This window comes from Pyrus communis, chromosome 6 (genome assembly GCF_963583255.1).
Source record: "Pyrus communis chromosome 6, drPyrComm1.1, whole genome shotgun sequence".
Lineage (NCBI taxonomy): Eukaryota > Viridiplantae > Streptophyta > Magnoliopsida > Rosales > Rosaceae > Pyrus > Pyrus communis.
In genome coordinates this window covers 12,863,832-12,935,013 of record NC_084808.1, presented here as the reverse complement: position 1 = coordinate 12,935,013, position 71,182 = coordinate 12,863,832, and the positions used below count along the sequence as shown (strand labels likewise).

The window sequence follows — 71,182 nt, the reverse complement described above, 5'->3', positions numbered from 1 at the left end:
ATTCACAAATATTAAGATGTACCTAACAGAGCCTAAACCAATCCCTTAGCCAATTCATAAATATTAAGATGTACCATATAAATCTCACCGCCATTAAGGCAGAGCACCAACCTCTTTCATCAAATGGTAACTTTGAAGTAGTACAATTTCTTTAACTACCATTAAGGCACAGAGCATGCAAGTCGTGCAATTTTTTATTTTTTATTTCTTTTCTTTTTTTTTTTTAAATTATGATTATTAAAGAAAGGGTGTGAGTTACTATTATAATAATTTAGAGAAATTGAATTTTTGAACGTATGCGGGGAAATTCAACACCTTATTAATTAGGATATTATACCACTTGCAATCCTACAATTCCACAAACACAAATCCCATTTCACAAAACTTAAAAGTTCAAATTAAATCCCATTTGAACTTGGATTCCCATTTTCAAACCATACATTGGCACAACAAATTAGGAATTTCTCAATGCAAAATTGCCATTTGCAAAAGAAACTCAGAAAATTCTCAAAGCAAAATTGGAACATAGGGGTACGAATCTCATATCCTTGTTGATTTCTTACTTTCAAATTATTGTTAGGCCAAGGGCCATTTTAAATCCTCTATGCATAGAGTCTTAATTAATTAGATTTTTTCCTAAATTGCACAAATGACACCTATATTTCTTTAACTTATGTCATTTACCACCCTGGCTAATTAAGTTACAATAACCACCCAAACTAAATATTTTAACAATATTTCTACATGCTAGCTCCTGTATAGATATGTGGCATCATTTAACTAGAGGGGAACTCAAGCTCCATCAATGTACCCGTCACCTAGAAAAATTTCTTGAGGAGTGGATGGACCACTTTCGAGATAATTGGGCCCAATTTTACAAGGAAGATGGAATTCGACCCCCGACACATTTTAGTGACCGGCCATAAGTAGTGTGGGTTATTTTGCTGTAGTTTCATAAATAATGTGAATTATTTTGGTTCAGTTTCAGAAATAATGTGGGTTATTTATCTTAATTCAGAAATAGTGAGGTTATTTTGCGGTAGTTCCAGAAATAGTGTGGGTTATTTTGCTGTTGTTTCATAAATAATGTGGATTATTTTGGTTAAGTTGAAAAAATATTGTGGTTATTGTGCTATAGTTCTAGAAATAGTGTAGTTATTTTGCTGTAATTCCAAAAATAGTGTGAGTTATTTTGGTTAAGTTCCAGAAATAATGTGGATTATTTTTGGTTAAGTTTCAGAAATAGTGTGGTTATTTTGCTATAGTTCCAAAATTAGTGTGGATTATTTGGGTTAAGTTTCAGAAATAGTGTAGTTATTTTGCTATAGTTCCAAAAATAGTGTGGGTTATTTTGTTGTAGTTCCAGAAATAATGTGGATTATTTTGGTTAAGTTTCAGAAATAGTATGACTTATTTTGCCATAGCTTCAGAAATAGTGTGTGGTTATTTTGTTGTAGTTCTAGAAATAGTGCGTTGTATTTTGATTCAGTTTCACAAATAATGTGTAATTTTGTAGAAGATTCATAAATAGTATTTATTTTTCCCTTCAAAAACAATGTGAATTATTTTGGTTCAGTTCATAAATAGTATGAATTATTTTGTTACTTGTCATGCTTGTTAAGCCCTTTTCTGATTTGGAATTAATTGATAAAATTCCAAAGGGGATCTCTTTTATTTTCTTCCTTCTCCCCCAATTTTTCCTACTTCGTTTCATCTCTTTTTTTCTATGGTCAAAAGTCAAAACTAAGAAGGCCCAACTTCCTTCTTCTCCTCCACCACCACCACAAAACCCATCATTTTCTCATCACTAAATCAAGCAAAATCATAACTAGTAGCAATAGTAAACTTCCTTCTCCAATACCAAAGCTATCTCTCTCCTCACTCACTCACTCCCTCTTAAAGCTCAACAAAAGTATGAATCATAAATAAAGCCCCCATATCAGGGAAAGAAGCAATTAAAGGTACAAAATTACTCATACCACTCAACCCAAATGACCCCAAAAAAATTGCAATTTACAAAAAAAAAAAATTTAGAAGCATACCATTGATAGCAAGTGAGGAAAAAGTATTTTGATTCAGTTTCACAAATAGTGTGTAATTTTGATTCAGTTTCACAAATAATGTGTAATTTTGTTGTAGATTCATAAATAGTATTTATTTTTCATTTCAGAAACAATGTGGAATATTTTGGTTCAGCTCAGAAATAGTATGAATTATTTTGTTGCTTGTCATGCTTGTTAAGCCCTTTTCTGATTTGGAATTAATTGATAAAATTCCAAGGGGGATCTCTTTTATTTTCTTCCTTCTCCCCCAATTTTTCTTACTTCATTTCATCTCTTTTTTCCTATGGTCAAAAGTCAAAACTAAGAAGGCCCACCTTCCTTTCTTTTCCTCCACCACCACCACAAAACCCATCACAAAAGTATGATTCATAAATAAAGCCCTTAGATCAGGAAAATAAGCAATTAAAGGTACAAAATTACTCATGCTACTCAAACCCAAATGACCTAAAAAAGAAAAAGAGCATAAGTTAAATTCCCAAAAAAAATTGAAATTTAAAAGAAATAATTTCAGAAGCATACCATTGATAGCAAGTGAGGAAAAAGTTGATGGTAGAAGAAGAAGAAGAAGAAAAATAAAAATAAAAAAATAAAAAAATAAAAAAATAAAAACTTTCTCTACCACTACACTCCTGCTGGTCTTCTTATGGGGGCAAGTGGCGAGAACCCCAAAAATTTGTTTTTTTTTTTTTATATATATTAATTTTTTAAGAAAAATTATGGATTTGTGTGTGAGGGTTACCAGATATAGCTAGTGATGGCAAGTTCAGGTCAGGCTATGCACAACATGTGCAATCAAAGCTTCGAGCACATAAATGTCTGATATTTTTTTTGGGTTATTGATATTCAAAGTAATTTTGCTCTCTTTAAGTCTGCATGCGTGTGTACGAGTAGGGGTGCGCCGAATATGGAAGGATTTGAGGTTATGGAGGCAGAGAATAGCAGAAAGATCTAAAAAGAAAGAGAAATGTTAAACGGGGCTAGGCATGCCAGGCGTTGGAAGGATTTAAGGGTAAAATTGGAAATTCCGTGTTTGGACCATTTTAATTGGACTGATTCAATATTGAGCTTTGTCCTAACTATTAAGTAAAGTTACCATATTATAAGACGTGGATTCGTAATGTTGCTTATGTAGTACGCAGCAGTAGATGTTTGCTTTTGTAGTACGCGGCAGTAGTCTTGACTTGAGCTGCGCTTTCTTCAGTCAGTCAGTTGTTCATCAAAGCTCTCTTCAATCAGTTGGCAGGTGAATCTGGTGAGTGCTTTCAAGTTGTTTCTTGCATCATCCACTTTCATGTCGATTTTTAGTGACTTGTGGAGATGGATTTTTGGTGGTGAAGATGAGCATGATTCTAATTCTGCTTCTCACGTTCAACATCGCACACAAACCCGTTCCTATGAGCAATCTCAACCCCTATTTCGTCCATCTAAACCAGGGACCTATGAGCAATCTCAACCCCTATTTCGTCCATCTAAACCAGTCTCATTTCCCTGTACTCCATCTTCATCGTCCCTCAAACCCCCATTTCCTCCATCTAAACCAGTCTCATCTCCCTGTAATCCATCTTCATCGTCCCTCAAACCCCCATTTCCTCCATCTAAACCAGTCTCATCTCCCAGTAATCCATCTTCATCGCCCCTCAAACCCCCATCTCCTCCATCTAAACCAGTCTCATCTCCCTTTAATCCATCTTCATCGTCCCCGAAACCTTTTACGTCATTGTTTAAACCACCGGAATCTTCCTCTCTCAATGCATCGTCTCCATTTTCTCCTAATCGCCCTCCGGTATGTGCTTCAAAACCATCTCCATCTTCCCCTATTGGGCCTGCCGTATCTTCCACTAAGCTCCATCCAACGTTTAAGCCCGTTCTATCCCGCGCCTCTTCAAATGTATTGGATCAAAAGGGGAAGCAAAGCTATGTGTGGGTTGAGAATGATTCCTTACCTCTATTCGCAATTCCTGACGATATCAAGAATGGCATCGCACCCAAAGTTCTAAACCAGCCTCTGTCTCCCGCGACATATAAGGATTACTTCGCTGCTCTCTTATATGCTGAGGAATTATACTACGAGGTACGCATGAATCTTGCCAGTTTCGTAATGCATTTTTCCTCTTAGTTTGCTAGTTAAGAAAAAGCCTTTTACTCGGAAAAAATTTGAAAGATAAGAAGGATACTCTCTGTACTGTATCTGCATATGACGTCTCGTTAAGTTGTGTTCGTAGTAATCTTACTGCAGGCATTGGTTGGTCGTATGAATCATAGATCGTAGGGGGTTGTGACAGATGCAACGTTGTTATTTTCTCGGTTTTGCTTGTATGCTTTGCATCCTTGCATTGAAGTAAAACTCATGCTTTTCTTTGAATCAGAAATGGCCTCATTTCGAATTGGAGAATGTCACTGTGGAGTTGCAGGAAGCAGCAATTTTTAAAAAACCAGACAAGGAAGAGAAAACCTTGGTAGCATTTGATATGGCTTCTTTTCCTACGAATCGCCCATTTCTTTTGTCGAGGGACTTGGTCTATATGCGACCATCGGGGACAAAAGCTGAGCCATTTCAGGTAAACTACGAGCTTCGACCCATCAACATGCTCTGGATTCTAAACGTGTATCTCATTTCAAAACTTAACCGTCAACATTATCTTACCTGTTATACAGGGCTTTATATATCGCGTCGTCAAAAGCAGTGTTGTTCTAGTAGAATTTGAAGATAATTTTTATGTCAATCACCATTCGGCCCAAAAATATGATGTCAGCTTCTCATTCAATAGGGTCTGTTTGAAAAGAGCTCACCAAGCTGTACAAAATGCATCAGAGGCTTTGTTTAGGAACTTCCTCTTCCCTGAGTCTGTTTCGCGTGCGAGCATTCCCACTGCACCAGTGCTGCTGTGCACCGGTCATAAACTTGATCCCAATCAATTATCTGCAGTTCGTCGTATTTTAAGCATTCGTGGCTCACCACCTTACCTATTGGCTGGCCAGCTCTGTGTTGGAAGGAGCGATTTTGGGCTATCGAGAACTGGACTGGTGGTTAGTGAAGCAGTGCACCAGTTACGTCAAACTTCACACGGAAATAGGATGCTCATATGTGCTCCTAGTAACCGCTGTTGTGATGGGCTTATGAGAAGCTTGTTGAAATGGATTCCTGAGTCGGACATGTTTCGAGCGAATGCTGCATTCCGCGAGAAAGATGAGGTACCCGAAGACATCCTCCCATCATGCCTTTACAAAGAGCCCTACTTCTCTTGTCCTCCGACGGAGGAACTTCGTAAATTCAGAGTGATCTTCTCCACTTGCATGAGTAGCTTTCGGCTACATGATAAAGGCCTAACTGCAGGACATTTTAGTCATATTTTTCTGGTGGATGCTTCGTCTGCTATTGAGCCAGAAATAATGGTGGCCCTGACTAGTTTCGCTGACAAGAATACTACTGTTATAGTTACCGGTGAACCAGGAAACTGTTCGTCTTGGATTCGAGCTGAGATTGGAAGGCATAAGGGGCTGAAGATTTCATTCTTTGAAAGACTCTCCAGGTCAGTGCCATATAATATAGAAGACAGTCCAATGTTCATCACACAATTGGAGCGAAGAGTCTGACTCATTGAACACCTACAGGCTACGGCCTGAACTTTATGGGTTTGTTTGTCAAGCGCCATCGAATGTGTGCGTAATTATTCGAATGTGTACGGTATATGTTATCTTTTGGATGTGTACGTATAAGTTATTGTACTGACACATATGTTATCTTTTGGATGTGTACGTATAAGTTATTGTACTGACAGGTCTTGGTGTTCTGCAGATGATTTCTTGTGTATTAAGTTTAAAAGTTCAAACCATTTTCGTAGATGTCTTGGTTTATGTATGCAGTTTATGAGATGGAGATTTTTTATGGTACTCTAGAGTATTCGCCACTCCAAATCTTTTAACCTTTGATATTTGGTTGAAAACTCAACAACAACAATAACAACAAAGATTTCTCTCTAAGCGGTGTCGGCTATATGAATCCTAGAACGTCATTGTGCTCTGTTTTGTGCCACGTCTTCCGTTAGATCTAAGTACTCCAAGTCTTTTCTTAGAGTCTCTTTCCAAGTCTTCCTAGGTCTACATGTACCCCTTCGGCCCTAAACTTCTATCTCATAATCACATCTTCTAACGGAGCGTTTGTAGGCCTTAGTTTCACATGTCCAAACCACCTTAACTGATTTTCTCTCATTTTTCCTTCAATCTCAGCTACACTATTTTACCTCGGATATCCTCATTCCTAATCCTATCCTTTCTCATGTGCCTACACATCCAACGATGCATTCTCATCTCCACTACACTTATTTTATGTACGTGTTGATACTTCACCACCCAACATTCCGTGTTATAAAGCATTCTTGGCATTATTGTTGTCCTATAAAATTTTCCCTTGAACTTTAGTGGCATACGATGGTCGCACAACACACCCGATACACTCTTCCACTTCATCCATCTAGCTTGTATTCTACGGTTGAAATCTCTATCAAACTCCCTGTTCTTTTGCAAGATAAAACCTAGGTAGCGAAAACGGTCACTCTTTAGTACTTCTTGATCTCCAATCCTCACCCCTAACTCATTTGAACCCGAACTTGCACCCCTAACTCATTTGGTTGAAAACTCAAACCATATAAATCCAACCGTTAAAACGCCCGAGTATCGGATGCCGTATGAGCGTTTGGGGGAAGAAAGTGCAGTGATAGAAGCTGCTCTCAGAAAAGAAAAAGGTGTACTTCAAACCTGAATGGGGAAAGAAAAAGGTTTATGGAACTACTTAGAATCATCAGCACCCCCACAAATCGGGCATCCCCAATTCCTCATGCACAAACTTTCTATTGTTCCCACAGCAAGTGAAAAAGGTGGCAAATTTCCAGACCGAGTTTGGGAAGATCTTCGTTTCAACTAAGTACCTCTGCAAAGATTTTGATCTGCAGAAGTTCAGTTGTCAATTTAACAACTAATTCAAAACCACAGGTGTTCCTCTCGGAGAGAGAGAGAGAAAGAAAATAAAATAAATAAATAAATAAAGCTAATAGCGAAATGTTACAAACATAACAAAACGATTACTCGATTCAGAAAGATCACACGACGCATGCTACATCACAGCATTAGTGTTTCAACACTCAGGAAGATCATTCCCAATTCATACAATCAGACAGATCTGCACTTCTTCACACTTGAAAACCGGTACTTGAACATGAACTTTGAATTCAATATTGACAAACACAACAAAAACCACCTACCCCATGTTTTAGGAGACCAACTGCTTCGATTTTGCTTGCTCGTCCCAGCTTCACCTGATATTATTTACTTTCTAGACTTTACAGGCAACCTGCACGTTAAATTCACAATTTCGTTACTGAAGAACAGAAACAGAAGGAAGAACAAACCAAGTATCACGAAAACCATATTCATGATCAATGATCCCGAGTTCCCAACACTGAATATAACATTGAATTAATTTACAGTTGCCACACACACACCAAGCATCGGAAAACTGATTCAGTTTCCAGTTTCGCGTGCTGCTCCCCAGTTGGGAGTGGTATTGGCCATTACATTTGATCCAACGGTTGGAATGTGCCTTCAAATGCAGCAGAGATGTATGTCGTGCTGTGAAGGCAGAGCAGTCAAACCCCCGCTGCTCAAGTCTAAACACGACTAGCAAAGTAGTCGAAAGATGATTTACCAATACCAGAACAATCACAAAAGCTAGCAATGTAATGTAGGAAGAAGACTATAACAACATCTCATATAATTGGATATGAAGCACAAGGATCGATTAGTCGGAGATAGAAAGACGATTTGGAATAAATATTTTCATCATAAAATTGAAATCCTGGAAAGCCCCTTCCAGTTACAACAGCAAAACCTTCAGCTAAAACCCTAACTCTTCTTCTTCTTCTTCTTCTCCTTCATTCTCTCTCCTCCTCCAGCAAAATCCTCCCAAATCCTACAAACAATTTGAACCCCTAAGAAAAACCCTAATTTAAATTGCATTGATACATTGCTTAAAATTCACAAATTTGCACAAACCCTTATTCTTCGTCTTCGTCTTCTTCATCTTCTTCTTGTTCCAGCCACCCAAAGCTAGTTAAATTCTAACCTTATGAATCCTACTACAAAGAAATTTCTTCAAATAAAAGAAGAAGTCCAACTCTCTCACCTCTCCCCTAAAGGCTAAAACCACACAACCAACAACAACAAAAAAAGCAAAACAGAGACATACACATATTTATATATACCAACAAAACACACCACCACCACCAGCCACCGCCAACGGACGGAACTCCAACCGAATCGCGTTTTTCAACGCTGGTCGTCTTCTCTCCGACCCGAATTGCCGTGCCCGCCCGACAAAGAAGCCAACAAATTGAGATGTCCAGGAAGGTAATTTCCCACTCTGGCAGCCGAGGCCTCGCCCATCGGCTGCTGCTGCAAGAACAACGAATGCTGCTGATGATGCTGTTGCTGCTGCTGGTGGGACAGCGCTGACTGAGCCATCAGCTCCGGGGGTGGTGTGGCGGCGAAGCTCCACACCTGCCCGAAGTGCGGGGCCCAGAACCCGCCGGGTCCCCCTGCGTTGGGACCTAGCATGGAGGCCATGGAGTGCCCGACGACTGAGACGGCTCCGTCGTTGTTGGCGTGGTTGTCGGAGGGGTCCTTGGCGGCGGAGGCGTCGTGGTTGTGGTTGTGGTTGTGGCTGTGGTTTTCGGGGTCATCGAGGGAACCGCGGACGCGCTTGCCGAGGATGAAGGGGGTGGGGCCCAGGAGCTGAGGTTTGTGATCGGAGGAGGTGGTAGAGGAGGGGGCGGAAGAGGAGGTGTTGCCACCGCGGAGGGAGACAGAGACGGTGGAGAAGGAGGCAGGGGTGGTGCCGGTGCCGGTGGCGGCGATGATGGAGGGCTCGGCCTGGCGGAGGAGCCACTCGATGGTCTGGCCGTCGGACTTGTGGCCGAGCTCACGTGTGAGCTGGAAGACACGTGCGGCGCAGATGATGGGCATGCGGATGCGGCGGCCCCGTCCGTCGACCTTGCTGTGTCGGTCCTTAGAGGGTGGCTTCTTGACGGCTAAGACGCCGTTACTTGACGGCCTCTGCGAGGTCTGCTCCACCATGGCTCCTGCGCCGCCGCTGCCGCCGTTAGTGAGCTCGTTATTAGGCGCCTCGGAATTTGACATGGGAAGAAATTGATGGTGAGCTGCTCCTGCTCAGCTGGGTGTAAAGCTGGGTTTACACACCCACACACACAGTGCGTATACGAGCTGTTCAACTTCTAGAGGGAGAGGGTTGAGTAGTGGTGGTTTTCGGGGGGTTTTGGGGCGGGGTAGGGGGGAGGGGGGAGGGGGGAGGTGGAGAGGGAGAGGGAGAGTGGGGAGGGAAGGGAGGTGGGCTGGGCTGTAGGAAACACAGCTCTTTCAAATGATTGAGCTTCCAGACAGGAGCTGGTGGAGACAGAGGAGGGCACATGGGGTGGTGGCCCCCACTAATATACAAACACTCTTCCCCTTCACACCTCTTCCTTCACTGTGTGAAACACGCGCATTCCCAATCCCATAATTAATTAAAATGAAATTCTCTTTATTCTCTATTTTTTAAAACTAAATTTCTAAAATTACATGTGGCACTTTATTGTATTGACGAAAAAGAATTATGTCCATACATTTTGATACATGTTCAATATTCACGGATTTTCTTCCAATGTAACGATTAACTATTTAATCCGTTAATGTTATCGCTCTACTAAAAACAATTATAAAAATCAGAAGAAAAAAAACTTCACATGCCATTTTTAGCATTTTACATTATAAGTTTAATTTTGGCCATTATTTTTATTTAATTTATTCAATCTGATGTCTACAAAGAAAGAGGCGTGTGTGTAACGTCAAGTATTATGCATAAAATTCACTTCCTTTATATAAGAACTAGCTCATTTTCATGTTGTTTGAAAGTTTGGCGCCTTCGTCCACCTTAGCCAAAATTTTCTTCAAATAATGGTCATGTGACAAGTATAAAGGATATTTTTCAAAAGCACTCTTTTGATCCAAAGACCCTATAATCATAGTTCCCAAAAAAAATAAAAGCATTTTTAATGAAACAAATAAGCAGTAGTGTTGCATTTTCACACACGTAGTTTCATGTGGTTAACTGCAAAAGAAATAAATAACTAGTTAGACAAAGGTGGAAAAATGTACGTAACGAAATTAATGGGTAATGATTTTCACACTTTTAGTCGTATGTTCGTTAAATTGAAATTTTTTCAATTGGTTCCACACTAACCAAGAAAACGGTATAAAGCTGAAAATTGAGTGTAAACATGAGTAACCTAATTAAAACTGCCGCATTCAAATTCATCAATAGTGTTACTTAGTATTATTGTCTAATAGTATTTCTCTTCACTTGTAAGTAAGAGGTTTTAGGTTCGATTCTCACTAAAAACGAATTTAAACTATATTATTGTCAACTCGTTATAAAGCTTAACTTGCTCTCTCACATCTTAATGTAAATAACATTATTTGTTTAAAATAAAAATAAAATTCATCAACAGTGGTCCTCTCTGTTGACTGCTACTAGTAATTTTCTCTCAGTTCATTCAAAATTACTGTCAAAAGGACGGGATAAAAACAGTAAAAATTACTGTCAAACTTACGGTGAGTCAAATGTAATGTACTTACAATCCATGCAACCTTATTGTTATTAATGCAAAAGGTTTGATCCTCTCTTTTCCCAAGCCAAAAGGCCAACGGTTTTGAACCAAAAAAAAACAAAAAAAGTTTAAAAGTCACTAGTACTCTAGTTTGCTTTAGGTCCTTCACTTGGGGCTTCTACGGTAATTAAAAAATATATATATGAATTATCATGAATAGTGTTATTCATACTTTTATTTTACTTTTTACATACCTTACTCAATTTAAGATCGTCGAATTGAATAATAAATTCAAGATGACCAACAGACAGAGGTTAACAAGGGGTCTGTAAAAAATAAAAAGAAGCGCGAGAATAGCACCACTCATCATGTTTTATTGGTTGAGGGTTTATCAGCTTGATTTTTATAACATTTGAATCAAACTCAATTTTATGTTTTACTATGAAAGACGTAAGTGAGAAATCTTACGTAAAATTATGTAGATGACGATGTTTGTAACTCTTACAAAATCGTGAGTTGATACATAGTTTCACGAGTAAAAGTCGAACTTGAACGCCATGAGTTTGGTATAAAAAAACATAGATTTCACAACCTGGAAGTCATTGGTTCACTGGATAGATTGAACTAACGATGCAAACACTACAAGATCAACGTAACGGAGAAAAAAAAATCTACAAACTACAAAGACAAAAATGAAAACTCGTGTAATTAAATTAGTGCAATTTTGGGAAAGTAAAATGTCATGTTCTGGCGGATAAGATACAAACATAGCATTGCCTCCTTCAATAAATCAAAGGAAATATGTCCCACCATTGCTTTCCACTTTCTAGTCCGTTTTCTAACTAATCCCACCTACTCATCAATATATATTCAAAGTTTCAAACCATCCCTTTTTCTTTTCTTTTCTTTTTTTAATTTCTTTTCTAACCTCTCAATTTTTTATTTTTTATTTTTAATCGGATTCTAATTCTTGAATTTAATTTGTAAGAAATTATATGCCTTTTTTAAAAAAGAGCTCACATTATTCCATGCACAACATCAATGTTGAATTATACAGTTGTTTTTTAAAACAAGCAATATTAGAAGAAGAAAAATCTAGTTCGAGACTTTGAGTGTAGAGATAAATACTTTTAATTAACTCAGATACTAGTGTTGAATTAGAATAATATTTGCCTACATAAAATTTGTGAAGGAACTTTTTTTCAAAACAATTTATGACCAATTTATGGAACTATATGCTTATGATTAAAACTGTTCTTAATATAAATCACCCTATAAATATCATCTCTCTAAAAATTCAATAAAATATGAGATCGTTTAGTCATTGAACTGTATAAAAATGGATGGTCGAAATCAGTAAAAGCATTGCTTGCTACAGTTGATTGCCTAACGACTTTAATTTTAATTGTTTTTTTTTTTTTTTTTTTTTTTTTTTTGCAAATACGATTTTTACAGAATGATTCATAATACGAACGTTTCCAATCATAAGCACGAAATTTTGTAAATAGGATATAAAGTATTTTGAATAGAAATTCGTTCCCAATTTTGTAGAAGCAAATATTGTCTGGTTAGATATATGCAAAACCCAAATTCATAATATTCAAACCGTCCAAATGCTCAAGAATTTGGTTCCAAGACTCCGTTTCCTTGAAGAAAACCGGACTAAAGCTGAAAGGCCAAATCAGAGACAGCTTCGTGTTTCAGTTTTATGCAACATAACATTGTTCCATTAGTCAACCAACTTTCATAATGATTGGGTTCAAATCTAAATTCCGGCTGGATTTGGCTTATAAAACAATGATTACTAATAGGCTTCCTACCCTACTAGCCAACATATATCAGTAACAACCAGTAAGTACTATGTCATAACCTCGCTTAAAACATGGTCTTGGGACCATAATTTTCCTTCCAAACACCTTTCAGGAGATTAACGTTCTCTCTAATCATTGTGATGGCTATGTTTGCAGACATCTCACCTTGATTTGCATTTTCATGCCCCTTTTATTGACAGTTTAAACTCATTCTCACACATTCGTTTACGCGTAGCTACACTCAAGTCAAAACACGTGGACAACGTACACTTGGTGAGATGGATGTACTTTGAACATAAATCAACGTACTCTAATATCATGAAAGAGTGGTAATACAGAAAGTGACTCAACTACTTATAAATCCTTTCAAAATTTCTTAACTTTTCAATGTGGAGCGCCACTTCACATCCTTACAGTGGTCTCCACTTGAGACTCCCGTAAATAGAACCAAGAGATCATAAGATTTCTCGAACTTTGTTAAGAACGGTGTAGCCTATATATGGAGAGATTATTTCTTATAACCAATGTGTAGTTCTAATAACATCAGAATGTGCTAAAAAGGTAAACCATTGATCAATGAATGATTTTCATGTGGTGTGTTTAGTTACATGAGAGTATTTCATGTAGGTGCCATGGTAGTATATTTACTTTAATTGAGAGGTTTGTTTTGGTAAAAGAAATATTTAGCACTTTTGTTATCCTTGTGATTTACGTCTCCAAAAATCTAAACAAAAAAATGTTAAGCATGAAAAACGTGTTACGCGGGTGGACGTGATTCGCACGGTCGAAAGAGGGCGCGTGAGCTGTCTTGGCTTTAATGAGGTCAGTGAGTGAGTGAGAGAGAGAGAGTGTAGTACAAAAATGACACATGATGCGGTGTGTTTTTATTTACGTAATATGCCACTTTTGTGGCTGTGAATTTTCGACTTCAAAATTTAGCATTTACCCCCTTCCCTTCCCTCCTCCTCTATTGCGACAGTGATGACGTGGACCAATTCATGTTCTTGGCCATTGTATTCCAAACCCTAAAGATCAAACGGTTGATTGGAATTGTAATGAGCTGGAAGTCTCCAGATTCAAACCCTACGCTGCAAAAAGTCAAGGTCATTAATTTTGAATTAGAAAAAAGTTTGTTGTCTGCATTATGAAGATTAATTAAGCGGACAATGACCTTTGCTGGTGTGATTAGTTTGGGATTAATTCTTTTGAAGATCCACCGTTAGCCTAATTGACGAAGACTGAGAAAAAGGAGAAGGGTGTATGCAAAAGGACCTTTAATGCCTAAGTTAGGAGTAGTTTGAGATAAACTATAACAGAGAGGACTTTGAGTAGTAAATGGTGATTAACTATTCCATTGTTCGACTTGACTATTTATAAGAGCGAACCCTCATAGGCAGCTGGGAAGGGAGACCCTAGGCCATACTAGGCAAAATGCTATGTTCTGCTAGTATGATGCTGACTAATCTCGTCATGTTGAAGGTCTTTGGAAATAACTACGCAATAGCGTTGGACTCCTAAGGGAGACCCTAAAGAGTCAATTTCTTGCCATCTTAGACCGAGAATATCACGATGGCAGGATTGGGATATCAAGGGCCTTGATATGTAACAGACTCAAAGGCCTAGTACCTATAAAGGCTTGTAGATATTAGGCCCCTTGTGGTACCCTGTAGTTTGCTCACAACGTCAAGTAAAGCAGTCATATTGAGTTCGAAATTCACGTGTCCTTTTATTAGATGTGATTAATTATGTCTTTAAAAAAATAAAACAAAAAACAAATTGCTAGTAATTGTAATTCATTCCTTGCGTGTAACAAGTTATAGACCGAAGGCAATTCGCCAATGTAGGACGCGGTGATTGTCGCAACTACAACTTTAATTGCAAAAACAAAGAAACAAATTGCAAAGCGATTGCAATTTATTCTCTGCATATGACAAGCAGCAAGAAAATCAAGCCTAATTGAGTCTTCCATTTTTCAACCCCCTAAAGAAAAACCAAAATAAGTTGGTCGTTGTATGGCAGGCTGGCTGCTGGCAGCTGGCTTGTCAGCAGACCAACAGTTAGCTATATATCAAATCTCAGCAATTATAGTTACATGGGTCCATGTGCCCTCAAACAAGAAAAAAAAAAAATTTCGTTCAAAATAAGAACTAATCATAAGTTACGTTTATTCACTCATTTAAAGCCTAAGGAGATTACAGAGAATTTCATCATGCCCTTATCAATCAAGCAGATCCATCAACTTGAAGCATTAAACCCAAAACCTTTCATATTTTTTTTGTTTATTAGAGAGCCCCAATCCACGCTCTTACCATTAAACATTAATTTATGTAGTTGTGCCCTCAAATAAGTTGTGTTGTAGTATTTTACTAATATGTCTTGACTAATGTAAAAACCTTGGTTTACCACATTGGTCCATGCAACACGCTTTTTATCTTTCCTCATTGTAAAGCAGAGTGCATGTAAATATTAAAAAATGACACTATATTACACACACGAGGGTATATTGTATCCTAATAACGCCTTCTTCCGCTTTGGATTAATAATTCTCAATTATTTCATTTAATTATGTTTTAATTATATATTTTGCCAACCACTACATTATAATTATGTTGTGGGTTTGCTAATTTAAAGGTATTCAAAATTGACGCGTGAATGAAGGAACATTCCTCTGTCAGCCCTTAAATAGTAGTTGTATAGTTGATCATATCATGATCTTTTTAATTTTTATACAAAGAATTGACAATTTTTAAATTATAATTAAAGTCTGATCGGTACACGTTCCTGGAATTCGGGTTTTGTGTTTGTTTATATTTGGTATGGGCTGGCCCTCCCCTCTCCAATACGCAACAAACCTCATTCGACAAGATATTCAAGCATGACAACAATTTGTATAGAACAAGTTCATTATTATACGGTGAACGGTTTAATAATATGTTATGTGAAAAAAAAAAAAATTAACACATGATAAGAAATTATTGAATCGGAACGCCACAGTAATTGTAAACCAATTTTATGTTAGTCTTTCTCTTCATGCATTTGTTCATTATTTTTACCTTTAATTTTTATTTTCTAAAAAAAAAAGTACATTTGGTGGCAAGTTACGGTTATCCATCATTTTCGGGCCCGAAGAAGCTATGGAAAATTTCACCTTGCCACTGGACACAGTCAAATAAACTCATAAACTACGAGCATCGAACACAAAACCTTAAACATAGGAAGATTGGGACAAACCACACTTTGGTTAACCATAATAATTAGTATTGAACCCGTCATATATAGAAATATAACGTAAAATATCTCACTTATAAATAAAAAACAAATCGTAGGCGGGTGGGGGCAAACAATAATTCTTCTTTTTACCTTTTGATTTGCTTTGCTTGTTGGATAATGCATAAGAATACAAAGGAAGTTGTAAACAAATAATGGAATCCTCATAATGACATAATAAGGATCAAGATTCCGTGTTTATTTTAAGCGAAAATGGCTTTTCCCCGCCCTTTTTTCTGGTTGTTGTTCCCGCCAATTTTTTTTCATTAAGATGAGGTTAATATGGTAATTAACTAACCACTTCCATGTCACCAACTTTCAACTCACATAAACTTGTCCGTCACGTATTTAAATTTTGAGAAAAAACTGTTTTCATTCTTTACATGCAAAATCACGTGAGAAAAGAAATAGAAAATATATATATATATATATATATATATATATATATATTATGGCTGGAGCCAAGAATTCAAAATGGATGGGATAAAGAATGAAAAAATTGCACACAAAAGTTTACCTTACCCTCTAAATTTTATTTTGTTTCACCTTATCCCTATTTTCATCATTTGTGTTGTGTTTTATCTCATTTTATCAGCTAAGTTAACCGATGTATTAGTTTCATTGACATTATAAGACGTACTCTTTGATCTTTTCAGCTCGTTTTACATTTGAGACATCTAAAACTTCAAAATTCCCTATGGCACAAAAAATAAAAAAAACAAATCCCCTGCCAAAGTTACCCAAATTTCCACCTTGACAATGCTTTTTGGCTCAAATTTTCAAGATTGTCATTAAAATTTGTTGATGCACAAAATCGGCGAGGACTTTGGTACAACAGAAAGTGTCAAGTTTGTGACCTTCGCTAGGTTGCTCTGGTCATTAGTGTGGATAAGTATGTAAATGAATAGAGACAGGGAAGCAAACAACACAAGATGTACGTGGTTCACCCAGATTGGCTACGTCCACGGAGTAGAGGAGTTCTCATTAGTTGTGAAGGGTTTACACAAATACATAGGTTCAAGCTCTCTTTTAGTGAGTTCTAGTGAATAGTTTAGTACAAATAACATTAGGGATTATTGTGGGAGAATGATCCCCTTTTATAGAAGAGAGTTTCTAGCTTTGTTCTGACATTGACACGTGTCGTGTTGTGATTGGCCTCTGATATCGACACGTGTCGCACTGTGATTGGCTTCTGATACCGACATGTATCCTGTTGTGATTGGCCTCCTGGTTGGATGAAAAGTCTTGTGGGTCCTTGACGGTATGCTGTTGACCGGTGCATAGTAGTTTCAGGATTGGTCAAGTATGGTACAAACAGTGCTCCCCTAAGTTCCCGAGTGAGGGAAGCTCCTCGGTTGGAGACTTGCAAGATCCAAGCCATTGAGTAATCACGAAACTTCCAAGTATCGAAGTGTGGTGTCGCCTTCACTTGCCTTCTCTGTCCTGTAAGAGATGTGGCATCTTCTCTTGGAAGTACTTTTCCTTCATCCAGGAGTGGTATCTTTGGTTGGCGTTGATGCACAAGGTAATGTATCATTTTCATTTGAAGCTTACTTGTAGTTTCGGGTTTGGTCAAGTGCGATACAAACCATATAGTAGGAGTCCCCCAAGTCTCTAAGCGAGGAGATCTGCCGAAGGAGGTGACATACAAGGTAAGCAATCAGTCTCATATCGGTAAGTTGATCTTAGGTTCCGGCTGATTGTACTCATTATCCCTGTCTCTCATTCAGCAATAAGGATAAAGAGAAGAAACAAGGAGAAGAAATGATATGAGATACTCTTATTTTTGGAGAAGACGGACGAATCGGCACGTACTTTGTTGTACTTGACTTTCCACAGGTGTATTCTTGAACTGGGCTGGAGGGTTTTCTGGTTTCCTCCAAAGGAGCGAGCCGACTCCAGAATTTGAGGGTCAAAACAAGTCTGTCAAACCTGGAGTATGTTCGATCCTGATGATATGGGATACTTTTGCTGTTTGACAAAGTAGTAGGTGTGGTATGGCGAAGCTTTGTTCTTCAACGACGATGCTAGCAAAAGGCTGTTGAGGCTACTCGATCCCTTCAATTAGAGCAATGATGCTGAGCTTGGATTTGACTTAGAATCTTCCGTCTGGATTGTGCGATTCTACAAGAAGGGGCGTCGTGCTGTAGTGATCTGTTCTAGCTCACCGTTGAACCTTCTGCTTCAATCTTTTGTATAGAAAAAATGGTGCGCAACCTTTGCATTTAAATGGTCATTCAGAGTACTACTTCTCAGTGACTCATCCATGCTTGGCAGCTTCAGTGTAAAGAGCCAATATCGTACCAACTGTTCTGAGGTATTTGCCGAATGAATTCATGACCTTGACAACAGTTGAGGATGAGTACTCGAAAGCAATGCTAGGCAAGCGACCAGGCAAAGGTTCCGGGCAATCAGTTCTAGATCAGAAGTTTGATTTCAGGTTCCGACTGATTGCATTCTTTCTCCTTGTCCTGCAGGTAAGAGCAAGGGCAAAGGAAAAGATAGGGAAAAAGCATGATATGGGATACTCTTGCTTTCAACCATGATGATATGAGATATTCTTGCTCTGATGTGGCTGGTTGGCATGGGTATTATCGATGGTGAAGGGTAAATGTACGCTCCCTAAAGGTTGCACGACATCACCAGAGAAGCTTATCAGAGGAGAAACCGAGTGATCGAGCAAGTGTTCAGCTGCATTAAATGTTTTGAAAGCTTCAGCAAACATGATATTGACCGACGCCCCCGTGTCTACTAGGATTCGTCGTACATCAAAGTTGGTTATGTGAGCCTCCACAATTTTGCTAACTAATCCTATATTCGATGGTAAAAAAAAAAAACCAAAGAGCCTTGTTGTGTAATCGAAATTAAGGCCTCCTTCAACCCTCTCTCATTCCTCTAAAATGCCCTAGATCTGAAACTTTCAACAGGAAGCGCCCTCTCTCCGTCCTCCAAAAAACCTAGATATACAACTCAACAGATGTCGTCCCCTTGCTTCGGCTTGAGGCCGTTGGCAGCCTTCTCGCTTCCATCCTAGCCTTCCTCCCCTCTGTCTTCTTCCTACCCTTTCAACTCATCTTTTTCTTTATTCTCCGCTCACTCTTCTCTTCCCCAGACTCTGGCTTGAGATGTCCTATGTCAACCTCCTCTATGTGTTGTCCTTACAAACGATGGGCGACCTACATGTTTCTGCTACCTACGCTCATGCAGATTCTGTACCAACGTCTCTTCTGTGGACACATCATCCGCATTGGTGTAATTTTCAATTAGTTATATGTGTGTTGCTTCGACAATTTGTTTGTATTGCTTCGGTGATCTATGTAGCCTGGCTATTTGCGATGGTTTTGGATGAGGAAATCGGTGCTAGGTTTGTCACGTCTTTTGTATTTGTGATAGATTTACTTATAAACTCTTGGTTCTAGTGGTTTATTGTGGTGGACGCATAGAGGTTTAAAATATTTTGCGTTTTCAGCCCATTATCTCCATATCAATAAATTGATCACTAGAGAAACCATCTAACACCTCTTATATTTGGTTATTTTCGTTAATGAAACAATGTATCGCTTTTCTTAAAAAAAAAAAAGAAATTTAAAAAAAAATTGCATTATGGTCCCAAACAAGAAGCCTACCAATTAGAATTTAGAAGTGAACTCAATTAGCGCATGTATATATGTTTGCACACGTGAATCTGCTTAAAATTTCATACTTAAGTAGAAAAGGAAGATGAAGAATAATAATTATATGGGTCCAAACCAAATGACACAAGAATTACCTTCCAAGAACAATTCATCATGCATGTGAAACTTAGTGATGGGTCTACATCCATCTACTCACAACATTTTGAATCTTATATTTTTGGACGCCTTTTAAAATTAACTCCAACCAAACCTTTTTATTGCTCGAATAACTCCAACCAAACTACTCACTACGCATGGAATCTGCATGGACATGGATCACCCAACAGGATATTTTGTGGGTTATAAGGATGAGGATCCTCTCCGGATTCTCTTTGTGAGGATAAAAAATTCACAATAATTTATAACCGCATAATGTACGATAAATTGATAGAATGCTAGGGTCCTCACAAAGAGGATCCAAATGAGATTCAAATCTAGGTTATTATATGCTAATATGCATGGACCATATGCTTGACCCTTAATTTAATTAACTGATGATTAATCTTAATTTCCTTAACATTTAAGTAAAGTTATTCATTTGAAGGGGGTGAATCAAGTTTGCCCTAATTCTGTTTCCCACAAAAGTGGAAGCAACTCAAGCAGGAGCTGTGAAAGTCATCTGAAAAAAGGTCATGCATCATATGAGCAGACTATACCTGACCTTATCGGGATTCAGGAGTCGGCAGACTCTGAAACAAGACCTGATTTAATAATTTAATTTTTTTTTCTTTTAAAAACAAGGGGCCACACATGACATGAGGTTGCAAATTGTCCACCAAATCATACAGCTGGAGCCCATCTCAACCATTTTTGTAGTGATTAATTTCATGGAAAATGACTTCGGGAAGGGAATTGGATCTCATCAGGATTCAATTTATAGGAATTCTAGAGATCTTCATATCTTAGTCATTCATCGTGTATCATACGATTATAAATTATTTAATTTAAATTAAACACAAATAGTATCCAACAAAAACTAACCGCACGATATACGATGAATGATTAAGATATCGGGATCCCTAGAATCCTCACAAAGTAGATCCGAAGAGGATCCCTTTCTTCTAAAAGGGGAGGATAATACCATTATTAGGATGGGTATTCTCTCCTGATATTTTTTGTGAGGATCAGAAATTTATTTTATTGTGTTTGTTAATCGTATATTTTGTAGTCAGTTTTCATCGTATATTGTTTGGGTTCAATTTTAAATGAAAAAATTCAAAATAATTTAGAACCACAAGATAACATATAAACGGACACGATGAAGTGATTCCCGAGATTCCGAATAGAATCCTACTCCCCATTATTACTCGTGTTATGGAGTCTGTCGACAACGTACATATCACTTACTATTTCCAAGTTTTATGTTGCATCTCCTTGATATTGGAGACTTCAGTGATATTGTAACATATAAGGAGAACATATACTAAGCTCTATAACATGGCATACACCGGACTTATGTGAAGAGTTTGATCTGCTGTAAGTATTCAATAATCAAGAATTTAGTTGCTACAAATTTTATTGTTATACGAGACATCTCTAAACTTTAATTGAATTGGAACTTTAATCTTTCAACTAAACATCCATCAATATCAATCCCTAACTTGTAGAACGATTAGTTATTTTAGGTATCTCTGTTGGAACTTTCATAAAACAATTAGTCACAAATTTTAGGTATCTTGTCAAAATGTAAAACAATTAGTCATTTTAGATGAAAATTTCTACTTCTATAATCTAGAAGAACAGTTGTTTTATGTTGATGCACAAAATATGTTCGATATTGGACCAACTTAGATCGACCGTAAATCATACATACATAAAAACATATATTTTGGTTCATTCCAAGTTGGGAAAACATCCACGTTGGTGTAGATCTGGTTTCACTATGTAAAATAAGTGTTAAATTGTAAATAGAGGATTGTTGCTAGGGCTAGGGCTTGCCATCCTCCTAATGAGGGTGAGGGTGAGGGTGAGAGATCCCTTTTATAGAACAAGCGTTTCCCTCCCCTCTTACATACTTCATGGGTTAAGTAGTAAGGACCATTTTATGGTACAACATGAGTCCCCCAAGTCTTCAGTCAAGAGAGTATTTTGGTTGAAGACTTCAAATGCAATCCATGCGTGGGCTGAACTGACCGGTTGTCATCTAGAATCGATACTTCGGCATGAGGCGGTGCTCAACGTGAAACAATAATTGGCTAGAGGTTGTGCACGTTGCGAGGCTACTCGGCTGGTGCTCGCGGATAGGTGGTTGATAGGCTAGAGGCTATGCTTGTTGCAAGGCAGTTAGGTTAGTGGCATTCCTCGTTGCAAGTATGTCATCGATGTGAGTGTGCAATCAATATGAGTTGATTCTTGACATGAGTTGAGTTTGCTTATCAGGTTCGCATATTGAGTATGTGTGTCAAGTTCACAAGTTAGGTCCACACACAGGGTCTTTAAATAATTGTTTTATTTAAGCTCTATAGTTTAGCAAAATGTAATTAATTGTTTTATTTAAACAACTTTGGGTAAATTACATTTTACCCCTCAGGTTTGGGGTCAATTTCAATTCCTTACAACATCTTTAAAACATTTTAATTTCATACATTTACTTATCATTTTATTTCAATTTCATACATCCGTTAGAAAATCTGTTAAGTAAACTGTTAAGTGATAACGTGGCAAATATGAGATCCACATTTGTGCTGACGTGGCTGCCACATTTGTGCCATGTGGCAAGAAATTTTTTTTTTTATGTATTTAAAATATACTGATATTTATCCTATTATAAATAAATAAAAACCTAAACAAACCCAGAAACCCCCCCCGACCCACTTCTCCAACCCCTCCCTCTTCACCTCCCATCCCTTCTCTCTCCCCAGACCCACTCCTCTCTCTTCACCCCCCCGACCCACCTTCAACTTGCTTTTCGTTGCTCTCCTTGATGAAATTCTGACCCATCTTCGTCAAGAACATGGAGCTCGGCTCAAACTCGGCCAATCTTCCGCTACCGCTGTCTTTGTTGAAATGTTGCTCTTCGATTCCGATTCTGCCGCTAGGCTTCTCCATTGCCACCGAGCTTTTCAATATGTTCGTGAGCTTAATCAAATTTCTTCCATTTCCACAAGGTTAAGCTTCATCTTGAGCTTAATAAAAAAAATTAAGCCTGATTCTTTAACTATTATATAATCAATTTTCTCTCTGCAATCAAATTCAAAATTTGATAACGAAAAGGGTGGTAGGTGCGAGTTGGGAGGTGGGTTAGGGGTGATTGGGGATAAGAAGGATTTTGGGGGATTAGGGTTTTGGGGTTTATGGTGAGAGTGTCGTAGAGGGGTTTAAGGGAGAGTAGGGAATGGGTCGGGGGGTGAAGAGGGAGGAGTGGGTTTGGAGAGAGAAGGAATGAGAGGTGAAGAGGGAGGAGATTGAGAAGTGGGCTGGGGGGGCGGGTTTGGGTTTTAGAGTTCGATTGGTTTTTTTTTTTTCTTTTTTAATTTTTTTTAAGGGTAAATATTATTATATTTTAAATGTATAAAAAAATATTTTTTTGTCACGTGGCACAAATGTGGCAGTCATGTCAGCATAAATGTGGATTTCATATTTGCCACGTCATCATTTAACGGTTTACTTAACAGATTTTCTTACGGATGTATGAAATTGAAATAAAATGATAAGTAAATGTATGAAATTGAAATGTTTTAAAAATGTTGTAAGGAATTGCAATTAACTCTAAATCTGAGGGGGTAAAATGTAATTTACCCAACAATTTTTCATAGTTAGGAATAAAAAAGCTTTTTGAAAGTATGATGGTTCTGAATTCAATGATGTCATTTGCGGAAAGTTTATGCACTAATCAATGACATGTTTATTGTTTAATACAATTTGTTAGCTTGATAAAACTTGTCTTTTGTTGGGATGCTTTGAAATATTCCGGCGGCTCAGCATTCCTGTCCTGTGACTCCTAGTTGCACAAAACATTAAGGATTGAGTGGTTCTGTGTGCACTCAAATTTCATCTCTAAACACTTGTTTTTTTAGACACCTAATTTACTTCTACACATTTTTTTAGACGCCCAAAATAATTTTCTAAACTTCTAAAAAATACCCTTTTTCACTTTTTATTAATTTATTTTCCTCTCAACACCCATTTTTCATTTTCTTTAGATACCCATTCTCCCTGCCCATCATATCGCATATATCTCGACTTAACTGCCATAATTAGATCCAAATCAAGGCCATGCTCTTTGTTGAGGTCCAAAAATATTACATGCAAGTCCAATCAAGTCTCAAGGCTCAATTGTCATACAAGCCTCAAACCAAGTCCAAAATAAATACCATGATTGGGAATTGAGAAGGGGCTATATTTGTAATCATGCCATGCTACGTTAAACCATGCATTTGTGTAAGTCACACCACACTCATGCAAACACATGCATATTCGTCACGCCAAGTTTTATCACGCTAATCACTATTCACACTAAAATAAGCCTAAGTCACATGCCTGGGCTTGACAAGTGAATTGTGGTGTGAATGGTTATGAAAATGCATTGGGCCTATATAGAGTCAAGATTATAGAAGACTTTAGGTTGCTTGGGAGCCCAAAGAGCCAAGCCTATCTACGTGGGCAAGTTTGAGAGAGAACCAGCTTAGTTTCCTCCTTTCCCTAGCAAGCTAACCAACTTATTTAGGAATGAATCGAACTCTAAGCCATAAAGTTACGTGAAAGTCCAACAGAGTATGCATTGAATTAGGGGTGGTTTGGTATGGGATGCAAAACCGAAAATGGGATCCCGAATCCCAAACCAAAAATTTTCGGGACTGGAATTTGAAGACCAATTCTGAACCGAAATTTTGGTATTCCCAATTTTCGGGATTCTCATAATGTTTTCCGTATTTCGGGATGTATCGGAATTGAGTTTTGGGTTTTGGGCATAAATTTGAGATTTTCGGGTTGTGGGATAAAATTTGGGCCCTTGGCTTAAAATTTTGTTGCCCAATTTCATATCTATTGAAATTTAAGTTTTTTTTTACCTATTACCAATTTGAAATTTCTTACCAATTGAAATACCAAATCATTCTAAGTCAAATTGACGTTCCAAAGTTCCAAACTACTTAATTTCATATTTCTATTTCTAATATAGTCTACTCTCAAATTATGTAAATTCAACATTCAATATGCATGCAACCAAAATAAATATACATATATATTTTCAGTTTGGCATGGATCCCAAAAATTTCGGTATTATCGGTTTGGGAATTTTTGGATATGGGATCCGAATTTTTTTAGTGTGGTTTAGGATTTTTAGGAAAAATTTCCAGTACTACATTTAATGAAGAGAGATGATGACTTTCCCTTCTTAGCTCATGTAGAAGATGAACGCTTGAAAGCCAGGAGACACGTTACTAGAAGTAACGCCTGTGGAAGGCTGACTCAGGAAAACATCCCTTTAGGAAGAAGGTCCAGAACAAGCTTCGCGAGACCAACGGCACCTAACCGTCTTGCACCAAAAAGGAAATGGCAAAAGAACTAGGGAGAAAAAAAAGGGAAGACCATGCCACAAGTAGAGATTCCTTAGGAACCCTAAAAGAGAATCATTCACCTACAAAAAGAGATATCAAAGGCCATTAGAGAGAGACATGATAACACAAAGGTTCAAACCCAAAGAGAAAACGTGAGAAGGTTGTGTTGCACCAAGCTAGGGAATTCTTTCTCTAAGTGCAAATATCCTTGAAACCTCAAGAAACATCACCTCTGCAACCTGAATGTTTTCCACGACTTTCCTCTAAATACCCCAGCCATCTAAAGCCTTGTTACCACCCTAGGAAACTTTGATTATCCAACCCAGGACACCATACAACCATGCAAACTCTCGCTCTCTCATGCTAAACTGATAAACTTCTAGCTTCTATAGTATGCCTCACTTGAGCAAGTCATTATTTGCATAATCATGTTATCTTCGAGTCATTGATCCAATTAGGATATTTCCTTAGACGTGATAATTCTTTTGACATATTTCAGGGCTTGGTAAGAAACCGAACCAAAGGAGACAAGATGACGTTCTCAAATCTCAAGTTGACCTTGACCTAAAAGTCCCCCAACACTCTCTCCATTCCTCTTTTTGAAAAACTTGAAAGGTTGAATTTTTGGGTTATGTAATGGGTTTTAGATTCAAGAGGCAAATGAAGCAGTGCCAACGACGGATTTGGTGCTTTTTTGGGGACAACTTCAACTACAAGCGTGATATGTAGTAGTAGGTGTAGATCAGATTGGGGGATTCAGATGGATGACGTCTAGGTAGGATGTGTTAAAACCTGATTTAAAAAAAAATAAAGTTTTGATTTTATTCTAATGGATGATAACTTTTAAAAGAAAATTGATTTCTATTACGTGGCGTCATATCATTGGTTAGCACGTTGCTATTTCAAAATTTTATGAGTGTCTAAAAAAAAAAAAAGAAAAAAAATATTGTTTTTTTTTTTTTTTTAAATCACTAAGACTATCTCCAACCCTTAAGTTAAAACCTAAAATTTTTAACCCAAAAAATTTAGGTTTTAACCTATAAACAGTTTTTTTTTCTCTCTAATCCTTCTGGGTTAAATTTTTAGCCTGAAATTATTAAAGAATGAATTTAGGATTTTTTTTCTTAAAGTAACTTTAAAAAAAAAATTATGTAGACTATCCTAATTTAATTTTATGAACATTTTAACTTAAAAATATTTAGATTCCAAAAAATATTAAAAAATCACTAAACCGACACCATGAAACTCGAGGAACACTATGAAAGAATATGACACACGTAAAAGAATTTTTTTTAATTACTTTAGCCGTTGCATTTAAATTTGGACCGTTAGATCTTATTTTTTTACTATTGGATTTGATTATATTAGATCTTAGCTTTTGGATTCAATGAGTTTATAAATATAAAACTACAAAAAACATACACAAATATGGTGGGCTAACCCAGGAGGAATCCTGTGCTAAATTTTCCCTAAGAAAGTTTTGTTAAAACTTATATTTGCCCCAAGGGTTGGAGCAAGTTGGGGTAGATTTAAATCCCAAAGTTTGAATTTTACTCCAAGAGTTGGAGTGGGTGTAAACACTTTGTGACAGTTTAATATATGGGTATAAAAGCATTTTTCATTTAAACAAAAGTGATGCTTGCCCAGAGATGAAACTTGAGTGTAAAAACCACTTATAAAGATTTTGTTAAAAAAAAAAAAATCTAGCAGAAACTATTAAGTTATCAATCTATTAATATTTTGACCAGAGTTTTAACATGTCACGTATATATCAAGAGAATGTTAACCGAGTTTCCTAAATTTGCTTCATCCTGTGATTTTTACTTAGTCTTATTTCGTTGCGAAAAAATGCATGGAGGGCTGGCCCAGGTCCAGTGTGGGCGGGGCGACTGTCCGGGGTTCCAAAATATTCGGGGCACCAAAATTATTAGAGTGATATATTTATATATGTTTTCATAAGAGTATAAATTACAAAAATTGGTTTGATGACAAAGAAATTTAATTGGAAGTGGTGGTTTTGTCATTTGAAAATAATGAAGAGGTCTTGAATTCAAAACACCACCTATGCTTATTTACTTTCTAATTTTTACAAATTTCTTTTTATAAGATTATAAATTTATAAAATTTGGTTAAATGATCAAGAAGTTTAATTAGAAGTAATGGTTTTTGTTGTTTAAAATTAACGAGATTTCTTAAGTTCAAAATGCGCATGTTTATTCTTTTAGAAATGCACGGGCCTCAAAATTCTATGGACCAGCCATGTTGAGTGTAACACAAGGTACAACTGCAAGGCAAACGACGACCACCTCGGTATCGTCTATTTACTTGTAAGCCCAAAGTTTTTTGGCTTCATTCTCTCGATACAAAATAAATTAGTCTTTCTGTATTTATAAATTATTGAGTTTGAACTGCTTTTTAAGTATAATTTTATCGATGTCTTACGTGTGAAAATAAATAATTTTCTTATATGAAATTAGGACACATTTTTTTGACATCGCTGCAGACCTCAAAAATCTATGAACCGGCCTGAGTAGTGACTTCTGCACTCACCTTTCGACCTTAGCAAGTTGAATCCGAATAAGAGCAGACCATGTAAATAGTAGCAGCTCTATTTGTTTCTATTTGTTTAGTTGTGCATAAGCTCACGGGTTAGCTCAAGTGCTAGCAGATCAAGCCTCGCTCGGAAGAACATTGAAGAAATGATAAACTTGGTCACCACTACATACACATGAGTCTTCTTAGGTTGGTAATAATCTGCCTCGTATTAATTTGTTTTGTTTCATTTACGGCGGTGGTATTTGGGTTGATGATATTTTGATGAGCCCAGCATTATCTGGGCTGGTCTGGATTTTTGAAGGAGTTGTCTCTTTTTGGTTTTGGCCCATTAATGTTATCCTTGTGTTTTGGATTGTGTTCGTCTTCCACTAGAATTTTCCTCACCACGTGATCTGAAAGTGAAATGGGAGGTGATGATAAAATTTAGCACAAAAATGCTTTTTCCCACCCATCCACAGTGGATGGAACAACATTTTGTATATCGTTTCGTGGCCAATATCCTCCCACGCCAAGTGACACCGACGCGGCTTTTCCCCTTCACTCAAAACCCTGATTCCTTTCGTCCCTGCCCTCCCTCGACTCTATCTCCTCATTCGACAGAACATGGACACCGTCGTCTCCAAATCGGCGTTACTGTCCATCCCAATAGCTTCACTCCCACCGGTTCGTACAGTTACTTCAAGCTCTTACTCTAACAAGCTCTTCTCCGGCTTCTTCTACGGTTCTGCAAGCCGAATAAGACAAGTGGGTTTTCGAAACTATTCTTCTTCTGCTCGTGCAGTTCGTACAGTTCCCAAGTTTTCAATTGCTTCGAGTGCTGGGATTCAGGAAATTGACGAGACCCAGTTCCAGGATTCGGTTCTTAACTCGGACCGTCCGGTTCTCGTCGAGTTCGTCGCCAGTTGGTGCGGTCCTTGCCGCTTAATCTCCCCTGCTATGGAATGGCTCGCTCAGGTTCCTCTCTCTTTCCCTCTCTCTTTCTCTCTCTCTCTCTCTCTCCGACTTTTTGGAGCATAGTCATTGTTTGTATTGTATGTAGTAAATTTTGAAGGGAATTATGAAAACCGGGGAAAAGTTTTAGTCTTCGAGTTAAACATATTTTCAGAGAAAGATTACAAGAAATACAATGCTTAATTTCCAACTTAAATTGTATTAATTAGTAGGCATAAAAATTTAGCTCAAGAAGTTGATTGGGTATGATCAAAATCTAATGAAGAAATGCAAAGGGGTATTGGTTGATGGAATCTACGCAAGTAACACACAAGAGAATAGTTTGGTTGGAGACTTGGAGTTGGGTAAAATTTTGTTTATTTATTTAAGTGTGAGCCTTTCGTTTTCTGTTTAATATTGTATGATTTGGCGTTGAACTAATGTAATAATGTGTAAATGATAAGCACTTCTGCTCATACGAGCTTCCTACTAGAAGCACACCAAAACTTTTACTAAAAATCCGAGTGTTGCCTGAAAAGCAATTGGAAGTGATTCGTGAAGACCCCATGAAGCTCCAAATAGTGCGTTTAGAATCTAGAAGCGTTTTCAGTTATTTATGTCAAACACTGGTAGAAGTGCTTTTCGTTAATTGGAAGCCCATTGAGTCTTTTCCAAAGCATTCGCAAAAAGACTCTAATAGTCTCTCATCCAGATATGATTTTTGAATTCTTTTCGGTAAAGAAACACAGAAGCGATATCATAGTCTTTTAATATGAAGATCATTTTGGAACTTGGAAATGTTGTAAAGGGATAGGGAGGACAAGTAGTATCTTTCAAGATGTGGTATCAATTTGCCTTTGATTGGTGTCCAAACTAAAGAAGTTATCTGAAATATAAGCTTATTTGTTGCACTCAGGAATACAAGGACAGGTTAACCGTTGTTAAGATAGATCATGATGCAAACCCAAAACTGATTGAAGAATACAAAGTTTATGGGTTGCCGGCTTTGATTCTCTTCAAAAATGGACAGGAAGTTCCAGAAAGTCGGAGAGAAGGCGCAATTACAAAAGCAAAGCTTCAAGAGTATGTAGATGCTTTGTTGGAGTCAATGTCAGTTGCATAGTTCCAGTTCCATTAAATTTGAAGATATGCCAGATTCCATCAGGTTCAATCTGTGTAATATGAGTAATCCCTTTCTCTTTTTCTTTTTAGTTTCTTATGGTATATTATACTTTGCATTCGATTGTATAATTTGAGCTGTAAATTTTTGAAAACTATCCTCTGAGTACATGTTGCCTTATTTTGTTGAATTAGTACTCTGTCTCCTCGAATTTTCGCTTCTTTTCTTCTCCACCTAGATGGGTGATTATATGGAAGATTACTCTGAATCTAGACTGTTCTTACAGCACATGAATGTAAAAAGGGCGGTATATTAGTTGCGAAGTTGATGATTATCGATTGTATATGATCTACATGCACATATAATTTGTGTTTGAAAAAGAAGAGTCGTGTATTCTTATTGATTTACAACTTGAAAATGAGTAGGACAAAACAAAGGGATTCACAACTATCATCCGCCGATCCCCTAATTGTCTGTCTAACGAGATTGGTTTCTTTCCTTAGTCAACTTTTTGTTGTTATATCAGAACCCAGATGCTTGGATTTTTTACAAATCCCCCACTGTGATTTACTCAATCAAACTACAACTTTGTCTTGCCTACCAAAATTGACAGCCTCATCAGGGATGTACTTGCCCCAGAACCAGTGAGCTTTCCAAACTCTATTCATCTCTTCAATCGGAACATTCTTCGTCTCGGGCAGGAAGAAAGCGATGAAGATGGTCATAATGATCACAAAACCGGCAAAGAAAAAGAACAGACCAAACTTTAAGTGGCAAAGCATGCTGAGGAAGACTTGGCCAATGATAAAAGTGAAGAACATGTTCACCGAGACGTTGATGGCTTGTCCGGCTGATCGGATCTCCAGAGGGCAGATCTCGCTCGGCACCAACCACCCCAACGGACCCCAAGACCATGCAAACGCTGCTACATATGCACAGATCGAGAACAAGATCCAATTGGCTTCAGTTTTTGTAAAGGATCCGACTCCGCTGAGACCAAACTTCATGCCTATCATCACTCCAACAGCAATCTAAAATGCAAGTTTAGTAAGAAAATGTCCTTCACAAATTAAAGCAGGCAAATAATTGTGTTCCTGAAATTGATCATGCGTTTAAGTACCTGGCACAGGATCATCTGCACACCACCTTGAAGGAACAACACCCTTCTTCCAAACTTATCAACTGCGAGAATGGACACCAAGGTGGCAACCATGTTAACACCCCCGGTGATGACTGTGGACATCAGGGAAGCTTCGTCTCCAAAACCCAAAGTCATGAAAAGGACAGGTGCATAAAACATGATTACATTGATCCCGGTGAGCTGCTGGAAGAATGGAACGAGAATGCAAATGACAAGTTGAGGCCTATATCTCGGCTGTGTAATGTTGGTCCATTGGTTTTCCACTTTTTGGGCAGCGTCAGTAGCAGCAAGAAGGTCTTGGAACTCATTATCAACGTTGTCGGTGCCGCGGATTTTTTTCAACATTTTCTTAGCCTTGTCGGGGTTACCTCTTTCTAGGATGGAATTTGGAGTGTCGGGAAGAAATATTGCGGCAAGAGTCATCATGAAGGAAGGAACGGCTGCAAGAGCAAGAGAGACTCGCCAGCCATATCCGCCCTTGATCTTGGCTGTGCCAAAGTTGACAAGGCCTGCCATTAGAATACCAATGGTGATGGCCATTTGGAACCCCATGTTCAATGCTCCTCTAATCTTTGTTGGAGCCATTTCCGCTAGATAAACGGGAACGGACTGCAAATCACCATGACAATTTCGAATTAGTTAGCTACCAATCTAGCTCTAAGTTTCAAGAATGCTAGAGAGATCATATTTTCACGCAAAATCGACACAAACCACATTATGAGGTATATGTTGGTAATTGATACATAACTGTTGAAATACAAGTGTTTTAGCTGAATAAACTTGTATTTAGTTACAGTTTACAGGTTTAAATGTCAGCCATTGGATTACATTCCAATTGGACAGCTAAGATGTAATCTTAGAGTTAGTGACTTGTGTTGACACATGTAACTATCTCATAGGGTAGATTGCATGAATGGTTGGATTTGAGTTTTGTATCATAGAGAGAGAATCTCTCTCTCCCTAACGGTAATATACCTCTCGCACGTTTTGTGTGAGGTGTGAATGAATGAAAGCAACTTTCTGTGAGAACCTTTTCTCTGCAACTCTTTGAGCATTTTTTTTCAGTTCATTTCTTACCACAGAGATCATAGTCTGTGAGATTCTAACAATAATCTCTTACATAATGCGGTTTAAAATGCGTTATTACTATTAGGTTCATGTGTTTTAATAAACGTGTAATTAAAGACAGAAGATATAGTTACCTGATTAGCAAATCCAACACCAATACCAAGCAAGAGACGACCAATGATTAGAACTATAATGTTATTGGCAATACCATTTAGGATAGAGCCAAGAAGAAACACAAGGCCTGCCACAAACATGGAGATTTTCCGGCCAAATTTCCTAGTCACTGATGAAGCAAAGAAGGAAGCAACCAAGGCTGCAATGTAGAGGCAAGACGTGAACAATGTGAGGAGTTGGCTGTCAAATTTGCAGTACTGGTTTTGATTAGCAGTCTCATTCTTCATTTTATGGAACACAGATGGGAAGAACTTGCTCAAGAACGACTCCATTGAAGTCACTCCACCTGCATATACGCACGATATTCAAAACCCGATTAGTAGTTGTTTCTCTTGATGCTCTCAATTCTCTTAAACAAAGAGAAAATTACAGAACTAATTACCTGAGATTCCGAGATCATATCCGAAGAGGAGACCACCCATGGCAGCCACCACACAAGTGAATATCACAAAGATGGTGACACCTCCTTCATAGCTGCTCCCTCCTCCGCCGCCAACATACACTCCTCCAGCCATCACTCTACAAAGTTTTGAAGGCTTAAAGCTCTTTGTAGTTAGAGAATATTAAACCAATTCTCACAAATCTTTTATAAATCCACTATAACAAAAAGAATGACTACAGAAAGAATTAAATCCTTTGAATATCTTTGTTATCTCAAATCCGAAAATGTTCCCAGTTTATAAAGGCTCCAAGCTGCAACAAATCCAGGCTGCAGTTTCAACAACTTGACCTAATCTTCATTTTTCTAGTTTCTGAAACTCTGTACCTCCTTGTTAATTTTGCCATATTTGGGTATAAATAGTTGGACATGTTAGGATATGAGGATAGTACCAAAGTTCTTGTTTCGACTAGATTATGATAAGTAGTTGTTGATATTATACCATTAATCTTGCTGTCAGGAGCTCTAAATTTGGCAAAGTGTGATGATTGATATATATGAACGGATATGGTCAAAACTCAAACCGTTGAACAGGCATGTAGTTTATGAAACGCCATAATAATATATCTTGACGATATAATTACTCATTATTCTGATGTCCCGTGATGTCGAGTCCTGGTGTGTGCTCCTGCTCGCCTCTTAATTTCTTCCTCTTGGCCAGTGTTACTTCTCATGTTTACACTTGTATAAAGTGGAGTGGGATATCATGTTGTTTTCAGATAGTTTGTATCCCAAACAAGTTATTAAGCTATGATATTTGTTATAAAAATTATCTGATTTAATTTTTTGCTTCTACTCGTCTTATGTTATTGTGTACAAATATTATACAATACAACTTTCTTGTGCGCATGAGAGTCCTGTTAAATATAATTAATATTTAGTTGTAATTATAAGAACATCAAATGTCATTTTGTGTAATATTACATTATGACTTGTGTAGCTTTGTGAAGGCCCACGTTGGTGTTTTCCTTTTTGTCTTGAAAAGCTAACATGGTTGCAGACAAGTAGGTGAAAGTGTATTAAGGAATGTGGTAATGTATTGATAGAAGAGAAAATCTCTCTCTAAAAAAATCTCTCCATTGAATCTTCTCCATTTTTATCCAAACCTTACACATCTCTTATGAAATCTTGAGCTGACACACTCCAACCCCGATATGTCCAAATATCAGGGTAGGCACGTGCTGGCCAACACCCGAGGATGACAAAGCCATTTAAAACATGCATACCACTAAAAATAGGTAATTAGAAAGAGATACACTAATGCAAAATCGTGTTCAGAGCATACAATTACTCAAGAATAATGTGAAGGAATTGTCAGAGAAAGGTACGAACCAAGGAATGGGTCCTACCCAGAGGAGACTCGAAGATGCCTAAGTGAGAGTGTCCTGCCGCCAGGATCGTGTGCCTCAAATCTAAATCCTGAGGGGGCTCAAAAACAGAAAAGGTGAGTGGACCAAAGTTTATAATAATACTAATAATATGAAAATCATTTTCTTTATGAACATACTAACCCCTATTTTGAAAACGTACACACACACACACACACACACACACTCTACATGTATGTCTTTTTCTGAAAACCTTAGCATGCCATGAAATCATTCGTAAAACAAGTATGACTAAAACCATGCTCAAAAATTGTGCTATCATCACTTGAAGGCGCGCGCGCACACACACACACACTCTACATGTATGTCTTTTTCCGAAAACCTTAGCATGCCATGAAATCATTCGTAAAACAAGTATGACTAAAACCATGCTCAATAATTGTACTATCATCACTTGAAGGCAAATCCATATATCTTATCAATACTGTACTCTTTAGGGGTATCATAGTCGTCCGAAGGCAATACCTGTCCATCACCAAAGGTGAAGCTGTACGACACTGGGTTATGCCAGTGAAGAAACATGGTAGGCCCCATCACCTGAAGGTGAAGCTGTACGATTTCGGGTTACGTCGGAGAAGAAAATATAGACATCACACACCGACACTAGCCGTTGCTAGTGAAGCTGTCCGACATTGCTTTCGGCAGTGAAGCTGGGAGTATATCATAATATCTCATCTCACTCCTCATCAACTGTGTCCTGTGGCCATAGACGTCATAATACTCGTCTTGTGTGGATGTGTTGGATGATAACCCACTAGATAACACTGAAAACATATCTCAAAAACTTACATCAAATCTGGAGCTCAAAAGCTCAAAACCTCAACACATAAGTCCAAGATAATTCACATTTGTAAATCCATAGAATTCCATATATGAAAATCCCATAATTCATAACCTTTTGTAAAACGTAAGTGCGATAAATCATATCTATCTCGTAAACCGTAAATATAGAAATCTAGAAAACAATATATAAAACATATTCAAACCATGAAGTGTGAAATGCATGCTAGGCTAATATTTTATAAAAATATGTAAGTTTAGAAGGGGTCCACTCACTGATATTTTGTTGCCTAAGAATCGCTTAAGCTAGCGAGGATGGAGTCACTTTCCACCGATGCACCTAACCATAATTAGGGACCATTTAGTAAAACTCTACAAAAACATTAGAATTTGGGAAAACGGACGGTGGATTTGGAATTAGGATGTTGAAATTAGCCTAGGAGGGGTCTTTGCCAAAATTTGAAAAAGTCAACCCAAAAGTTAACGTTGACGATTAACGGTTAACGAAAGTCAAAGGTCGGGTCAATGGGTCAGATCCGGTTAGGGTTGTTGGGTTGGGCCGAGATGCTGGTTTAGGCTGGGTTGGATCTAGTTTGGATATAGGTTCTGGGCTTAAAGGAATGGATCGGGTTAGGCTAAAGGTTAATAAATTGGGCCTAGGTAAATGGGTTTGTGGATTGGACCAGATACAAATTAGATTTGGGCCTGGTTTAAAGCTACGGGTCAGGTCGACCTGAATTAGATTGCGGGTCACCGGACGCATTGAAGAAGGAAACCAGATTTTTAGTAGGGAAATGTAAGGAAAGTGGTCGGGAAAATTTCCCTACTCCGATTGGGGTCAAATCTACACTGTTTTCAATGATTTAAAAGCCAAAATGAAGGTAGGGAGATAAGGAATGAGATTATACCTCCGTGGTCTCACGCTGTGGTCGGACTTGATCGTAAAACCACTCGAAAGTCAACGAACCCTCGCCAAAAAACTAGAAAACAAATGACATATACTAACAGGGTTAAAACCCTTGATCTTCAACCCAAAATCCACCCATATAGCAAGAGAATATCACCAAAAACTAAGGAAATTCCTATTCAATCAAGCTCACCTTGGTTTTTGGGTTCTAAGTTAACTCGCCGAAGAAAATGGCGATTCCGCCACGTTAACATTGTTGCAGAGTTGATCGTGAAAAGAAAGGGGGAGAAAATATATGTGGCGTTGGTTCATGGGGAAAAGGGAATCTCGACGCTGTCATCGGAGCTGAGTGGTGACATAGGCATGGTTTGGCGCTGGTGATTGCAGATAGAGGAGATGAGAGAGATGGGTGTCTATTAGAGAAAGAGAGCTGAGAGAAATGATAGGGTGTCATCGAGCAAGGCTGTGATAGTGGCCAGAGTAGGTGACTCGGGGAGGGGGTTGCAGAGATAAAGGATGAGAGAGAAAAAGAGGGAGCTCCAGAGAGAGGGAGAGAAATCCGAGAGAGAAAAGAGAGGGAGAAAGTTCTAGAAGATTGGGGAAGGAACTACCACGTGTCAGCTCGGGGGTGGTCTAAGGTGGAAAATATCTCTACTTGAAAAATTAACAAAATGCCCTTACGTTTTGAATCCTGTAAAATCTTTGTTTTAGCTTCAAATTCAATTCCGCTTGTGCCCACGAGTTCGTAACGACAAGTACTATGGGGCTACGCCAAGGGAATGAATCTTACTTGACACGACGATGCAGTCAACAAAAGTCAACATTTTTCCTCGAAGGGCATTTTCATAATTTTGTATTTTAAAATTATAAAAATTGTAATAATTGGAGACGGGTTGTTACATGAGCAAATATTCTAGCTTGATACAAAAAATTCAACATGGTATCAGAGCTTTGTTGGATCAACCAAGTTATGGAGTTACCTTGTGTTCTTCAATTTAGGGTTTTATTTCTTAGAAACCCTAACTTTCAAATTCGAAGGAATAAAAAATAGCAGCAACAATGATAACAATCTCTCATCTCTAATCTTTGATGGTGAAAATTATGACATTGGAGAGTAAAGATGAGGACCTTATTCACAACTTTTGGGCTATGGTCATTTATCAGTGTTAGGGTTGTTGAACCGAAGTAAGGTGTAGAGTTATCTACAGCAGATAAGGCACTTCTAGAAGAAAATCTCAAGAAGGATGCTAGAGCTCTCTACTTCACTTAGAGATGCCTCTCAGATGAAATCTTTACGAGGGTCTCGAACGAGATGAAAGCCAAGGAAGCGCGAGATGTCTTGGAGAAAAAAAAAAAAAAGAGGTGCAGAGAAGGTAAGGTTTGTAAAATTGCAGAGTCTTAGAAGAGATTTTGAATATGCTAGGATGAAGGAAAATGAATTGTTGAAAGATTACTTGAATAAAATCAATGATGTTATAAATAAAATGAAATCATATGGTGAGAAGATAAGTGATAGAAGAATTGTTGAGAAAATATTGATTATTTTGCCTCAACAATATAATTCTATTGTGAGTTTCATTGAGGAAACTAAAGATTTGAGTTCCTTGTCTATTCGAGAGTTAAAGAGTTCACTTCAATCCTTTGATCATATATTAGATAGGCATGCTAAATACTCAGTTGAGAGTGCATTTCAAGCACTTACAGTGGATGTGAAAGGAAGGAGTAGAGTCCATCTTCATCTCAACAAAGAACAAAGCAAGCCAAATTATTCAACCAAACAAGAATTGGAAAGGAAAGAATCAGAATTTCAAATGGAAAGGAACTTTTCAGAAGAATTCCTATTTAGGGCCATCTTCCATACAAGAAAAGTGCAAAATTTGTAATGGGAAGAATCATTATGAGGATACTTATAGGTTTAAAGGGAAACCAAAGTGTCCTAGATGTGGTATATTTGGCCAATTACAAAAAGATTGTAATGTGAAACTCAACCAAGTTGCAAACTATGTAGAAAAAGAAGACAAAGATGCTAGTCTTTTCTATGCATGTCATACAGCTATGACTGAAGACAAAGAAGATGATATTTGTTTTGTTGACAATGGATGTAGTAATCACATGATTAGCAACAAGAATCTCTTCATGGAGTTTGATGATATAAAGAAGACAAAGGTCAAGGTGGGTGTTTCTTATTGTGTAGTTGTACTCGGAGGGCACTATGGCAATCAAAAAGAAGAAGAGTAGAAGATTTATCCAGGATGTGATGCTTGTCTCTAAGCTTGATTAGAATTTGCTTAGTGTGGGGTAACTGATGAAAAGTGGTTATCATGTTCACTTTGGTGATGACTTTTGTAAGATATTTAATAAGGAAAACAAATGAGAAGTTATTGCAAGGGTTAGAATGATTGAGAATGCAAGTTTTTCATTGACATTGAAGTATTCTAACTCGGTGGCAATGAAGGTGGACGTAGTTGATTCAACAAGGTTATGGCATAGGAGATTGAGACATCTTAATTTCCAAAGTTTGAAACATTTTCAACAACATGCCATGGTATATAGGCTCCTTACAATACATGAAGCACAAGAAGCATGTGTGGGTTGTGCTATGGGAAAACAACACCAAGACTCATTTTCAAGAGAATGAGCATGGAGAGAATCAAAACCTCTTAAGCTCATTCAGTCGGATGTTTGTGGACCAATGAAAACCGTCACTAATGAAGGTAACAAATACTTTCTGATTTTTGTAGATGATTCTTGAAGAATGACACGCTTTATTCCTTGAGTCATAAATCATAAGTATTCTCTGTGTTTAAGAAGTTCAAATCGATGATGGAAAATCAAAAGGGTTTGACAATTAAAATTCTTAGATGTGATAAAGGTGGTGAGTATACCTCAAATGAGTTTGGAAGATTCTGTGATGATATGAGACTTGAAAGACAACTTACTGCAACTTATTCACCACAACAAAATGGTGTAGCTGAAAGAAAGAACATGACTATTGTTGAAATGGCAAAGTCTATGCTACATGAGAAGGGGATGCCCTATGAACTTTGGGAGGAAGCCGTATATACTATTGTCTACCAAATTAACAAGTCTCCAAATAAAGCTTTGAAGGACAAGACACCATTTAAAGCATACATGGCTGAAAACCATCTGTAAATCATTTGAGAGTGTTTCGGTGGATTTCCTATGTTCACATTCCTAAGAACCTCAAGTACAAACTTGAAGAAAACAATGAGAAGTGTATCTTTGTGGGGGTACAATACAAAGGGTTATAGGCTATTTGATTTGGAGAAAAAGAAAATTATCATTTCAAGAGATGTTTTCAATAAAAAAGCATTTTGGGATTGGAAGAACAAATCCACCCAATATTCTTGACTTCAAGTTAATGATAGCAACGAAAAATGAAGAGAATGAAGTTGAAATTGAAAATGAAGATCCACCACAATCTCCTCCTTAAGAAGCAAGCTCTTCATCCCCACAATCACAAGCAAGCTCTTCATTATCACAATCACAATCGTCTACACCTAGCTCAGCTTCTATTAGGATGAGATGGCTCAGTGATGTGTATTCAATTTGTAATTTATGTGTCATTGAACTGGAAGGTTTTGAAGAGACTATGCAAGATATAGCTTGGCAAAAAGCTATGGAGGAATAAATCTCAGTGATTGAGAAGAATTCTACATGGGAATTGGTGGATAGGCTTTGTGACAAAAATGTCATAGGTGTCAAGTGGATTTACAAGACAAAGTTGAATTTGGATGGTTTAATCCAAAAGAATAAGGTAAGGCTAGTTGAAAAGGGCCACTCACAAAAATTTGGAGTAGATTTCCTTGATACTTTTGCACCGGTGGCAAGACTTGAGAGACTATTTGGATCCTAAGTGCATTGACTGCTCAGAAAAGTTGGTATATGCACCAACTAGATGTCAAGTCAGTATTCTTGAATATGGTTTTGAACGAAGAAGTCTATGTTGATCAACCATAAGGCTTTGTTGTGAAAAATGAAGAAATGAAAGTGTACAAGTTAAAGAAAGCTCTCTATGGGTTGAAGCAAGTACCTTGTGTATAGTATGGGAAGATTGATGCTTACTTCATCAAGAATAACTTTGAAAAAAGGAAGAGTGAGGCTACTTTGTACGCCAAAAATGAAGGTAAATAAAAAATCCTTAATATCTCCATCTACGTTGATGATTTGGTGTTTACTGGAAGTTGTGAAAAAATGATTTCTGATTTCAAGAGAGATATGATGAACAAGTATGAAATGAGTGATTTAGGCTTGTTGCATCATTTTTTAGGAATTGTTGTGTGCCAAACCAATGATAGCATCTTTATCTCACAAGGTGTGCTAAAAATCTCCTTGAAAGTGGAATGAGTGGGTGTAAGTCTGTATCTACACCTCTTGTTGCTAATGAGAAGCTACAAAAAGAAGATAAAAGTGGTGAGGTAGATATCTCATACTTTAGGAACATTTCCAGAGGCTTGATGTATTTAACTGTTACAAGACCAGATATTATGTATGTAGGTTCACTGTTGTCTAGGTTTCATTGTAAACCAACTCAGATTCATCTTGGGACTGCTAAGAGAATATTGAGATAAATTCAAGGTTCACTGGATTTTGGCATTCTATATGAAAAATGTTGAGCCAAAAGTAGTTGAATTTTGTGACAATGATTGGGTAGGTAGCATGGATGACATGAAGAGTACAGTGGGGTATGCTTTTTTATTAGGGACTGGTGTGTTCTCATTGACTTCAAAGAAGCAAGACAATGTTGCTTTATCGACTGCGGAAGCTGAATATGTATCAACTACTTTGGCAATAACTCAAGCTATGTGGCTAAGAAAGATCATGAATGATATTGGTGAGAAGCAAGAAGAGTCAACTCTTTTCTTTTGGGACAACAAATCTGCAATAGCCATGTCCAAGAATCCTATCAATCATGATGCTACTAGGCACATCAAACTAAAGAATCAGTTCATCAGAGATGTTATTGAAGAAAAAGAAGTTAACCTAGTCTATTGCAGAATAGAGGAACAAGTTGCTGATATCTTCACCAAAACATTGCCAAAGATTAGGTTTCAATGCTTGAGGACACTATTGGGAGTTCAACAACTTCACGTTAAAGGGGAGGGTTAAATATAATTAATATTCAGTTGTAATTATAAGAACATCAAATGTCATTTCGTGTAATATTACACTATGACTTGTGTGGCTTTGAAAAGACCCACATTGGTGTTTTCCTTTTTGTCTTGAAAAGCCAATATGGTTGCAGACAAGTAGGTGAAGTGTGTTAAGGAAGGTGGTAATGTATTGATAGAAGAGAAAATCTATACTTTCTAAAAAAATCTCTCCATTGAAATCAACAGAGAAGCCAAGGACCAACTTTCTGGTTTTGTTGGCTCAATGACCATTTTCCACGAAAACTTAGCTTCTTCTTCTCTTCTCCATTTTTTATCCAAACCTTGCACATGTCTTATAAAATCTTGAGTAAATATTCTAGCTTGATACAAAAAATCCAACAAAACCTTTTCTGATCAGATGCGACTTAAACAAAAACTTCCTCTTATTTTTCACAATAACAAATGTTAGTACCTCATCCAAAGTCTCACTTTTTACAATGATAAAGTACGGGGAACTTGTGGGTCAAATGTTAGGTACATTTATATGTGAGATTATGTTCGATTTTCCTTTCTCTCCATATATCGCTTATATAAAAGCAAGTTTTAAATTGTAGCGAGGATGCTGTTGTCATTTCATCCAATATTTCTTTCTTATCCAACATATCCCTTTGTGTTCCAGAAAATGAAGAATAAGACTGATCAAATAGCTAATTATCTTAGGATGCTACCTTATTTTTCTTTCTTATTAAGCACAACCTCTTGTTTTTAATCCACCATTGTTGTTACAAAGAAATTTGCAATTAATCAGGATTTTCACCATTAAGATTCATCAATAATTTTGATTAGTTTAGTTATACCACCAAGAAATAACTATAATATCCAAATTTCCTTATTTACATGGCTTTTCCCATTGTGGGCCTGTCAAACTCTTTGACTACATCGATCTATTCCCAATAGGATACTCTTCGGATCCTTTTGGTGACGATCTTGGAGATCCATGAATCATGTTCATTCATCGTACATCGTATGGTTAGTTTTTGTCAAGTATTATTTGTATTTAATTTTAAATAAAAATATTTAAAATAATTTCTGACCGCACGATGTACGATAAAAGAATAGGATTGACGGATCCCCGGGATCCTCACAAAGAGGATCCAGATTCCATCCATGCATCGATAATATAAATCATGCATATGTACGTACATTGCCAAATTAATCTTATTAAGGAAGGAAAGAATTTCGATTAGGTTATTTAGTTGTCGAGATAGCCAATATTTAGTTACCTTTTGGTGCATGCATATGCCTTATAAACGTTACGTTTTTGGATTTTAGAGATAAGATTAAGGAACAAAGAGAATTAAATCATTCTGATCCTTCGTCTCTGCCCTTGTTCTTGATAATTGGGTTTGCTTATAATTCAGAGGCTTTTAGGACTTCGAAACTTTGTACTGTGATGGCTGGAGGGGCTTTCGTTGGTGATGGTGGAGGGAGGAGCTATGAAGGAGGTGTCACCGTCTTTGTGCTATTCACTTGTGTGGCGGCTGCCATGGGCGGTCTCCTCTTCGGATATGATCTCGGAATCTCAGGTAATAAGTTGTATAATTTTCTCTTTACTTAAGAGAATTGAAATCATGAAGTGAAACAAGTATTATTAAAATTGGGTTTTGAATAATCGGTCGTATACATGCAGGGGGAGTGACTTCAATGGAGTCGTTCTTGAAAAAGTTCTTCCCATCTGTGTTCCACAAAATGAAGAATGAGACTCATCAAAACCAGTATTGCAAATTTGACAGCCAGCTGCTTACATTGTTCACGTCGTGCCTCTACATTGCGGCGTTGGTGGCATCCTTTTTGGCTTCAACGGTTACTAGGAAATTTGGTCGAAAAATCTCCATGTTTGTGGCAGGCCTTGTGTTTCTTCTTGGCTCTATCCTAAATGGTGTTGCCAATAACATTACACTTTTGATCATTGGTCGTCTCTTGCTTGGTGTTGGTGTTGGATTTGCAAACCAGGTGCATATATCTTTTATCCTTAATAGTTATCCCTTTTTCACATGTGATTAACGCATACAAGTCTAAAGTGATTCTACACTTTTAGACCACATATGATGTGTTAAACTACGTATCAGAGTATCATAATAATCGATTTCATCATAAAATGACCTCATCTAGCTATTATGTGGTTTGCCAATGTGATATCAAACATAATCACCTTATAACTTAGGCCCAAAAAATTTGATGAAACTGCGATTGACACCGCCCAAGCTAAAAAATTTAGGGTCAGATTCGGGCTACCTTAGGGCTAGCTAGCTACCTGATTCATAATGGCGTGGTGATTTTGCAGTCTGTTCCTGTTTATCTAGCGGAAATGGCTCCAACAAAGATTAGAGGAGCACTAAACATGGGGTTCCAAATGGCCATCACCATCGGTATTTTAGTGGCTGGTCTTGTCAACTTTGGCACTGCCAAGATCAAGGGCGGCTTTGGCTGGAGAATATCTCTCGCGCTTGCTGCCGTTCCTTCTCTGCTGATGACTCTTGCCGCAATCTTTCTTCCTGACACTCCAAATTCCATCCTAGAAAGAGGTCACCCCGAGAAGGCCAAGAAAATGTTAAAAAAAATCCGTGGCACAAACAACGTTGATGATGAGTTCCAAGACCTTCTTGATGCTACTGAGGCTGCTAAAAACGTGGACAACCAATGGACGAACATCACACAACCAAGATATAGGCCTCAACTTGTCATTTGCTTCCTCATTCCATTTTTCCAGCAGCTCACTGGCATCAATGTGATCATGTTTTACGCCCCAGTACTTTTCAAGACATTGGGTTTTGGGGATGAAGCTTCTCTAATGTCCACAGTCATCACCGGCAGTGTTAATGTGGTCTCTACCTTGGTCTCCATTTTCACAGTAGATAAGTTTGGAAGAAGAATATTGTTCCTTGAAGGTGGTACGCAAATGATGATATGCCAGGTACACAATTAACGACATAATCAATTCAATGAAACTAATTCATTATTACCAGCTTAATTTAAACAATAATAGGAAATGTCTCACTTGTTTTTTTCTTCAACTAAATCTGAATTTCTAAAGTATATTTTCTAACTAATTAAACTTGCATTGCAGGTTGCTATCGGAGTGATGATAGCCATGAAGTTTGGTCTTAGTGGAGAGGGATCATTTACAAAACATGAAGCCAATTGGATCTTGTTCTTGATATGTGCATATGTAGCAGCATTTGCATGGTCTTGGGGTCCGTTGGGGTGGCTGGTGCCAAGTGAGATCTGCCCTCTCGAGATCCGATCAGCCGGACAAGCCATCAACGTCTCGGTGAACATGTTGTTCACATTCATCATTGGTCAAGTCTTCCTCAGCATGCTTTGCCACTTAAAGTTTGGCCTCTTCTTTTTCTTTGCAGGTTTTGTGTTGATTATGACCATCTTCATCACCGTCTTCCTCCCTGAGACGAAGAACGTTCCGATTGAAGAGATGAATAGAGTGTGGAAAGCACACTGGTTTTGGGGCAAGTACATCCCTGATGAGGCCGTCATTGGTAGGCAAGTTTGATTGACAAAATAAAAGTTGGATTTGTAAATAATCCAAGCACCTGGTTTTGATAGAGAGGCAATTAGGAGATTTGGGGGATAATTGCTGTCCATCCCTTGTACTCAATTTTTGGGTTTTAAATCAATAAAATCACATTTTATTTTCTTTGTCAACCAAATGGGGTTTGATATATAACCAATTACCTAATAGTATAGGCATACTCTCTCTTCACAATTCACAATGGACATGTCTTAAATTTGAATTTTCTGTCCACATTTTATTAAAAGAAAGAAGAAATTAAAAAGAAGGGAAACAATTTGAGCACAATAATTTACTATTTTTCATACTAAAATTCATGTCTTTTAATTTTGTTTTATTTTATTCAATCTAAATGCTAAAATAAACAAGAATCTACGAGGAGAAAAAAATGTGCTAGAAGTAATGTCATCATATATATATATGCCAATACCTTGTTACTTGTCAATAAGGTTTAACATAGACGTGATTTGAATTAATCAATTAGTACCCAATCATTTGATGAAATTAACTTTCTGAGCATATTGATCAGAATTTGCTGAGATAGAAACGTGGTTGATGTCGTCGTTACATTATATTTCCTCAGACGCAATCTCTGCCAAAAGTTGAATGGGATGTTGCTCGAGTTTGTGGGCTCCATCTGTTGCCATGGCAAGATTGGGTCAGTGGAGATGGGTTTTTAAGTGGCTTTTGTCTTTTAGCCCAATTGTTTGGGTAAAATTCAACCCCTGGACTTATTCTTGAGGCATCTTTAGCCAAGGGATGTATGATACTTTTAGCCTAAATTGTGCAAAACTTGTCTCCCTCAAGAGTCAAAATGAATCTGCAAAACGAATCAAGGCTAAATTAAGCCAAGAGCTAGGTACGTAGGTACATCCGAAGCTGAGATACAAAGATTTAGCCTTGCATTGCTGAAAGTAAAAAAAAAAATTAGTCCCTGTTATAAATAGGAAAAAGTTAGAGAGATAACCTTTACTAATGACAGGAGTGAAGCAGGTGTAAAATATCATACTGTAACTATAACACAAAGAGCTGACTAATCAAAGAGGGAGGAATAGAAACTGATGTTATTGATCTTTCCTTTTTTCTCAGTGTATTTTGATAGCAGTCGGAGTGCTCTATTTGTAGAGCAACTCCAAACGTATTAATTACACCCTTTGAAAAATACGATCTCCTTCATTTCCAAAGTATACATTACTATGTGCGGGTATTGAAAAATCTGTGTGGGCATTCATTAATTTGCCAACATTTTCAACATTGCCAATATTTTCAATACTGCCAATGTTTTCAACACTCTTCCTTGGATGCCCACATATCAACATTAGTTGCCTCGTTAAAACCTTGCTTGGAAAAACCTAGTGGGAAAAAACCATAGCGAAAGAAAAGAAGTACAACTTTACCTGGATTATTGATATAGTGTTAAATATGCTTATGTTGCCTCGTTAAAACCTTGATAGGAAAAACCAGTGGGAAAAATCCTAATTGAAGGAAAAAGAGTACAATATGCATTTATCATGGATGCACCCTAATATATATCTCCCCCCTAATTCCGCATTCTCCAAATTTATCTGATTGATAAGTCGACGTAATCTGATACTTTGCACTAACTTCTGAAATGTGCACTTTGGTAGAGACTTAGTGAACAGGTCTGCCAGATTTTCATTGGAACGGATTTGTCCGACTTCAATAATTTTAGCCTTCTGAAGCTCATGTGCACTGAAAAACTTTGGAGATATGTGTTTGGTCTTAGTGCCCTTGATGAATCCTTCCTTCATTTGGGTAACACAGGCTGCATTATCTTCATGGATGACAGTTTGAGTGTCTGTCGTAGAAGTTAGACCACATGAATTCCGGATATGATGGATCATTGATCTTAACCAAGCACATTCACGACTTGCTTCATGTAAAGCAAGTATTTCTGAATAATTTGAAGATGTAGCAACTAATGTTTGCTTTGTTGAGCGCCATGAGATTGATGTATCTCCATTCTTGAACATATATCCAGTTTGTGAGTGGGCTTTATGCGGATCAGAAAGAAAACCAGCATCTGTATATCCAACAAGAACCTGGTCATTTGTGGATTTCTTTGAGTAAAAGAGACACATGTCTGTTGTCCCACGAAGGTATTGCAATATATCTTTGATTCCCTTCCAATGATGAATTGTTGGAGTAGAGCTATACCTTACTAACAAGTTGACTGAAAAAGCTATATTTGGTGTAGTACATTGTGCTAAATACAATAAAACACCTATTGCACTCAAATATGGTACTTATGGACCAATGACCAGTTCATCATCTTCTTTTAGATGGAATGGATCTTTCTTAACGTCCAAAGAATGAACGACCATTGGCGAGCTTAGTGGATAAGCCTTGTCCATACCAAATCGCTTCAGGATTTTTTCAATGTAAGTTGATTGGTGGACCAAAATTCCATTAGCAGAATGCTCGATCTGTAGGCCGAAACAAAATTTTGTTTTTCCAAGGTCTTTCATTTCAAATTCGCTTTTCAGATATTCAGCATTTTTATTGAGCTCTTCAAGGGTTCCAACTAAGTTTATATCATCGACATATACTGCCATTATAGCAAATTCAGAGTTGGATTTCTTAATGAACACACAAGGGCAAATGACATTGTTGATATACCCTTCTTTGATCAAATACTCACTGAGACGATTGTATCACATTCGTCTAGATTGTTTAAGCCTATACAATGATCGCCTTAATTTGATTGAGATTATACCTCATGGTATGTTAGTTGTTTCAGGCAACTTAAGTCCTTCTGGGACTTTCATATATATGTCAGTATCTAATTCTCCATATAGATACGCGGTGATGACATCCATAAGTCGCATGTCAAGTTTTTCTGAAACCACTAAACTTATTAAGTAACGGGACGTAATTGCGTCCATTACAGAAGATTATGTCTCCTCATAATCAATTCCAGGTCTTTGCAAAAAGCCTTGTGCAACGAGTTATGCTTTATATCTTGCAATCTCATTTTTCTCATTACGTTTCCTTGTGAATACCTATTTGTAACCCACAGGGTTTACACCAGGCGAGGTTTGAACTACTGGTCCAAAAACATTTTGTCTTTCCAAGGAATTTAATTTTGCCTGGATTTCAACTTTCCACTTAGGCCAATCTTGTCTCTGTTTGCATTCATCAACAGATCGGGGTTTAAGATCATCACTTAATATGATTTCATTGGCTACTACGAATCCGAACATGTCGTCGATGATTATTTCATTTTGATCCCACAATTCATTAGTACAAGTATAATTTATGGAGATTTCTTTGCTTTCATGTACCTTTGTTTCTTCGGGTACATGTGTCTCATCAAAGACATTTTCTTTTTCTGAAAGTACAGAATCATGAATTGTGGATTTGTCATTCATTTTCTCTTCTTGAATGATTTCATTTGGATTCAGTTGTGCCCTTATCTTTCTCTTTCGAGGGGCTGAATCTTTTGAACTTGAAGGTCTACCACGCTTCAGGCGTGCACCAGATGAATCGTTCCCTACCACTTTATTTTGTCCAATAGGGACATCAATTCTTCTAGGTGCATTTGCAGCTGGTATATGTGATTTTGTCACTTTCATAGCATCATTAAATGCATCTGGCATTTGATTGACAATACTTTGAAGATGAACGATCATTTTTACTTCATTTTCACACTGAATGCTTCGAGAATCAAAATGAGATAAGGTGGGAACAACCTATGTCAACTCTTGTTGTTCTTCTGGAAAGGTTTTTTCTCCTCCTAATGATGGGAAGACTATCTCATCAAAGGGACAATCAGCAAAACGAGTTGTAAACATATCACCTGTCAAGGGTTCCAAATATCTAATGATAGATGATGAATCAAAACCCATATAAATTCCCAGTCGGCGCTGAGGTCCCATTTTAGTGCGTTGTGGTGGTGCAATAGGTACATAAACAGCACAACCAAAAACTTGTAAATGTGAAATGTTTGGCTGATGCCCAAACACGAGTTGTATTGAGGAGTATTGGTGGTTGGCTATAGTTCTCAATTGAACAAATGATGCAGTATGTAAGATGGCATGTCCTTATGTAGAAATTGACAATTTTATTTTCATGAGCAGAGTGCAGACTATTAACTGAAACTGCTTGATCAATGCTTATGCTAAACCATTTTGAGTATGGACATGAGAAACAGGGTGTTCAACATCAATGCCTAATGTCATGCAGTAATCATCAAAAGTTTGAGATGTAAATTCACCACCGTTATCAAGTCGGATTGACTTAATGGGGTAAGCTCAGAACTGTGCTTGCAACTTAATTATCTGAGCAAGAAGTCTCACAAAAGCTACATTCCGAGTAGACAAGAGATAAACATATGACCAGTAGATGCATCAACCAAAACCATAAAATATCGGAATAGTCCATAGGATGGTTGAATAGGCCCACAAATATCCTCTTGAATTCTTTGCAAAAATAATAGGGATTTAGCATCAACCTTTAGTTATGATGGTCTAATTACCAACTTCCCTTGAGAACAAGCTTTGCAAGGGTTATCATTTGAGATAGCAATGTGTCTATTAATAATGGATGTCCATTAGAGTTGGTAATGATCGTACGCATTATGGTAGATCTTGGGTGACCCAGATGGTCAAGCCAAAACATGTAAACTTTTGAATTAATGAACTTATGGTTCATGACAGTATGTGATTCAACTGTCTTTATGTATGTATAATACAATTCACTCGTCAAACCATGCAACTTCTCCAATATACGCTTCTGGGTATCATTGGAGGTAATGCATAGATACTTCACATTTTATGCACTTTTTGTTTCAATGTGGTATCCATTTAAACGTATGTCTTTAAAACTTAACAAATTTTGAGTAGATTGAGTAGCGTACAACACATTATGTATGGACAATATTGTTCCATTTGGTAACATAATCTGAACTTTCCCTGAGCCTTCAATTACATCTGAAGGGTTTGATATTGTTGTTATCGTTACTTTTGTAAGCATCAATATTGAGAAATACTTTTGATCTCGAAGTATTGTATGAGTGGTTGTGCAGTCTGTAAGACAAATATCTCCATAATTTCTTTTGTTTTGAGAAGGACCATAATGCTTATCCATGCTTTATCAAACATAAATGATTCAATCAGACCGGTATATTTCATTCCTCTTTCCACAATGAAGTCCGAGACATCTAGGTGGGTTGTGTTCAACTGCCCTGATAAGTCACACACTGGATCATGTACATCTATTGGTTTAGCCTGGTCGAGAAAATTGATCTAACACCCTTCTCTTTGATGGAGGCTAAATATAGATCCACTAGATGCTTTGGGGTACGACAATTATGCGCCCAGTGCCCATTGCCACCACACCTATGGTAGACTCCTTCAGAGTTTCTGGGAGCATTGCTTATATGAGCTTTGCCTTTGTGATGATTCACATTTTTAAAGCTCGAGCCTGAATTATGCCTTGGAACCTGGTTATGAAACTGGACTCCATGATTCTTGCCTTTCCTGTTCCACCGTCCTTGCCTGTGGCCACATCCTCATTTATGATTATTGCCACCAGAGGATGTGACGTTCAATTCGAAGGAAACATCAATCACTTTTGGGAATGATGCATATCCAATAGGTCGGGACTGATGATTTTTCATCAGGAACCCATTATTTTGTTCAGCTACCAGGAGCACAGATATCAGCTGGTTGTATTCAGTGAAACCTCGCTTTCTATATTGTTGCTGCAGGAGCACATTTGAGGCATGAAATGTGCTGAAAGCCTTTTCCAGCATATCTTCCTCAGCGATGGTTTCCCTACAGAGTTTCATCTGGGAGCTAATTCTGAACATCGCAGAATTGTACTCAGCCACTGACTTGAAATCCTAGATCCTTAGGTGAGTCCACTCATAACAAGTTCTTGGAAGAATCACCATTTTCTGGTGATTGTATATGTTTCTCAATGCTTTCCAGAGAGCTAACGGATCTTCAACCATTAAGTACTCGCTCTTTAGTCCTTTATCAAGGTGGCGACAGATAAAGATCATGGCCTTCGCCCGATTTTGAGAAGATGCACTGTTCTCCTCCTTGATTGTTTCTCCAAGATTCCCTGCCTCCAAATGGATCTTGGTATCCACTACCCAGGTAAGGTAGTTATTCCCAGTAATGTCCAGGGTAACAAAATCAAGTTTTTCCAAGTTCGCCATTTTCTTTTCTGAAAGAAAACTTAGATGTGTAAGAACTTGCAATAATATGTATTCTGGAGATATGTAGTGTTAGAACTTCTGGTTCTTACAAATTTTTCATTTTGATCTTCAGGTCAAAGTGATAAGCACTCGAAACTTCAGGGTCGAGATTTTCAAAGTGAATGAGGAGGGTGATTGTACCACACCATTCTTATTGAAATAACATAATATAGGATGTGCGATTATTCCGCACCACTCAAGTAGCAGGAAAATTTAAATACGCATAGCAGGGTGGGCGATTATACCGCACCACCTAAAATTGTAATGAAATTAAATAGCAGGTAAATTTAAATACGCATGGTAGGGTGGGCGATTATATCGCCCCACCTAAAATTTGTAGTAAAATTAGATCTGCAGTCCAAGATAGGCGATGATATCGCACCATCTTGGATTGTAGTAAGAGTAAATTTGCAGTTCAAGATAGACGATTGTACCGCACCATCTTGGATTGCAATAAAATTAACATAAATAAACACTGAGTTAGTAATCAAGATCTACACCAAACAAGAAATCAAATATACATGTAACTGCTAGGTTGAGAACTAAAAGCAGGCATGGTGCAAACAGTTCTTCTCCAGGGTATGTCCAGCAGTTGAGATAGAGGAAGAAGATGAACAGTAAAATCCTTAGAGGAAACTTTTTTTTTTTTCTTTCGTTCGGTGAAGAGAAATGAGAAAATGGTTAGATTTTTAGAGAGTTGTGCTGATAATGTTTTATAAATAGGTAAAAGTTAGAGAGATAACCTTTACTAATGACAAGAGCGAAGCAGATGTAAAATATTACACTATAATTATAACCCAAAGGGATGACAAATCAAAGAGGGAAGAATAGATACTGATGTTATTGATCTTTCCTTTTCTTTTTTTTTTGTGTATTTTGATAGCAGTCGGAGCGCTCTATTTACAAAGCAACTCTAAACGTATTAATTACACCCTTTGAAAAATATGATCTCCTTCATTTCCAAAGTCTATATTACTATGTGTGGGTATTGAAAAATCTGTGTGGGCATTCATTAATTTGCCAACATTTTCAACATTGCTAATGTTTTCAATATTGCCAATGTTTTCAACAGTCCCACAATATTCTTTAAATTAATAATTTTTGATAGCCTAAACGTATTTCTTGTTGGAAATTATATATTATAATGTGAAATATTGTAATATATAATTTTAAAAATTGAATTAAGAATAGTGTTAACCGTATTTCTTAGAAATGTTATGTTATTTTGGTGTATTCCCTTGATAAATGATGTATATTTATAGATGAAAAGCTACATCTTTTTAATAAGGAGTAATTGGGTTCTATATAAACCCATGAAACCATGGGTATTAAATGAAAGAAAATTAGAGTTAATTTTTACTCTAGAGAAATAGGGTTTCCCCAATTTGTTTCTCTCATTCTTAGTTTGTTAAATTCCAAATCGTGTCTTGAGAGTACGAAATATAAAAAATTTGCCAGAGTTTTAAGATTAAAGTGTTTTGACTTCGGATTATAAATTGTTGAATTTTAGGAGACGGACTCCTACCGAACTACAAGCACAAGAGTAGGGGCAAAATTCTGTCTTTAGGACATTCCATTTATGCAAGCCTCAATCTCCAAGCTTATCAGTATTTCTAACTTTCTCACTAGTTGTTTATATTAATCTTCTACATAATTGATGTTGTGATTCTCTTTATGATTATTATTATTAGAATTTTATTATTATTTTCATATTTTCTAATATTGCTCCAACAATCATTGAATAGATTTAGTCCACCATAACATGACACCTTAGAGCAAGTGTTAGCGGTGAAATGAAAGGTAGGGCAAGGGCTGCTCAATTGCCTAAACATACAAAAAAATAAGGTCCATCGATTAAATATATATGATATTTGTGAATATTAACGCTCTTGCTCTTGTCCTTCTTCTTTCCAAATGGATAGTCATTCTTCTTTTCAAACGGATAGATTTGCATAAAAATAATTATTTAAAATAAATAGTAAGGACAATTTTACTGCCTTGCCTCTGCCCTTTAGGTGCTTTTTATAGATAGGCGTTGACAATAGAACCACGTTTTTCTTGAAATGCACTGGAGCCCAATCAACTATGAAACTTGTTCCCAAATGGATCAACGGACGATATTAAACCTTGAGTTCTCACACAAAACAATTTTGTCGATAAAAAAAAGGGGTAAAGCGACATGATCTCAAGCATTCTTTATGCGATTTATATAGTTTCGGAACAGATTGAGCTCTGTTACTCCGATTACTAGAAAGAAGAAGTACCCTCTCTAGGGTTTACCGGATAAAGCTTGACCAAGTACTCTCTCCCTCTTTCTCCTTCTCTTTCTATGTACCTGGTCATTAGGGTTGGTTTATTTATAGGACATTAGGGTTGATTTATTTTGGTTGGCTTATTCATGTGGTAATTTGGTGAGAGTTAATTAGTGAGATTGTGAGTTAGAGAGCAATTTGGGAGAATCTTATCCATTTGTTTTGGGTTATCTACTTGTTTGGTTTAAGGTTTGTAATTTGTGGGATTTGAGTTATGTGAGTTTAAACACTCTTTTGTAATCTTTGTTTGTTTAGTGAAATTCCTCGCTATGCTTCACCTGTGGTTGTAGGCTTTACGTCAAACCATGTTAAATCTCTTTTGTTTTTTTGAGATTGTTTCTAGCTTTTATATACGATGTTGATATTTGGTACTTAGTTAGAATTCGTTTCCGTTTGCGCATAAAAGTACAACAAGAACTACACTCATTCTTGGAGATATATATCCTATTTGGATTCAACCAACTGGACTTTGCCTAGTCTGCAAATGTGCGCAAGTTTGGTTCCAATAGAAACATTTAACCGCTTACAATTAACTGTTTAGTGGAGACCCCAAGCCAACAATACTCCTCGCTTTATGAGAGTTGGGGAGGGGAACGTCTATTGTACGCAGCCTTATCCTTGCTTTCAAAGAGACTGATTCCACGACTTAAACTCGTGACCTTTTGGTCACAAAAAAATAATTTTCTGTTGTGCCAAAACTTCACTCATGCAAGATAAATAAATTTCATGGTTAATTAACTAAATAGATAGGTTCGATAAAAAAGAAAAAAAAAAGAAAAAGAAAACTAAATAGATAGGATCTAGGCAAAATATAACAAAAATCGAGTTGTAGGGATTGTGGCGAATTTGAATCTGAGTTCGAGTAGGAAAAGTGACATAAAAGTCGAGTTTCGTGTGGTAGAAACTTTTTCATTTCCTATTCTTCTCCTTCAACCTCCATCAATCTTTGGTCTGCAATCGAAGAAGAAAACACCAGAGAAACTGACCCCCTTCATCTCCTCGGCTGATTCGCAACCTGTTCGCAGGCAATCATCAAATTCGAATAAATCCCATTTTCGGAATCAAAATCCAGTAAACAAAGAGAACCCAATTCCTGATTTTAGCTGCGGGAGACTGACGAACGATTCAATTGGAATTTGTTTGGGCGAATTAAAAGGTTAGACTTTGAACACTTTCTATTTATTCTTTACAATTGGGTATTGGAATTTTGAATGGGATGGGATTGGATGTATGATGTGTTTAGTTTTGTACAGCTTGAAATGTTCCTATTGTTTTTTGTTCATGTAACTCTGGTTCATTGTTCATTGTGGGATGAGATTTGGGATCCATTTCTTTGTTTCGGTTTTCGCACATCGAAGTTTCGAGAGCTATTCGATAAGAGTCAGGCCTGTTCAGGGTCAGGTTTTATAACTCAAACCATTTCCAATAGCTGTTTGATAATAGGACGTTTAGATAAAAAAACAAGGCATAGAGATCATTAACTAAAAAGTGAAGGTTTCATGGGTGTTGGTTGAGTGTTGAATCGTTTGTTGTTTTATGTTTGTTCAATGGTGTAGGATTTTGGGATGAGAATCAGTAAAACAGAGGTGAATTTGAAGAGGCTGCTTGCAGCTGCGCCTCAGCAACAGAACCAGGCAAAACTTGTACATGTATGTTGTTATTAGAATTATAGGTTACAAAGTTTTATCCATTTGCAGGTAATTGCTTTGTGCCAACCATTTCCGGTTTCTCGGCATGATATTTACAGTTCTAGGTTTTTTTTTTGTGTGTGTTTTGACTAAGTACTGCTACTTTGCAGTATGTTGCTACTTTACGAGAACTGGTAGAACAACTAGCTGAAGAGAGAACTCCTGAAGGCTTACCAAGGTCAGTATGTGTTTTATTTTCTCCCTTGATTTACTTTTGTTTAACGATTATTTGTTCAATAGTTTGATGCATGTTCCAATATGCTTCCTTTCTTTTACCTTACAAACCGTTACAGATTTTGTTAGGTATGATGGAAATATTGATTCACATTCCAAACACTATTTTCTTGATACTGGGTACTAATGGTGGCTACACAGATCAACATTTTCATCTTCTCTATTTCTATGTATTTTCTTGATACTGTGCCCTACTTAAGAGTTTGCAACATTCTTAGTTTACTAATTGATATCATTATCTTCAATTTTATACCCAGAGTTTCAAAGGCTGTTTTGAGTGACTATTCAGAGAAGATTGAAGCCATTGCTTCCAAATTAGCTGCTCCACCAGTGCGTGCATATGATCTAGAAAGCATACACGTTGCCTTTTGTTGAAGTGTTGGTTTTATGTACTTTAAACCAGTTACATCTGCAAAATGTGTACTTTAATTTACAATGTTCTGTGAATTTCTATGATTCGAATCAATTTTACTAATGGTAGATTTAGTTTGAAAGCCGGGAAATTATAATGATAAAGTATGAGAAACAAAATATTGTTAGGCTGAAACAAATTTCTTGGGAGATTGGTTGACATGACAACTAACATATTACAGGGTTTTTTTCTCAGCTGTGATGGATGGTTGGACAGCTTTTAGTTCTTATGCGGGGAACAATTTCTAGAGATAGTTTATAGTTCAAGTGCTCACGCCATTTCATGCTACATGTAATTTGTTGTGTCAGTTCATGGCATCTCAAGAGTGAATCTCTAATATATGGATAATGTTCTATTGCTAGATATCTGACATGGTATATCGAATATTGTGAATCTGGCATAGTATACCTGATTAACAGTTTGGCAAGCAAATATTTCTTTAGAATGTAATGTATTGTTTGTTTTTTGGTCGAAGAATGTAATGTATATATGTGCAATATATGGAGTTCCTTGCTCCTAACTGTGATTTCTTTCGCCAATTCCCAGCCTGATATTCAAACGCCCGAAGAGCCCCTTGCAAGAATTTCTGTCAAAGCAAACTCTTCTGATACAGGAGACAATCAGATTCCCCCTTCTCCAGGTTTGAGAAGGAGATTTGTGTAAGTGAATGATAGTTGGGATCACTATGGTTTCAGCTCCTTCTTAGTGATATTTTGTCTGCAATAACTTGTTTTATTTTAACTATGTTTTTGTTAAAAAGGCCTATCTCAAGTACTGAAGATGGAACTTGTGAGACTGCTGGTGTTGATTCTTCAGGGCCTGTCAAACTGGATGCTGCAGCCCAAGCACACATTGAAAAGCATAGGTATATTCACAGTATCTCAATTTTTTTCTATTAAACCGGAGTCATGAGACTGGATGAAATTGAAAACGGGAGTTCTAGGATGTCAGTCATTAATTAACACAGCGATGCAGTTATATGTGTTTTCAATATATGAAGTTACTTTTGTTCTAGTAAAAATAGAAGTTGATTTTTGCTTAAAAAAATGCATATGGTTTTTGTACAAATAGAGAGGACACGGATGCTCACTTGGGACATCAGATAAATTTAGAACAATAGTCAGGCAACTTTGGGATGTGTTCCTTCATTCTGTACAATTTCGTGCTTTACTTTGATGGTAACAAAGGCAAGACGCTACCCAAAGATAAATCTTGGCCTACGGACCCCAGCCTCTCTGTTATTCAGAGTGCTTAAGGAACTAGGAGGATCATACCCTAGTCCATGGCCAACCCATGTCTTTCCTGCCATCTGCAGCGATTCTAAGATCCCTCTGCATGCTTGTACACCATTGCCAACAGATGGTGGCTCGAATAACATGACCTTGAACCAGATAACCTTACATCAGAGTAGATACAGTTACTATTAGAGAGGAAATTTGCTCAATCCCAAGTCAATTGATGTCCATAAAGTAGAACACACACAATTCAGCTGTTAAGACTTTCAAATGTTAATTACTTTCCTTTCCACATTATGTTTTCGATTCTTATAAACTTTTCTCTCTTGTTTACAGAAAGCTTCAAGAGGATTTGACGGATGAAATGGTTGGATTGGCGAGGCAGCTCAAAGAGAGTAGTCTCATGATGAGTCACTCCCTGGAAAACACTGAAAAAGTAAGTACCCTGAAATATCTATTGCAGGATGTTGTAATGTCTATAGAGTCAATACTTTTTGGATTTAGCTGGCTGTGGTTTGATTTGTTTAGGGCGACACTGAAGGGAAGTTTTGGTGAATATTGCTTTGGATTTAGAGGGTGTGAGATTAGGAGAAATTCTTGAAAAGGAAAATGTTAAACAAAGAAACGAATGTTGGGACTGTAATGAGTTCCTAAGAGACGGGCTAAAAATAAAAAAAATAAAAAAATAAAAAAAATCTGCCGAGGAATTTAAGTGGTAACAGGAGAACTGCTTTAATTTTTGTCGAGAAATAGTTTACAGTAAAGGGGTTTGGGGAGGCTTGCAATAGGAAAAGAAGGATACGCTGCTGAGTATCTTTTATTGGATCTCTGAAAAATTTGGAACACAATATGTATTCCTATATAAGCTGTTGACTGTGCTAGTCATGATTGTAATAGAACGTACGTTGTCACAAGCGAAAACCCTTTTATCATCAGATATATGACGATCATCGGAAAATGTTCCCAGCAATAATGCAACATCGATTGTTACATAAAAAACTTTTATCTATTTACTCTTTGGTGTGTCTTAGATGTAAATGGAGTGCTGATGGAATGCCATGTATGTTGATCTCATAAATTAGTTATGGCTTGTGTGCAGATACTTGATTCTACAGAGAAGGCTGTTGAAAGTAGCTTGGCAAGCACTGGTCACGCCACTACACGGGCAGCAGGTATATACTCGAAGACGTCCAAGACTACTTGTTTCACATGGCTTCTGATGTTTGTCATGACATGTGTATTTATCATGGTGGTTCTTTTAATTCGCGTCACTTAAGGGTGTGTTGTGTTAGGAAGACTCATCTTTTGTCCCATAATTTCTAGGAAACTTTAACGAAAAGTTCCTGATACTGTTCACTTTAACGAAAAACCACATTTTTACACAAAAAAGTCAATCTTTGTACTATTCATTTTACCCTTTATTTTGTCCTTATCATTAAAACCTAAAAATTTTCAAATTATTTTCATTAGTTTTCCTTAATTTCTATGTATATTTTGCAATGTTGAACAGCGACAGTCTGCAAATTATGATAGATATAATTTCTCAGAGCATAGAAATGTTGTTCGATCACTAGAAATGGACAGGGAATGGATTCAAAAGTTAATGATACTGCAACGCTAGTTATCGAAACATTTCAAGGGACTGCAATGCAACTTTCATTGGTGCAGGTCCTGCTACTTATTGCAATTAGAATGAGCAAATATTGACTTACTACTGCAACTGTATTTGTGTAACCTAGATCTTTATTTGGGGGCTTTGTCTTCTCAAGCCACGTCTCGCACTCACCAAGATGCATCAATGTACGGAAAATATGAGCAATGAATGACTTGTTATGGACGTGCATATACCGACATTAACGAGGAGGAGAAGCGTTTTAATATATTCAATATATTCAAGGAAAACGTGGAGTCTAGAATCTTCCAATAGGGACGCAAACAAACCTTACAAGTTGAGCGTCAATCAATTTGCTGACCTTACAAATGAAGAGTTCAAGGCCTCGAGAAATGGATTCATGGGGCAAGAATGTTCCACAAAGACGACTTTCAAATATGAAAAGGGATGTGCTATTCATATAAATTTTTACTTCCTACATATCCCTGTTAATTTTTATTCTTTGATATTTTTCAAATCATCCAATCTGACGGTCGAAAATTAGAAATGTGCGATGAAAAGTAAAAAAAAGGTGTGGATAGCACACCCCATATGAAAATACTACAACAGCGCCAACTATAGATTGGAGAAGAAAGGAGCCGTGATACCAATCAAGGACCAAGGCCAATGTGGTAATCAATTTTATTTGTAGACAATCTTAGAGCTTAACCAAATGGTTTCTTGTACTCCAAATACGAATCTATGTTCGTTAAATTAACCACTATTTAATTTATACTACAAAAACAACATGATATTTAATTGTAATAAAATGCTTGCAGGATGTTGGACTTTTTCAGCAGTGGCAGCCATGGAAGGAATTACTAAGCTTACAACTGGTAAATTAATGGCTTTGTCCAAGCAAGAGTCTGTCGATTGCCACACAAGCGGTGTGGAACAAGGCTGTGAGGGTGGTTCTAGCCCTATTATTTTATTATTTGTATGGACGAAAAGTCGGCTGAATGCTTGTGTGTATCCTATCGAGATTTGTCGAGCGAGGATTACTTTATACATGCAAAGGATTTCTGAAATGAATATGATTCTCTCTCCCTCCTAGTCTTCCTTTCCTTTTCTTTCCTCCTATTTGAATGGTTACGGTTAAATCACGTTAACGTTTTGTTTTAATTTTTTAATAACCAAAAGAAGAAAAAAAGCAATTTGTGAGAGGAGGGGAGAGAAGGGGATGAGAATAGGAAGAGAAATAATCTTATTCCTTTTTGAAATGTTTTATAAATGAGATCGATTGACTTTTTTTATCACATACATCATATTATTGGCACTCACACAAGCTTCATAGCTTATTCGGGTTTTCTTTTCCCGATGCACCATTTCCATGGTGTAGATGGCATTTTTGTAGTTTGACATGTTTTGATAGGTACAAGGTGTCTTTAGCAGTAGTGATGGAGATTGAGCGCTTGGAGTGACTAGGTTCACCGTGTACCTTACAATTACTTTGCAGACTTGTGTGTTGTATATAAGTGGAAGAGACCCCACCAGTATGTAAATTATATGTTAACTGCTATGTTGTATAAGTTGTACAATTACGTTCTAACGTCACGTGCTGATCTTAGACGTAGCTCGGGATTGGGGTGTGACAAGTTGAGTATAGAGAAATGGCTAAGGGACTTATAAAGTTATTTGGTTTAGAAGACTACTTACAGAACTTGGATTTGCTTGTAAGTTTGTGATGAATCTAGTTCAACGTAATCGTACCAAACATGTTGAGCTAGAAAGATAATTTATTAAGGAGATCAATTGGCGGATATCTTGACAAATATAGTTTGGGTAAATCTCATTCGGCAAGTTGGGTAGTAGCGACATCTATGCACCATCTTGAGGGATGTTGATAATGTCAGCTCACTTGTAGGCTGTTGATTAATTGTTATTATCACTATTCTAAAAATCCCCGCTTAGCGCTGCTTAGGTGCTAGGCGGTTGGCCGTAGCCTCGATTAGTCTCTAGGCGTTTGAAAATTAAGAAAGTGCACCTAGACCCACTTAGGCGTCTGCCTAGCCCGCCTAAACCCACCTAGGTCTTGACTCTCACTTAGGCAGAAAATCGATAACCTTCATTTTGCATTTTAATTTTTCAATAAGATGTAAGAGACTTGTTGAATACTTTGATGAATACTCATTATATGCTTGTTTCCCATGATTTTAATATGGTCTAATACTTTATAATATATATATATATCTCATTTTATTTTTGTAATTTATGTATACCAACATAATTATATGTGTTTTTTAAGCATAAATAGACACTTATTTATACAATATATAATAAACTTACTTAAATCCACCTAGTCCGCTTCGGCCCTCACCTAGTCCTCGCTTGGGCGCCTAGGCGCTAGGCGCTAGGCCCCAACCCGTCGCCCGACTAGCTTCTAGCGTCTTTTAGAACATTGGTTATTATTATAATTTGATGATATGTTTCCTATTTAAATTTATTTCATATTGTAATTAAAATTAGAATACGGAACATGTTGGAACCAAAGTTTTGCACCATTGTAGGTGGTTGAATTGTGCAAATTCGGCCACCTACAAACAAGAGCAAACAACTGCGAATAACCTTGGGTACCAACCAAAGGCTCTTCGACGGTCAAATCAATATAAATATGATATAAAACTCAAGCAATGGGCTATTAAGCAAAGTATGCGTATGAAACCACTACCAGAGATATGCCCTAGATGAGGGTATTTAAACTAGTCGGGAGAGAATTCTTTTAGGATAATGATATCCATATTAAACCGAGAGAATTCCAAAGGATATCTAGCAAAGATATTGTTTTCTTGTAGGATTGTAGGAATCTCCAAGATTATAGGAAACCAATATGGTCCCCAGTTGGATCAAGTTTCCGTACCTTGAAGAGCAAGCATGGTCAATCTCAGCAAGGTCAAGGGACCTCGCTTACTATCAATAGAATGTGTGGCATCGTTTGTCCCCATTTAGGTAGCTTAGACCGATCAGACTCTTTGAGTCTATGACTATTCCCCAGGTATTTGTAATCTGATCCGCCTTATTATGTCCCAGTAAAATTCCTAGTCCCACATGACACAAACACATTTCGCTAAGCAAACCCTAATCTCTCTTTAGACTCATTTGGAATTGCTTATTTAAAAATAACTTTTGCTTTGAAACACATTTCAGTAAAATCTCTTCTGTTATAAGAACATTGAAATTTTTAATAAAAATGCAAGTACTCTAAAAAAATGCATTTGAAGTACTTTTTAAAAGAAGTACACAACATGTGCTTTTTCTAGAAAGAACTTCCTACTTTCTATGCTAAACATAATCAGGATTGTACTCTATATATTTATCTCCTAAAAAAGAAAAGAATTATATCATAAAATTCCACATAAACCTAATTTTAGCATCTCAGGCTTAATTGTAGAAGAAAAGTTGCTCAAAATTTCAAAATCGTATGAAAGGAGAGGTAAAAAAAAACTAAAGGGAGAATGGTCTTCAATCCAAAAATACACAAAATAAAAAATTGTAGCCAATCGTAATTGAAATACAACATAAACATTTGCCATTTACAGCGATTTGTATTGTTGCTAATAACAATTGGGTTGCAAATAAAAGGATGAAGAGAAGAGATCATGTGTTGGAGAATTACAATCCGAAAATACAAAAATAATAAATAAAAGAAATATTTTCTCTTCCAAGAAGAACGCACTTCATATAATGTTAATTTCAAAAACTACGTACTAATAGAGCATAAATATCACAACCTTAACTGGTTCTGATCTTTTTGGCAGGAGTATTTGTACCAGTGATAACCATAAACAGTGATTCGAGATCGTCTGGAACCTTAAAAAAGCATTGTGATTGTGAAGGCCATAACCTCCTAAAATTTCTTCTGGCAGCTTGGCGAGGTTTCTTGGGTGGTGGTGGACACACTAATGGTGGTTGCTTCGCCATCACATGAGCAGCAGGTGACTTGGGTGTGTGGCATTCTTCTTCATGTTCCAAATGCAAAAGCTCCTCCGCTGCCGCTGCCTCCTCCTCCTCCTCCTCCTCCTCCTCCTTTGTGTTGTTTAAAGCTCGTGGAATAGGAATGACAACTCGCACTGGAGTTATTGGCTTGAATTGGTCTTCTGATATTTCAAGACCCATTTTTTCTTGGGACTTGGGAGTTAGAAAAGTTTTCTTGGCTGAAGCAATTAAGCTTGCTAGGTCGTGTAAATTAATAAATTGTCGCCAGAAAGGGAAAAAGAAGGCGTGCTGAGGAAATCGAGAGGGTGTTATGATGGAGGGTGCTGAAGGAGAGGCAGATATCAGCATGAGAGAGAGAGAGAGAGAGAGATGCGATGTGATTGAGGGTATACACACCACTACACACTAATATGTAAACAAGACTGCAGATGGGAATGATGAAAAAGTAGCAACCGAAAGTGTTGGAAGAGTGCGATGCAAGACAAGGAAATATTAAAGAAATAATAAATATTGGAGTGTTTTTCTTCCCACCCAGCAAATTTTGAACTTCTCATTTCGCCCCTCAGGTTGAAGCCTAAACCTAAACAAAAAAACAATATCAGATAAATATGCAGAACTGTCCACTGATACCCCAACTACTTCCTACCTCCGCCTCCTGCAGAACACTATCTCTCCATAAACGAAATCGGACAATGTTTTAAATCAGTCATGCAACACCAAGAAAGTCAACGTGTGGCGTGGTGCAATTGTTTGGGACACCGTCACATTGCCCTTGATTTTTATCTCTCTCCTCAACGGCTCTCTATGTCAACATCTTGAAGAGCGAAAGAAAGAGACATGGAGAAGGACAGTTACAAGGGACGGGGAGGCGGTGAAAAAGGAGATGGGGGTGTCGGGGTAGCTGCCAACATAACAGCTCCCACACTCTGCTTTTTCCTCTCTCTCTGGTCTTTGGTTTTTGTTTAAAGGGCAAACTGGGAACACTACAAAATTTGTTGGGTGGAAATTACTTTGCTGGGTTAGAATACAGGAGCACTCGTCAACTAATTGTGATCCAGTGGGTGAGTGAGTGACAAGACTTCCGCTCATCACTCATGAATATCATGACATTTTAAGTTTTTGCTTTTTTCTGTCTCAACCATGTTGGCCTGCATGTTTAATTTTCACACTACAACTTTACTTTCAAGTTGTTTGTCGCTGCTGCACCTCATAAGTAGTGCTCCTCTTCCCTTAGCATGTAGATTTAATGTTTTACACCAATTGGCCATACTAATGTTAATTCTTAGAAAACAAATTAAATTAAGCACACCATTGTTCATGTATGTATTATGTTACACGTTAGTGATTTATTTTACAAAGTTTGAGAAGGAGAAGTTCTTTTCGTCCCATGTGTGGATAAGTGCTTTACCACTAGAATATATAGACTAACAATTAAGTACAATAGAATAATTTGTTCTATGAAAATAAGTCCATGAAAGTGTTTACTGATTTTATACTTATCCTTGTTCTCTAATCTCTGTTGAGAATTTGATCTTGTGCAATGATGATGAACAGTTTGCTTAAGATCTAAAACTAATAGTAATATTAAGCTGCAGACTGTAGCGACAGGCAAAGTCTGCTGAAGTCACATGATCCACTCTCTTTATTGGATTGTATAATACCGTAAAGGCAAAAATAACAAACTGTGCGGCATCACATTCACATGTCCGTGCTGGCTTGCTGCAGATCAAGTGCATGCATATATATATATATATATATATATATATATATATATATATATATATATATATATTCATATGAAATATTCTACTATGAATCCGAGTATAAGATACTCTGAGCTTTTCGACTATTACATGATCTTGATTTTGGCATCTTTAATTAAAGATATGGTTAAGAAAACCTCAAGCATTTGATACTTTGGAGCACCATAAAATCTTGTCAAAACGTTGCTTAATCAAGAAAAATGAAAATGGAATTTGAAAACTGGCGAAGAAAAATCAAGTACCGGAACTGCAGGAAAAATTGATCGGCTTATTGAGTGCCGGAACTGCAGGAAAAATTAAAACTTTGGTTTGGCCTAAGTTCCTAACTTAGTTCTGGATCATCCTGAAAGACACAACAAAGTCACTTAAATTTGACGTGCTCAGGTTTCATTGTCCACCAAGTTAAGGATTAAAAAGCGAAAACTGAAGATTGTAAAAGAATTGGAAAAAAAAACACATGGACAACCCAGTCGGCATACGCACCACCTCTCTTGTCGGCGTCGCCCAACTTTTGCTGTTGAAAATTATAGTTTACTAGGAGCAGAAAAGATGTGAAAAAGCCGTGGAACTGAAGTAGTTATTCATTTACTGTTAAACAAGAAATATATGTGCAAAAGTACCAAATTTTCAAAAAAACATAAAACAACATCGCACGATAACATACTCCAAACAAATGGGATACTCCTAAGAAATAGCTAAATAGTCCTAAAGAACATGACTTCCATAAAATATTTGCACATAAACTCATTGGTTTTTAATTAATAAAAATAATTCCTATAAACAACACCCACAACCCCCCCACCCCCGGGGGCGCTCTTAAATTCATGATCTTAAGACAATCAGGTCAGAGAAAACTCTAGTTTCTTGCTCATCAAAAATCTTCATCCAGCAATATCCTTTAAAGAACAAACTTGTGGCAATTTCATCAGCTTCACAAACACATGCTATATGTGCTTAAATTTGTCCAAATTTCACTTATTTGGGTCTAAAGCCAAACTATGGCAATTTTAGGGTTATTGTGCAATTAGGCTAAATGAAAATCAAGATATATTGAGTTGCATTAGGTGGCACACGTTTTGGGCGGTGAATTTGGAGGAGGTGGAAATTGCTCAGCAAGTGGCTCTTTAGTTCCTTATAAAGGATGCAAAGGCAAAGGGAATGGGACACTCAAATAATCAAACAAATATCTCTCTAGAAAACAAACAAATGCACCCTTTTCATTTCAAAGCTTTATTCTATTTTGCAAGCTCAGCTCCTTTTATTTCAAAGCTTTATTCAATATGGCAAGCTCTTTCATTTCTTTCAAAGTCAAAACCCCTGTCAATTCATCATAGCTTTGTTATCTTTACAAGTATTCCTCATTAAATCTCTCTTCTAATAGCTAAAAGCATTTCAATACATTATCTCTCTTTGGAGTATTATTGTCATTTCAATGCAAGCTTTGTTCAACATACATATTGTGATTGTGATCGATCTATCTACGTAAGGAACTTAAGTTGAGCATGTCCCACTCAATGACACAATCTCTTGGTTAGAAGTCAATTAAGTGCAATCCCCATCACTAAAATCCCATCTGTAGTGGTAACTAGTAGTAGCACACTTACAATCTCCAAATTCCTTTTGTAGTTCAAAGTTCCTTTCCTTCTTGTCCATTTTACTCAAACTTCAAAAGCTCTGCTGCATTGCTTATAGTATTGATTTCCTGTATCAGAACTTACTTTCCAAACACTCTCCTTACTTGCAAGAACTTGCCCGATTGGCATTGGTACTTGCCTGACAGGCACTGGAGCTTGCGCAACTGGCATCGGAGCTTGCCCGATTAGGTTTATACTTTGCCCCGAATATTGTATTTTCCATTTCTGTTCGAGTTATCACCCTTTTTATGCAAGTTATTATTTTGTTGACAAACATTTAATAAGCATCTAACTATCCTTTATTTCCTGTTTTTCCTTTCTGTCATTATTTGCATTATTTTAAGTCTTTATATTTACTTGATAGTTGCAAACTAAGTTAGACTCAGCTCTAATTAGTTTGTGGCTGCCTTTTGGCATAAACACAAAGAAATTATTAAGTTCTTGGGGACAAGGCATAGAAAATAACTTAACATAGATTAAGCCCCTCTATGACCTTGTCTTTTGATTTGAAGCTCAATTTACTTGTGGCTCAAGCAAACAACTTAATAAGCAACATACAATCAATCAATTTGTTGGTCTGAGCCAATAGTGGCACACTTGAAAACAACAAACTCCTTTAAGATAGCCTAAAGGCTTGGTCAAGGCTTCCTAAAGGCACCCTTAAACTGACATTGTTTTCACCATACTCGCAGGGGGAAATATGGTGCCAACACATGCAACTTCAGTGTCTTGATTAATATATACATTAGCAATTTCGTCTTCACTAATGTAATGAATCTTGGAACAACTTCATTAAAATGTTAGAACTGAATTTTTGGACAACTTGATAATTATTATTGGCCTTGCATCATATATAAATTTAACTTAGAAAGCGATAATCATCATTTGTCAAATTGAATTTTAGAAATCCACGATCCATATAGGCTTTAGTTCAATTTATAAATCGATAAAAACAGCTTTCAAGTTCAATTAGCATTATCCTAGACCTTTTATTATCCAGCCTCAATAGGCAAAATCCAAATCTTAACAAAACACACATGTGTGCATATTTCCATTTATGCATCCTAGAATGCCAACTGCGCTAAGTTTTGTGCCAAATCTTCCGTTGTTTTTAAGTACTCCATGTCTTTTCTTAGAGTCTTTTTCCAAATCTTTCTAGGTCTTCCTCTGCCTCTTTTGCTCTAAGCCACTGTCTCATAATCGTATCTTTTAATCTGAGCATCAGTAAGTATTCGGTTCACATGTTCAAACCACCTTAACCGGCTTTCTCTTATCTTTAATTGCAGCTACTCTTACTTTACCTCGAATATGTTTGTTCTTAATCTTGTTCTTTTTCATGTGCCCACACTTCCAACAAAGAATTCTCATCTTCATTGCACTCATTTTTTAGCATGTGTTGATGCTTGACCACCCATCATTATGTACCGTAAAGCACTGCTGGCCTTATTTTTGTCCTATAAAGTTTTCCCTTAAGCTTTAGTGGCATACGGCAATTGCGCATGTCACACCCCGATTTTGAGATACGTCCAGAATTGACACGTGACGTCACCATGTACATGTTCGATTATCATGCCTCGCTCTTGAGACATGACAAAAAATAAACTTCCAGATCAATAGCGTAGTAACTATTCCTTTTATTTCATGGCTGCATCTAACCTCTATGTTAGATTGCCTACGTGCCCTAAGACGGGGATAAAGCCATTTGTAGTTCACACTTTGATAAACTCTGACATTTCTCATGGAATTCCTAGCACAAAAATATAAAACTCTAGATAACTCCTGACGTAAGTGTAAGTGATGCACCCATATGTCATTCCATCTTTCACATACTTCCCAATGATTTCCAATAACGAAACCACAATTAGTAATATTTCAATGGACCAAGGATGCACACAATTTAACATTTAACCACATTAATCAATCAATAAGATCAACCATCACTTCACCAATCGTAATAAAGACAACCACCGTAAGGTTTTCCATAATTCTCTACCAGGATTCTAAAGTAACATCATTGTAACCCTGAATTACAAACACAAGCATAACCTTGAGCAATATCTACTCACAAGAATCTAGGGCTCTGAACTAACTCAACGAAACTAGTTAGGAAGAGGGATTTCAGACCACTCAACTGAGTCCAACGAAGATAGGGTTTCAGCCCAATCAATGGAACAAAATAGGAATAAGGATTTCAAACCACTCAATGGAATCCAACGAAGATAAGGTTCCAGATTTGGGAAAGATAGGGTTCCAGATTAAGCCGCACAGTAAGGATTTCAAACCACTCAATGAAACCGATTTGGGAAAGAGATTCCGAACCACTCCACGAAATCCAATGAAAATAAGGTTCTACACCACTTCACGAAACCCAATTCTAGAGTGTATATGGTCCTCATATGTGGATTAATCAGACAAAGTATCTATTCGATAATGTGGTCCCTAAATGCAGATTAACCAGGCAAGACCACCTATGGATCTAATGTGACCAAATAAGCAGTGAGCCCCCGTAGGGATTAAACAGGCGGAGTCACCCCTGGAATGCGTATGGTCCCCCAATGCAGATTAACCAGACAGAACCATAAGCATGTATCTAATAGTGTGGTTCCCCAATGTGGATTAATCAGGCATAACCATCTATGGACATAATGTGATTAAGTAGGCAATGACCCACCAATGAAGATTAACCAAACGAAGTCACTCCAAGAATGCATCTAGTCCCACAATGCAGATTGATCAAGCAGAACCATGGGCATACACATAATACAATAGTCCCCCCCCCATATGGATTAACTAGGCGGGATCATCCATGTACCACATTGCTAGATAGTGCAATTACATCAATACACGATATATGTTATACGACACACATCAATTCACCATGAATCACAATTGCAAGCACACACATACCTAACCAGCCAATATTTAGTCCCACAGACATACCAGTTCTGCAAAATAATTCTAATATGGTCCCTAACTTATCTCTTCATACCAATAGTTGCACATGTCATTAATTGATCTAAACGTCCAATAAACGCTAAATCCTAGTAAGGCGCGCAAATCGAGATGCATATCCCTTAGGATGACTTACTACTAAGATAAGCCCATAGGCTATATATGGTCTCTATTAATGCTAATTTTAATATTTAATAATGATTCGGAACATATTGACCAAAAGTCAATTCTCGGTTAACATGATCAACGTTAGGTCAACAACCCTACGTAATCCAATCTGAAAGGTCCGCCCTCGGATTTTTGATCTGTAAATTTCTAAGGTCCTTAATAATACACACAACAACATAGTATAATTTCAAGATGATCCAACGGTCAGATCGTCGCTTACTACCAAGGTCGACTGGCCATGAATTACAAAACTAGGTTCATAAGGTTGAATGTCGTCAAACATTGTCAAAAACAGATTCAAGGCCTTCAAATTAGCTAAAGGGAACAATGGGTCATCAGCCCATGGGCCACTGCATGTAGTGGTCTGTGGCCACAACCTCGCCCGAATTCGACCAATATCAAATCGAGACAAATTACACCACAATGAAGCTCACATCGAGGGAAGAAAATGTTATACATCTGCTAGAGTCCAGATCTGAATGGAAAATAGTGAAAACCACCGAAGAAGGCGCGGGCAGGGTCGGCCCTGAGGGTAGCCCAAATTATTTTACATTTTAAAATATCTTATTTACACTCCTTTTTAATTTCAACCCATTTTATATTGAGAACCCACGTTTCTTTCTCTCCCATGTTCTTTTCTTTCACACAGTCCTCCTAAGTCCTAACATGTCAGAATTCCTTGACAGCTTCATGGCCTATAAATCAACTCCCACAAAATCATCTTAAGCACTTTATTTCTCATACAGCATTGAACATTCTTTCCGAAATTCATTTATCCAAATGGATTTAATAGGCCAGGATTTAAAATACAGATGCACTGTTACTGCAAGAAAACCAGTTGATCAAAATAAAATAAAATCAAATCAAATGAAATAAGCCGTACAAATTCATGTGTTCTGCAATTTAGGACAAATTTAAAAAAATAAAAAAAAAATAAAAAAAGTAATCAGAGACTGAAGAAATTTTTGTGAATCAAACAAAAGAACGAATAAAATTGGCATCGCACAACCTTCAATTACAAAAAGAGGAAAAACATTGACGACGATGGCAGTAGGAGAGATTTGCGAGGGTAAAAGAAAAATAGGTTGGGTTTTTATCACAAATGGTCTGAAATTGACCATCGCCATTAAGATGGTCTCTAAAATTGAAAATCAATCAATGTAGTCCCTGAAAATAAGTGTTGCAAATCAATGTGATCATTCCATCATAATTATATTAAAAATTTCATTAAGTGTTGATATAACACATAATTGAGTCCCATAAGTCATTTTTTCTCACAAATAGTCCTTTAAATGACCCGCGACATTCAAATGATCCCTGAAATTGACATGCGACATAAAAAATAGTTCTCGAAATTGAAAAATGATCAATGTAGTCCCGCAAGCAAGTGTCCCAAATCAACGTAGTATTTCCGTCACAATTCTGTCAAAAAATTTGTTATATGCTGATGTGAAACATAAATTGAGCTCAAAAGTCTACTTTGAATTTAAAAAATTACAAATAGGTTTAATAATTTAATAGTTAATAAAAAGTTGTGAACCCAAAAACCTAGTTCTGCAATCACCTCTGATCCCAGTCCACATTCCTTTACCTCATTCGCTGTCTATTCTCTAAAAAAAATTCTCAATACACTCATCTTTACATACTTTGACAACCTTCATCGAATTGAACCTGGATCGAGATCACCTTTGGTGACGGCTTGGCTGATTGGCAATGACTTTTGGGACATCACTGTTAACATTTAGGCGATCAACATCTTCACAACCTTAATCTTGGAGAGCTTGTTGGACGCTTTCCTAGTGGTCTGGTGACTCAAAGAACGGCGAGGTATGCCTTGAGATAATGAGGTTATAACTAAGGTGCGTCTATTATTGGTTGGAAACAATTTCCAAACCCCCTTTTAGGCCTTGGTTAAGCCTTGTGCCTTTGCGAATTTATGGAAATGATCTTTCCTCGAAGTAGGTCCTACTAAACGATTAAAAAAAATTTAATTGTGTAAAAAGGTATTTAGATAGCTTTTTTAATAAATTATTAAACCCACATTAGCACATAACAAAAAAATGTACATAACTATGGCGGAAGGATCATATTGATTTGCGACACCTATTTTCAAGGACTACATTCATTGATTATTTGTGATAAAAACTCAAACAGGTTCCACAAAATGGGTCAAATTAAGAGTGATAAATAGAGTGTTTTAAGTTGTGAAAGAATTTGAGCCTCTAGATCTCATTTAATAAAATTCCATGGTTGATATAGAGTTGGTACTCACAAGTCCTTAAAATGAGGACTTTATGTGAGCACCACTAGGTAGGTGCAACACTAAAGGCAAAAGAAGAGTAAAAAAAAAAAAAAAACAGTAATGTTATCCATACGTCTATTTTTACTTTTGACACACCTCACATAATTTTTGGTCGGTGGATCAAAAGAATTAAAGAAGATCAATAATAGAAAATTAATAAATGTGCGTAGGAAGTAAAATTGAGTTTGTAAATATTATTTTAAAAGAAAACAAAAATTCAAGTAAGGTACGATTGATAAGATCCATAGTAGGGGTGGGCACGGGCTGGGCCGGGCCGGGTTTGGCTATTTTGAAACTGAGAACCGGACCTAACCGGGCCTGTATAAAATGGGTCGGTTCCTACGAGTCCAACGGGTACCTTTTTTTTTTCTTTTTTTTTTTTTTTTTTTCTCTCTCTCTCTAATTTTCAATATCCCACCCAGATTCCTAGTCGAAGAGTCGCCGAAGACAAATCAGAAAACTAGATCCATCAGTAACAACGGCCTGGAATTATTCAAGA

At 37.2% G+C, this 71,182-nt stretch overlaps 7 protein-coding genes across 8 annotated transcripts; 4 read left to right on the top strand and 3 right to left on the bottom strand.

The window, feature by feature from the left end:
* The first annotated feature begins 3,179 nt into the window (after positions 1–3,179).
* Positions 3,180–5,835, top strand: LOC137737699 (probable RNA helicase SDE3). Its single transcript, XM_068477244.1, has 3 exons — positions 3,180–4,134; positions 4,430–4,621; positions 4,719–5,835. The coding sequence occupies exons 1-3, from the start codon at positions 3,355–3,357 to the stop codon at positions 5,655–5,657; spliced, it is 1,911 nt and encodes a 636-aa protein (XP_068333345.1). The 5' UTR covers positions 3,180–3,354; the 3' UTR covers positions 5,658–5,835.
* Positions 5,836–7,879: 2,044 nt separating this feature from the next.
* LOC137737362 (transcription factor TCP7-like) lies at positions 7,880–9,400 on the bottom strand. The gene has a single exon (XM_068476814.1). The coding sequence runs from the start codon at positions 9,252–9,254 to the stop codon at positions 8,385–8,387; it is 870 nt and encodes a 289-aa protein (XP_068332915.1). The 5' UTR covers positions 9,255–9,400; the 3' UTR covers positions 7,880–8,384.
* Positions 9,401–27,992: 18,592 nt separating this feature from the next.
* LOC137737896 (thioredoxin X, chloroplastic) lies at positions 27,993–29,766 on the top strand. Its single transcript, XM_068477472.1, has 2 exons — positions 27,993–28,480; positions 29,373–29,766. Exons 1-2 carry the CDS (start codon positions 28,130–28,132, stop codon positions 29,577–29,579), a joined length of 558 nt encoding a protein of 185 aa, XP_068333573.1. The 5' UTR covers positions 27,993–28,129; the 3' UTR covers positions 29,580–29,766.
* Positions 29,767–29,928: 162 nt separating this feature from the next.
* LOC137737895 (sugar transport protein 10-like) lies at positions 29,929–32,474 on the bottom strand. Its single transcript, XM_068477471.1, has 4 exons — positions 32,342–32,474; positions 31,920–32,245; positions 30,697–31,326; positions 29,929–30,607 (listed from the first exon to the last, which is right to left on the bottom strand). Exons 1-4 carry the CDS (start codon positions 32,472–32,474, stop codon positions 30,152–30,154), a joined length of 1,545 nt encoding a protein of 514 aa, XP_068333572.1. The 3' UTR covers positions 29,929–30,151.
* Positions 32,475–42,040: 9,566 nt separating this feature from the next.
* On the top strand, positions 42,041–44,155 carry LOC137736056 (sugar transport protein 10-like). Its single transcript, XM_068475397.1, has 4 exons — positions 42,041–42,173; positions 42,278–42,600; positions 42,932–43,561; positions 43,715–44,155. Exons 1-4 carry the CDS (start codon positions 42,041–42,043, stop codon positions 44,153–44,155), a joined length of 1,527 nt encoding a protein of 508 aa, XP_068331498.1.
* A 5,551-nt stretch (positions 44,156–49,706) lies between these two features.
* On the bottom strand, positions 49,707–50,360 carry LOC137736055 (uncharacterized). Its single transcript, XM_068475396.1, has 2 exons — positions 50,137–50,360; positions 49,707–49,998 (listed from the first exon to the last, which is right to left on the bottom strand). Exons 1-2 carry the CDS (start codon positions 50,358–50,360, stop codon positions 49,707–49,709), a joined length of 516 nt encoding a protein of 171 aa, XP_068331497.1.
* A 3,137-nt stretch (positions 50,361–53,497) lies between these two features.
* On the top strand, positions 53,498–58,963 carry LOC137737498 (uncharacterized). Of its 2 annotated transcripts, XM_068476997.1 has the most exons (9): positions 53,498–53,867; positions 54,268–54,360; positions 54,510–54,577; positions 54,891–54,963; positions 55,592–55,704; positions 55,806–55,910; positions 56,617–56,716; positions 57,380–58,563; positions 58,711–58,963. In XM_068476997.1, the coding sequence occupies exons 2-8, from the start codon at positions 54,277–54,279 to the stop codon at positions 57,554–57,556; spliced, it is 720 nt and encodes a 239-aa protein (XP_068333098.1). In that variant the 5' UTR covers positions 53,498–53,867; positions 54,268–54,276; the 3' UTR covers positions 57,557–58,563; positions 58,711–58,963. The 2 variants fall into 2 exon arrangements, with proteins under 2 accessions (XP_068333098.1, XP_068333099.1); XM_068476998.1 differs by lacking the exons at positions 53,498–53,867; positions 54,268–54,360; positions 54,510–54,577 and adding an exon at positions 54,584–54,803.
* Positions 58,964–71,182: the final 12,219 nt, after the last annotated feature.

Bases quoted from the DNA above. Each gene is read 5' to 3' on its own strand.
- LOC137737699 (XM_068477244.1), top strand. From the start codon at position 3,355: ATGTCGATTTTTAGTGACTTGTGGAGATGGATTTTTGGTGGTGAAGAT. The intron at 4,135-4,429 runs GTACGCATGAAT...TCTTTGAATCAG, and splicing joins CTGAGGAATTATACTACGAG to AAATGGCCTCATTTCGAATT. The intron at 4,622-4,718 runs GTAAACTACGAG...CCTGTTATACAG, and splicing joins CAAAAGCTGAGCCATTTCAG to GGCTTTATATATCGCGTCGT.
- LOC137736055 (XM_068475396.1), bottom strand. From the start codon at position 50,360: ATGGCGAACTTGGAAAAACTTGATTTTGTTACCCTGGACATTACTGGG. The intron at 49,999-50,136 runs GTTAGCTCTCTG...TGCGATGTTCAG, and splicing joins TACTTAATGGTTGAAGATCC to AATTAGCTCCCAGATGAAAC.
- LOC137737896 (XM_068477472.1), top strand. From the start codon at position 28,130: ATGGACACCGTCGTCTCCAAATCGGCGTTACTGTCCATCCCAATAGCT. The intron at 28,481-29,372 runs GTTCCTCTCTCT...TGTTGCACTCAG, and splicing joins CTATGGAATGGCTCGCTCAG to GAATACAAGGACAGGTTAAC.
- LOC137736056 (XM_068475397.1), top strand. From the start codon at position 42,041: ATGGCTGGAGGGGCTTTCGTTGGTGATGGTGGAGGGAGGAGCTATGAA. The intron at 42,174-42,277 runs GTAATAAGTTGT...GTATACATGCAG, and splicing joins ATATGATCTCGGAATCTCAG to GGGGAGTGACTTCAATGGAG. The intron at 43,562-43,714 runs GTACACAATTAA...CTTGCATTGCAG, and splicing joins CGCAAATGATGATATGCCAG to GTTGCTATCGGAGTGATGAT.
- LOC137737362 (XM_068476814.1), bottom strand. From the start codon at position 9,254: ATGTCAAATTCCGAGGCGCCTAATAACGAGCTCACTAACGGCGGCAGC.
- LOC137737498 (XM_068476997.1), top strand. From the start codon at position 54,277: ATGAGAATCAGTAAAACAGAGGTGAATTTGAAGAGGCTGCTTGCAGCT. The intron at 54,578-54,890 runs GTCAGTATGTGT...TTTTATACCCAG, and splicing joins ACTCCTGAAGGCTTACCAAG to AGTTTCAAAGGCTGTTTTGA. The intron at 55,911-56,616 runs GTATATTCACAG...TCTTGTTTACAG, and splicing joins GCACACATTGAAAAGCATAG to AAAGCTTCAAGAGGATTTGA.
- LOC137737895 (XM_068477471.1), bottom strand. From the start codon at position 32,474: ATGGCTGGAGGAGTGTATGTTGGCGGCGGAGGAGGGAGCAGCTATGAA. The intron at 32,246-32,341 runs GTAATTAGTTCT...GCGTATATGCAG, and splicing joins ATATGATCTCGGAATCTCAG to GTGGAGTGACTTCAATGGAG. The intron at 30,608-30,696 runs GTACTTAAACGC...CTTGCATTTTAG, and splicing joins TGCAGATGATCCTGTGCCAG to ATTGCTGTTGGAGTGATGAT.